The sequence below is a fragment of the Peromyscus californicus genome, unplaced genomic scaffold (genome assembly GCF_007827085.1).
Source record: "Peromyscus californicus insignis strain IS unplaced genomic scaffold, ASM782708v3 Scaffold_5__1_contigs__length_169319896, whole genome shotgun sequence".
Taxonomy (NCBI): domain Eukaryota; kingdom Metazoa; phylum Chordata; class Mammalia; order Rodentia; family Cricetidae; genus Peromyscus; species Peromyscus californicus.
Genome location: NW_026294573.1, coordinates 62,636,598 through 62,708,686, shown reverse-complemented (window position 1 = coordinate 62,708,686; position 72,089 = coordinate 62,636,598). Strand labels below are relative to the sequence as shown.

The following is a 72,089-nucleotide window of genomic DNA, read 5'->3' as shown; positions in this document are numbered from 1 at the left end:
TCTGGTTCTAAGGCTTCTAAACTTGGGCTGAGCTATGCTCATGGCTTCCCCAGGGTCTTCAGCCTGCCCATGGCTTGTCCTATGATCTCTCAGCTACCATAATCACGTGCCATGATTCCTATAACAAAGCCGTTCCCCCTCCTTTCCCATATCTCTTTCTCTCCCTGAGTGAACAAGAAGCAGTTGAGCAATAGCTGAACAAGAAGCAGCCCCTTTCCCTCTGCTAGCATGCACGCGCTGTTGTCCATTTCCTCTGGGAGCTTCTGGTCTCAGTTTCTGGCCTTCTACAGAGAAACAGCCGAAGCAACACTCTCAGCAGCGCTGAACTTAGAACTCAGCCTAGGGATTTCATCACCGAGGGTTGCATAATGACCGAGCAGCACAAGAATAGCAAAGGGGATGACGCAACAGGTGAAAAGGAAACCAAAAGGCAAGCTGTCTAACTGGATCTGAAGAACGGAGCGAGGGTTCCCCCGCCCGTCTGGCGATCTTCTCGATCTTCTCGGAGCAGGGCAGTTTTTTTTTTCTTGCTGCCGTTGGCTACTCTAGCAAAAACTTTTAACTGCCTGAACACAGAGAAACAGGAAAGTGCTGAATAAGGTGTGGCCTTGTAACCATGCTGCATGTTGCCAAGAGCAATGGCATTATCTGTAACTCAGAAAGTTTGGCAAAAAGCTTGGTGTAGGCATCTGGCAAATGGCTCTCTCTTCCTGTTCCTTGTGAGATGTGAAGTGAGCCTTACAAAGTTCCTGACCAATTCTTTTGGAATGGCTTTGCTTCTGCTCATAATCCTAGAATATACTAATTGTCACGGCTAGTTCCAAAAGGAGAGGTGAGGTACACGGGACACGTACTAGCAGCCAGTTACTGTTCTGAGCAATTCATCTAAATAAAACAATTCTCACCACGGTTTTATGACGTAGTATTACACAGTCATTTAAAATTTACAGCTAAGGAGACTGGCCGCACACAAATCTATCTCCTTTTCATGTGTTAAGTAAGACATTAAATGTAGCACTCTGGTTTTGGTTTCTAACAGGAACATTCAATACCTAGTAGGCTTCCCATCTTCTACTCCTAACCAAAGAAAGAAAATTTTGGTTTCATTCTAACCCTTATGTTTTACTCATCTCTTGTGGGGGGACCAGCTTCCACTTTTTTTCCTCCCAGGGAGAAGAGATTTGAGGAGAGAGGGATAAGAGATTTAGATAGAAGGAGAGAGGGGAGAGAAAAAGACAGAAACACAGGATAGCCTTGGGAGGGCCTGGATCATTATCCACTAGCCCTTACTGTCTCTTCTAAAGGACTTTTCATAGGAATGCCAAGGGGTGGAGCAAAGACCTCCCCCTAGCACAGCCAAGTGCAGACCCTTCCAATCACCTAGTAGCCATGCACGTGGTCAAACAAGCCTCTAATGCAGCTCTGCAGGGTAAAGCAAGCTCAGATCTCACTAGGAATCTTTGTGGGCCTCCACAATCTCTCCTCTTTATAGAACACCCACTTGCCAACTCTCAAGATTATCTCTTGCTAGCATACCCTCAACCCCTCTTTCCACTGTCCCTAGCAAACTTCCATCAGTTCTAACGTGATGGATGTCTCCTCATTTTACTCCCTGTTCTGAGCCTATGGGTCTTTGCAAATGTAATGATTCTGTTAGAAAATCTATTCTTCTGATCTGTAGGTTTACATTGTCTTTCTCTACCAGAAGGCCAGGCTATTTGAATCTGAACTCTCTGTCATTAGCACAGCAGTCCACCAGAGATGTGTGAGGGTTCCTGTTTCTCCACATTTTCATTGATATGTGTTTCCTCCTTATTTGGTTCTAGTTTTCTTAGTGGGTCTGAAGTGGTATCTCACTCTACTTTTGATAAAACTCTCCCTAGAGATGTCAATCAACATCCAATCACATCCTATTTAAATGCTCCTGCCTGCATCTTTTATGTGTGTCATCTGTTAGGTGCCATCCCCTCCCTGCCTCCCTCCTCCTCCTCCTCCTCCTCCTCCTCCTCCTCCTCCTCCTCCCCCCCTTCTCTTTCTTTAGATGCAGTCTCTCATTGACCTGGTACTTCCCAAGTAGGTCAGGCTGTCTGGTCGCTAAGCCCAGGGGTCTGACTGTCTCTGCTTTCCTAGAGTCAGAATTATAAGCGCAGATGACCACATGGGGCTTTAAAAAATGTGGGTTCTGAGTTCAAAGAACTCAGGTCCTCATGCTTGTGAGAAATTCTACAGTACAGACTGAGCTATATCCCCAGTCCACCACTTGTCTGTTTTTAAACTTGAGTTTTCCTCCTGGTTACCGGGTTCTAGCAGTGCCTCTGTTGAGTTCTGGATTCCCTTGTCAGATTTAGGATGTACACACATTTCTCTTCTCTAACTTGACCTTTCATTTTCTTGATAATAACCCTTGAGCACAAAAAGCATTTAATTATGATGCAGTCCCATTTATCTAGCGTTCTTTTTTTTGTGTGTGTTGTTATTTAGACTTGTGATGTCATGAATAAAGATCTAAATCCAAGATCAAGAAGTTTTCATGTAAGACTTTTATAAATTCAGCTCTTACTTTTAGATCTTTGACCCATTTTGATTATTTTTTAAAGGGGCGGGCGGAGAGTCCCTTCGTTGTTTTGCATGTAAACAGCTAGCTGTCCTAGCAGCATTTGTTGAGAGATTGTTCTTTTCCAATCAAGCAGTCTATGCTTACAATCAGATGGCTGGCGATACAGAGGCACGGGCAGGCTTGTTATACCAGCACTGGCAGGCTGAGTCAGGCTGTGTGTGTGAGGCAGGCTGAACCAGACTTCACAGCATGACCCTGCCTCAGAACAAACAAATAAAAACAGGAAAAAGAGCCTGGGGGACTCTAAGGGCCTGGGTTTGTTTCTGGAGCTAGAGTTCTGCTTCAGGGGTTCATGTGCACACCAACTTGGCTCTCTGTTTTCTATTTTGCTTCCACGGATACTTTACATTTTCACATGAACTGTAAATGACTAGAAAATGTCCATTGACTTGAGATTATAAGGAGTCTGAAGATCATTTTAGGGAGACGTCAATGAGTATCTAAGCAGTATTTTGTTTGCCAGTGAAAATGGGATCCTTTTTATTTGAATCTTCTTTAATATTCTCCAGCAATATTTTACAATTTTAGTGCACAAATCTCACACCTCTTTTTTTGGCTAAACATAGTACCAAGTAATTTATCCCTTTCTGTGTTATTGTGTATGGAACTTTCCTTAATTTCTCTTTTGGATTATTCATTGTTAGCACACAACTGATTTTGTTTGTTGGCCCTGTATGCTGCAATGTTTCTGACCTCATTTACTAGGTCCCAGTTTGTGTGTATACACACACACATACATACATACATGTGTGTGTACGTATGTGTGTGTGTGTACATGTATATCTTGTTTTAAGATAATGTCATGTGCAAATAGAGCTAGTTTTATCTCTTCTTTCTCAATTTGGATGAATTGTGTCCTTAACTTTTTTACAAGGTAGTCAACTTCAAAAATCCAAATTATCATTTACCAGTCCTCATCCTTGGATTCTCTGCAGTCCCCTCTTGGTGAGTAACATTTTGCTTCCTGGTGTCTTTTCTTTTAACAGGGGTTGACTGCAATTTTTGCCATGTACTAATCACAAAGCTTTTCTGATTGCCTACTAGGAAAAGTACAACTTTTCTTGATTTTTTAAAAGGATATAATCTCTTGCCAAATTTAAGGAATATGAAGGATATGAAGCTCTTTCAGAACTACGAATGGATTCAGGTATAATCACAGTTACTTTGATTGCAGAGGTCCCTTCTTCAGCTCATATTTGAAATGTTTAGAATATCATGGAAGAAATAAGATACAGGAGCCAGACCACGGACAAAGGCTTACTTGACCTTCTTGCTTCAACTTTTCTCAAAATTCTCTAGAGGAACAAGACCAATAGAATGAATATGTGATTATACATAATTAGATTGACTTGCATGTTATGGCCGGGGTAGCCCAGTGATGCCTACCTCACTCTAGAGAAACCAAGAAGCTGCCAGGTTCCCAGCCTATGGTGCTGGATGCCTCAGCAGTCCTGATCTGACATAATGGCTGGAGTGGTCCTGGAGAGCTGCTGGGCTTTGGGTCGAATTGGAAGCTGGCTTCTGATACCAATGAAGGGATGTAGCAGTGACAGCAGTGAGGTAGATGAACTTGCTAACAAGTGAAGGCGAGCATGCCGAACCAAAGCTGCTTTCTTCAGTCTTTTATCAGGGCTGCCAACAGATTATAAGAAAAATCTCTCACAGTGGTTTGGCTTTTAATTGATCCTACATCCTGACAATCTAGATAAAAAATCACCACTTTCTCTAGAGAACTTGTAACACTAAAATCCTAGACGAGCACAGAAGACCAAACAGCTAAGGCAGTTGTAAGTGGAAAAGGCAACGCTGCAGACATCACAATTCCTATTTCAAGTTATACCACAGACACTTACTAACAAACACTGTGGTGATGGCAGAAAAGCAGACGGCAGAAACTGGAACAGAGAAGCCATCCCAGAAATAAGCCCACACAGCCAGAGTCACCTATTAGAGTTTTTTTGTACGTATTTTTGTGTGTGAGTGTTTTGTCTGTATATATGTACGTGCGACACATGTGTCTGGTGCTCACAGAGACTAGAGAGACTGTTGTATCATCTGGAACTGGAGTTCCAGATGCTTGTGAGCTGCCATGTGGGTGCTGGGGATCATCTTATTTTTTTTGATAGTTTTTCCCTCAACCTCGAGCTCCCAGCTGGGCAGAAAGCCACGGGGGCTTGGGGGATTTCCTGCTTTGCCTTTCTGGTACTGGGACCTGTAGGCACATACCACAGTGCCCAACTTTTATGTGGGTACTGGGGATACAAACTCATGTTTTCATGCTTTTGTGGCAAGCCATTTTCTGACTAAGGCATCTCCCCAGCCCCTAATGTTGTATATGATCTAAATCATAGTTCCACGTACTTGATGATTTAATTATGGTTTCTATGTGTTTCTTATTTATCCAGTTCACGTCTAAATTTAGCGTATTTCACTGGATTCTCATCAACGTTAGTATTGGTATTAGTGATTATTGGTATCTCATTGATAGCAACATCTCCCACATGCTTCCCTTTTTGGTACCCTTTCCTCTCTGTTTGCCTATCTGTTTCATTCTTGCTTAAATTTAGTCTTCTCTTTATATGGAAAAATTATGAGATGTGCGCTTCAAGCCAATCAAGAATTGTTCTTTAGTGTGTGGGTGGGTGGGTGGTTGGGGGGGGGTAAATATTTGTCTGAGTTATTTTTACCATTTGTATTTGGCTCTGAGTGATGCAGCTCTGTGCTTCACGTTCCTGGTTTTCAGACTGAATGTCTTACTCTCTGATTGTTCGTGACTGACGGACTTTTGAGTGAAGACACCTTTAATATCTTAATGTCTTTTAAGAGCTTCATCTGCTTTTACTGTTCACCACCTGTTCTCACCAGAAGCGTTTGCTTTGTAGTCAGCACAGCGTGTAAGAGACAGGATCGGGCAGCCATGTGTGTGAGTTCATGTTCACACAGCCAGAGATGAGATGGTCCGAGAGATTAGTGACTGCAAATTGATGCCAGGCTTCAGAAGACACAAAGATACTGACTTAGCTGTCCTTGAGAATTTAGATGCAGTCTTGTGATATCCGTGCCCCTATTCCAAATGTAAGCTATGGGATGGTAGTCAGGTTTAAGCCATTTTCGTTTTAAGATCCAAAATGTAACTAAATATCTCTAAATCTGACATTCATGTTCTGTTCATAAACTCTCTCTGAGGATAGTCTCATTCTGTACTTAGAGCATTGAAAAACGGTAACCCTGTTTCTGTGGTACATCATGGTAACTCTGGCATTCTCAAGACAGACTTAAAATGTATCAAGATGCATTTGCAGTGAGGAAAATGACTAAAAGTTGTATTTGAGCATCATACTGGCTATTCTTTTAAGCTGTCTCAAGCTTTACCCCAGAGGGCCATGAGGCCTATTGGGTCTGAAGGACCAGAGATTACATCATCATACAACGCTTTTCAGCTGTCTGTTCAGGCATCTGCTGGACTGTCTTTAGTGAGGGAAGTCTAATATCAAACTGGATCAACAGGATGGTGGGACAATCACAATTTCAGGTGACATTCTTTCTCTGTCCTCCAGATTCTTGGTTTTACCATCTGCCTTTGGCTGTATGGTAAACCAATAAGTAAGCCTGATGTCATACTGCCATCTACTGGACAGAGGAGGAAATACTGACTTTGAAAAAGAACATTAATCTACGACTTCCAGCAGGTCAGACTATGGGAAATTAGCAATAAATAAAAGGGCATTTTGGCGTCCTGACCATCTAAGAACAAAGAACAAAAGGAATAAACGGTAAGTAACTTGTATAGCTACAAATGTACACAAATGTAATACAAACGTAAACCCAAAATTTATGTTTTCAGTATTCATCTTTTTACTCCAAAGGGCAATTTTTAAATTTTGTTAATTGCCTCCCCAAATAGTCATATAGAAAGCTGATCAGAATAACAGCATGCATGCATTTGAGTACTTTTTATGACATTGTTAAACCTTGACACCATGTCCCAGTAGATGGTCCTGTGGGGCCCAAACTTGCATCGGGCAGTCAGGTTCTTGACATACGTGTCATTAAAATGTGTGTGCGGATGTGATAACAGAAACAATGCAGAGGAGACTTTGGAAATTTTATCCTACACAAAAATTGGAGGGGTGCAAAAAGAAATCTTCTGAGAATAAAATTTCCAGAATATCGGAAATTGACCAAAGTTTGCTTCGGGAAGCACTTATTTGAGAAGGACACCTGAATGTCAGGAAGCATAGAGAGGGCTGTGGTGTTTTAGCTGGCACTGGTCTGGCATGTGTTTTCAACTAATCAATAGCCTTAAAAGGTGACATCCCTCATTCCTGGTACCGGTAGGCAGTGAGTGAAGCTACAGTACTTGTTTCCAAGTCTCCTCAGCAAAGGTTGTTCTCATGCTATGCGGCTGTAACGATCCTCACTTGCTTGTTAACTGGTTTTGTTTTTTTGAGGCAGAGTTCTCTCTCTGAACCTGTAGATCATTAATTTGGTAGACTGACTGGCCAGTGAGCTCTAGGAAGCTGTCCATCTCTGCCCCGGGGCTGTGAGTGCAGACATCTGCTGCTGTGCCTGGCTTTTATACGGGTCCCAAGAAACCAAGCTCAGGTCCTCACACTTGTACAGACTGAGCCGTCTTCCCAGCGCTTGCTTTAACTACCTAATGCATCTAAAAACAACAACAACAACAACAACAACAACAACGCCCTCCATCCTTATATTTGTCTACAATTAAATCATTAGTCCTACTCTTTTAGTAAATAGTAACATTTGCTGGTAGCATATGTATAAATTGAAATGGGTTACTTACATAATATCCTTTAAGAATTAAAAGTGGACAGGCAAAGAGTTTCTGGAGTCTTGATGTTGTAGGGCTGGAGACTGGAAAAACAGCAGTAACACTTCCCTTTTCAACCATAATATAAAGGGAAAGAAAGGAAAATGGTGGTTTCACAGCAGGTGCTTTATGAGGATGGTCAGTTAAGAAGTGGAACTAGATTTTCTTTCTAAGGTGCCTTGGGGTATTTACTTATTCATTATGGATGTGTGTTTATATGTATGTGGGGCCACAGTGTGTGTGTGTGTGTGTGTGTGTGTGTGTGTGTGTGTGTGTGTGTGTGTGGTGTGTTTGTGTGTGTGGTGTGTGTGTGTATTAATATTTATCATAGAAACAGCTAAACCATTCAAGAATCCAACAGAAACATAATCAAAGAACAAAGACACAGTTTAAAAAAAGCAGAAATGCGCTGGGTGGTGGTGGCCCACACTTTTAATCTCAGCACTCGGGAGGCAGAGGCAGGCGGATCTCTGTGAGTTTGAGGCCAGCCTTGGCTACAGAGTGAGTTCCAGGAAAGGCGCAAAGCTACACAGAGAAACCCTGTCTCAAAAAACCAAAAAAAGCTGGGCGGTGGTGGCGCACACCTTTAATCCCAGCACTCGGGAGGCAGAGCTAGGCGGATCTCTGTGAGTTCAAGGCCAGCCTGGGCTACCAAATGAATTCCAGGAAAGGCGCAAAGCTACACAGAGAAACCCTGTCTCGAAAAACCAAAAAAAAAAAAAAAAAAAAAAAAAAAAAGCAGAAATGCTTGCAGGTGAACAGAAAAGGTATAACAAAGACAGCAACCTCCTTGATGGGCCATGCATGATTTAAAGAAGTGAAAATATGGTGAACTCAAAGAGAAAGCTTGCTTGGCGATGTTTTGGGTACTTATGGACAGTAAATAGAAGTGTAAGATTTTTGAAAAGGTGATTAATTTGGGAAAATTAATCCAAATCTTTAAACCAAAGGTTTGATTGTTGCAGCAACATTATTTCATCAAGGTTAAATGAAGCAAAATCATTGTGTAAAAAATGTTATGGCTAAGACATCTTTAAGTAAATGATTGTTCCTTTGTATTACAGAATTGTGCAGCCGTTCAATTCAATGTGGTAAATCATTACGACCTTCCGTGCATTTAAACCAAGTGAAGGAGAATGAATATCTTTGTGAAAATATAACCAACGGCAGCCAAGCAGTGGGATTTGAGAGAATAAAGGGTGCAAGTGAGACTTTCACCTCCCCCTTCACTTCCATCCTTCCACTCTTAAATATATGTTCAGAATTAGTCATGCTCCTTCATCTAGGATGTGATCAGAATAAGCCAGGTGGAAGGGTGACGTGGACATGCCCTGACCGATTCTACAGTATAAGTTCATCCGCATCTTCATTAATATTTTTCTAAATATTTATTATATTTATTTATTTTTGTTGAGGCAGGGCCTCACTAGATAGCCCTAGCTGGCATGGATCTCTCTATGTAGACCATGTTGGTTTTGAACTCAGAGATCCTCCTGCTTCAACTTTCCAAATGCTGGTATTAAATGCATGTGCCGCAACTCCCTGCACCATTTTGTATTATTTTTTAAAGTGGACATAATTTGATCAGAAATGTATGAGGTGAGTGACATCAGCAAAAATGGCATGAAAAGAGGTGTCTGTCCTGTTGCAATCACTGCACAGCAGCAATAATTTGGCCGCCATCCATGGACAAAGTGCCCTCGTGAGAGGACACAGATCCTGGAGGAGACTGTCCCAGAAAAGCACATGAGTAAAGAAATCACTCACTTCTTGTCAGAGAGCAGGATCATTGATCATGCCCTAGAATAGTTACAACTCCCTGAGACAGCCACATACCCTTATGGCCTTAGCTACAACTCCCTGAGACAGCCACATACCCTTATGGGCTTAGTTACAACCCCTGAGACAGGTGCATACCCCTATGGGCTTAGTTACAACCCCTGAGACAGCCACATGCTCTTATGGGCTTAGTTACAACTCTTGAGATTGCCACATATTCCTATGAGCTTAGTTACAACCCCTGAGGCAGCCATATACCCCTGTAGACTTATTTATAACCCTTGAAATAGCCTCATACCTCTGTGAACTTGGCTAAAACTCCATTAGGCATTGGCCTGCCATAAACATAATCTTCCATGGAAAACAAGAGAAAAACATGGCTATTTGTGCTTTGGGCAGTGGCTGGCTGAACTCAGTCCCAGCTTTGAACTCCAAGTGGCCATCTCTTGTTCCAAATGAAGTTTCCAATACTGGGAATGGATTACATCTAATTGAGTTGTTGGCCAAAGAGGAACCCCCAAACAACCCAGGCTGTTGCCAAGACTAGAGGTGGTTCTCCATAAACTTATGGCAAGTCCTGCTGCTGAAAATACACCTGCATATCTCACTGAACATGAGGAAGTCGGGCTGGTGCCTACAGAGAGCCTTCACCCATACATGTCAGCATTTTTGGTACAGGAAAGGATTATGTGTACTAGCAAAGGAAAAAGATAAAACACCAACCCAGCTACAAACTCTTGGATCTACAATGATGTCCTGCCTGCAAGATATGCTAGTACAATGGAGGCACAGAGCTTGTGGGAGTAATCAACCAATATCTGATGTGACTTATGGCCCACTCCACGAGATGGAACCTCTACCTCCCGCTGCTGGGGTGACAACCTAAAACTAAATAGCTCAGAGACCGAGAGTAAAACCAGATACTACTGTTCTGTTAAAAGAGTGAAGCAAGAAAATGACTCCTAATGACATTCTGCCATACTATATATAAAATATATTATATAGTCTTGGAACACTCAGCTCTAAATGGAATTTCAGCATCAAATCCCTCCCCTCAGGGTTCAGGGAACCTCTTGGAAGACGAAATGGAAATAATATAAGAGCCAGAGGAGATGGAGGGCACCAAGGAAACAGGGCCCTCTAAGTCAACGGGATCAGTGCTCACATGAACGCACAGAGACTGGAGCAGCATGCACAGAGCCTGCACAGGTCTGCCCCAGATGAGGGCCTAGAGCGATGTGAGTTGTATTTTCACACTCACGGCAAAGTCGGGCGTAATGCGATATTTGGAACGAACTGTGAAGCTGAATTTACTCTCTCTCTTTTTCTTTTTTTTTCAATTATTAAGAAATTTTCTGTTCGTTTTACATACCAACCACAGGTGCCCCTCTCCCGCCCCCCCCCAACTTTCCCCCAACTCCCCCCCCCCCCATTCCCACCTCCTCCTTACATTTACCATTCTATCAGACACAAGGCTTCCCTATAGTTACCACTGCAGCCCTCAGGGGTCTGTCCCATGGCGTGGATAAGGGGTGGCAGGAGGTGTGACCTCACAGCAGGCAAGAGGCACAAAACCCTATTCTTTCCTTTCTCCCTACAGCTGCTCACTGCCCAAAGAAGACATATGCTGCCTGAAGCTGGAGACATGATCTTTTCTGAAACAATATAATCTCAGAGAAGAGTTATATTCTAGCAATGGGTCAACTTTGGAGGCGAACCCAGGGAAAGACTCCTGACACTCATGCACGTGTGGATCCCAGGATGTGGGCTCGGTGCGGAACGCGTGGCCAGCAGGGGGCGCGCACCCACGCACTGCTTAGCGAACCCTGCAAACCCCGTGGTTTCCTTTCACTTTCAGATCCATCACGTCATTCTGACTGGGCATTCCCTCCACCCCCAAAATATTCCGTGAGGCACAAATTCAAACCTTCTTAGAGTAGTTTTGTAAAACTTTTGTTTTTCATTCTTCATAGAGACGGGAAGCTAAAACCTCAAAGGGAAGCCAAAAACAGCTGCAGGAATGAGGGAGAGTGGAGGCAGGGAAGTTACTGTGGCAGGGGAATGGATTCTGTGAGGCTGGAGGAGCACGAGCGGAGGAACTGCGGCCCTGTGACGCTGGCCAGAGCTGCTCCTGTGACAGAGGGGCCCTGTTCTGTCTTTTCTAGGACTTGTTCCAAAGGTCTACGGACTTTCTCTTTCGGACAAGCAGAACAGACTGCGATGCTCCATCAAGAAACACTGTTCTGAAGTAGCTCTGAAGAACTCAATAGAAGGGACACTGACTGCTAACGTTTCTAAGAATGTGTGTGTTGGTTTAATATAAGTCCAATGAATATTCCAGTCCAGTTCACACTTGAGAAACTTAGTTCCACGGGAGTGAGGAGAGCCACCCCGGAGCACACTTACGAACCCCACAGAGTGGAGGTTTGATGAAAAATATTAGGGTGTGGGTTGAGTGATTCCTAAACTTCCTAACTGTGTATTTCTGGAGTTTTGGTTTGTTTGGATTTGGGTTTTTGAGACAAGGTCATCCTGTGTGTCCTGGCGGGCCTTGAACTCTAGTCAGTCTGCCTGCTTCAGCCTCTGGAGCGCTGGAATTATTTTTGTTAACAATTGCTTTAAGTCTGAATTTATGTGGTTATTAAGTTATTTCTCTTGGTAATTTTATTTATCAATGGTTGCTGTTATATAGCATGCACTTTCAATCATTTTGACCATGTATCGCATTCCTTGATATATCTTACAATTAGCCAGGTGGAACAGCCAATGATAAAATAAAGCTCCCCATTGCCCACCGGTTCTAAAGTTACAGTGTGAAAAATGGTGTCTTAGTTCGGGTTACCATTGCTATCATGAAACACCATGGCCAAAAGGAACTTAGACAGGAAAGAGTTTATCTGTTTACATATCCTGAATCCATTGAGGGAAGGAAAGGCAGGAACTCAAAGAAGCAGGAACCTGGAGACAGGAACTGATGCAGGCAATGGAGGAGTGTGGCTCACTGACTTGATGCTTGCAGCTTGATCAGCCTGATTTCTTAGAGAGCCCAGGTCAGCCAGCTCAAAGGTATTCCCCGATGCCACTGCCTGCATGAGCCGGCGTTTTGGAGCCTAGTGCCTATGGTGAGACACTTTGTGCAGCCTTGGTGCAGGGAGGAGGGGCTTGGACCTGCCTTAGCAGAATGTACCAGGCTCTGCTGACTCCCCATTGAAGACCTTGCCTTGGAGGAGGTGGGAATGGGGGGTGGATTGGGGGAGAAGGCTGGGGAGCAGGAGGAGGGAGGACAGGGGAATCTGTGGTTGGTATGTAAAATGAATAGAAAATCTCTTAATTAAAAAAAAAGATGGAGAAAGCCAAAACAAACAAAACAAAAACAACAACAACAACAAAAAGGTATTCCCACCCACAATGGGCTGAACCTTCCCCAATCGACCAATAATTAGGAAAATGCCCTACAGGCTTGCCAGTCTACAGCCCAATCTTATGGAGACATTTTTTTTTTTTTCAGTCGAGGTTCCTTCCTCTCAGAGGACTCTAGCTTGTGTCAAGGTGACATAAAACTAGCCAGGATAAATGGTATTAAAAGAGTAGAAAAGTAATTTTTGACATTAGCCGGCTTAAATTATTAGACACTTTCAAAGATGAGCAGTAAGTTAGCAGAAAGAATGTTTACTAGCCACACTAAAAAATAAGATAATGTAGAAAAATGCCATATTAGCAGGAAAGCTGTACCAGAGGTTACTAAGAAATGGGAAAAAATATTCAAAAGGTTCCAAGAATTGCCCAACATTAACAGAAAGCAATTTAGGTTCTTCTATCATAGACAGAAAATCCTGATGGAATACAGAATTGAATGTTGAGACACCTTTACAAGGGAAGATACCAAATGTAATTCAAGTCAGAAAGAAATAAGATTAGGGAGAGGCAGTCCTCTGATCTAGACATTCCATCATCAAAAGAAGAAACAAATGGGAACCACACAACTCTTATAACAGAGATGAAGTTAAAAACAACAACAGCAAAAACCAGACATCAGTCAAAACACTGCTAGTTTCCAGAGAATGTATATAGCAATGATTAAAAATTACAGCCATGCATAAATAATGTGAAGGACAACACAAAGTCTAGATTAATGAATAAAAGAATGTGACCATAATGTTTAAATTGAGAACTGAAATAGAGAGGGGAGTATTTATTGAAGCTTATTATAAAACAATATTAATTAGAATATCAACAAATTAACTATACTTGTAACGGCTTTCTTTTGGGCCACCAACCAGCTCCCAAATCATGACACAGGAACTTCTTATTAGTTATGAATGCTCAGCCTTATCTTATGCTTCTCCCACTAGCTCTTATAACTTAAAGTAACCTGTTTCTCTTCCTCTACATTTTGCCTCGGGACTTTTTACGTTTCTTTCATTCTGTATGTCCTACTCCATGTCTTCCTCTTCTTACTTATTCTCTCTGCCCACCAGCCCTGCCTATCCCTCTATTGCCCAGCTATTGGCCATTCAGCTTTTTATTAGACCAATCAGATGCCTTAGGCAGGCAAGGCAACACATCTTTACATTGTTAAACAAATGCAGCATAAATAAATGTAACACATCTTTGCCTAGTTAAAGTAATATTCCACAACAAATACTTCTTAAATTAAACAATTATTTAAATAAGGTGTTTTAAATGTTCGTGTGTTTTGTGCTAATATACCCAGTCTTTGTCCTCAGAAAATATATCACAAGGACAGGAAAAGAAAATGATGCTGTTAGCCTGGCTGAGCTGGGCCTGGGTGAACTTTGGACCTTAAGTTCTCTGAGGACATTCTCTACTTGCATTGTTCTTAAGTAGGGAACCAATAATTTTCATTTTATGAACATTTATCTTAACTTTTACCTCTTTTTTTCCATTTTCATTAGTATAGTTTCCATACTACCTAATAAGATAGCCAAAGGTGAGACTGTTAACTTTATAACAGAAGTTAGTTTTCCAGTGAACTTCAGACATACCAATCCAAATAGACTCTTAGTCAACACTGAGAACTGTTTGGCTACAACCCAGAAATGCTTATGTGAATGTAGACAATCAGGTACTTGCACACAGGGACTCTTTTTTTTCCATTAATGAGCACACATTTCTTTTCTAGGGATGAATTTTTTTTAGTCCTCTCTGGTCATTTTTCACTCTCCTTCCTTTTAAGAGAAAGTCAGGCTCCCTCACACCTGTGGGTTGCTATATTTGCTTGAGGATTTACCACGCTAACCATGACCAACAAACTCTTCAGAATTAAGGCTGTGGTTTGGTTCATTATTTGATTCAGCAACGGCTGCGAGTGAGCAGTGAATGAGCTTCTCTGGAGTTCCCTAGAATAAACGTGTGCTGGTGCATGTGTCTGTGCGTCATGGGGCCACAAGTCAATGTTAATGTGCGCATCACCCTGTCTGCCCACCACTGAGGTCTATGGTGCTCTTCTGTGTGTGCCCATCATTCTTGGACCATGCTAGTTCCAACTGGTGCTTACTGCAGAGATTCTAGTTCTGATGTCATGTCCCCAGCACTACCTCACTCCTTCATCTACTCATCTATTTCCTCTATTCCAGGGTGACAAAGCATCCCTAGCCCACACTTCCTAGACTCTCTGAGAGCAGGCTTTCCCACATCTTCACGACCACACTACTCTTTATGAAGGATGAGGTGCTTCTTTATAAAGTAATAAGCTCCCCAAGGCTGGCTGGTTTAATGTAAGACCTTGGCTCTCGGGGGTAAACTGGTGCATACATATCCAGATGCATATACATCACATGTGTCAACAGGTGAGGGCAGCAAATGCTTTACCGTCTTTATATCATTCAGTAGCCAACTGATTTTTACATTTATAAACATAATTTTTACTGTCCAGATCTTACACTAGTGAACCCTGGTGATCCTCAAATTTTCAGATCTGGGTATGGAATTTACTAATGATGGTATTCTTTACTAGAAGTTCAGTTTACATAGTCAGCTTGACTCTATTTTTTTTTTTTTTTTTGCTTTATCTGTCTGTGACTTGCTCTAATACTACAGTGGGATGCAGGCTAATATGTCAAAGAGTAATACATTTTTCCTTATTCATGGTTTTTAATTTTAGATTTAAACAGTTACAACAGAAGAATTTTATACCTTCTCTTTTCAAGATAGTCTGTTGGCCAAGGTGTAGTTTGCTCATCTGGTATTACCTTCTACTTCATATGGAGGTTAAAATTAAACTGAAGGAAGTCAAAGAAGCGGGTGGCAGTGGTTTTTGTTTTTGTTTTGCGTGTGTTTACTTCTATACTTTTTAAGACATAAGATTTTGGTTTGAGACAAAGGCTCACTATGTTGCCCAGGCTGGCCATGAACTCACAATTCTCCTGCCTTGGTCTTCTAGGTATTGAGATACGGGCATGCACTTCCAAATTTAGCTAAGATAAGAGAGTTTTAAATTTCTCATTTCTACTTCTCTAGAAAGTAAAACTCCATAGCTGTTTGTTGACAAAACAGAAACAAAGTGAGTCCAAATGTCATAAAAGTGGAAGAGAAGTTACTTCTTGAAAAATCTCCAAGTATTAGAAGAAGGGAAAGCAGGCGGGGGAAGCATGGCTATCTGAGAGGAAAAGAAGGAAAGCCAGTGCTGACAGGTACGGATGTGGGGAGATGCCTGTGTCTGTGAGAGAAACAAAGAAGAGTCACCCTCAGGGTCAGTTATCAGTCCCAGCCTTGTAAGACCTGCCAGCTGATGCTCTTCGGTTTAATCTGGGGACAGAAGGGAGGAGTCAAAACAGCCACCTCACAGGAGACTGTCAACCTGACCCCAATTACTAGAACTAATCAGGCAGGAGAAAGGGAATAAACCCACCCACCGAATTGTCCATTCAGGCAATGAAAACACTATCTTGGGAAGAATAGAATTAGGAGAAAGAAAATCTAATGTCCCCAAATCATTTACCCTTTTAAAAAATTTTATTTATTTATTTATTCTTCTCTCATACAATATATATTCCAACCTGCAGTTTCCCCTTCCTCCACTCAGATCCACTTCCCTCACCCCATCTCCCCCCAGAAAAGAGCAGGCCTCCAGGGGCATCAACCAAACATAGGCACAACAAGATACAGTAAGATCAGGCACAAACCCTGACATCAGAGCTGAGCAAGGCAACCCATTAAGAGGAAAAGGGTCCTGAGAGAAGGCAAGAGAGTCAGAGACACCCCACTCTTACTGTCTGGAGTCCCCACAAAACACCAAGCCAACAGCCATAACATATATGCAGAGGACCTAGTGCAGACCCATGGAGGCTCCTTCATGATTGCTGCTTCAGTCTCTGTGAGTCCACATGAGCCCTGCTTAGTTGATTCGCTCCCAGTGTCCTTGACTCCTCTGGTTCCCCAAATTCCTCCTCCTCCTCTTAATTTACTCTTAACCTGGAAAATAATGATGCTGTTCTAAAAATGATAATAGAAAAATGTATTTTAGATTCATTGTGGGTCATCTCTGGTCTCAAATCCTTGAGAAGGTTTATATAATATTCTTAGCAACGCTATTGTGGATGACACTCACTTTGCAAATTTTGGGCAAAAAATACAAATGTAGAATAATAGATTAAACATCTGAAATCAATATCTTAGGCAGGGCTGAGATAAAGCTTTTCTGGAAGGGCCTATCAGAAGAGAAGGAAAATAGTAATGGATATGAAATGCATGAGCCAAAGAGGCTGCAACATAGAAACAGAGCAGGGAGGGGGCTTCAATAACAAATGACCTCAACTCAACTTCTCTGTTTTTTGTTTGTTTATTTATTTATTTAGATTCAGGATTGTGGCACAAGTGAACTGAACTGCCTATATTCTAAGGAAAAGTGTACTGTCTATTTATAAATATGATATTCTTTATTCTTGGAGAATTTCATTCATGCATATAATGTGTTTTGATCATATTCACCTCCTATTTCCCCCTTCAAATCCTCCTGGATCCTCCCCTCCATGTACCCTTCACAGCTTCATATCTTCTATTGATTTGGCAACCCACTGCTGCCCATATAGGCTTGGGTGTGGGGCCTCACACATACAAGGGACCACACATCTCAAGAAAACTGACCTTTCTCTAGATTCATTGTAAATAGCTTTTTAGCTAAACCTGGAGCACATGTGCCTCTCACCCATCCAAATTTTTTTGTTTGATTTTGTGCAGCTGTCGTGCAGACACCTCTGAGTTCATGAATTCAACATTCCTGCTATATCCAGAAAACACTGTCCTGCCTCAGTCCTCTTTGACTTCTGGCTCTTACACTCTTTCTGCCCCCTCTTCAGAGATGCTCCCTGAGACTTGCAGGGAAGGTGTGATAGGCAGATGGCCCATTAATGGCTGAGCATTCTACTGGACATTTATTCTCTGCGTTTTGACCAGTTGTGAGTTGATGTATTAACTGCCATCCACCACACAAAGATGCTTCTTTGATGCCAGCTGAGGCCTGCACTAATCTATCGGTAGAGATACAAATTCAGAAGTGCCTTAGTTACTTCTATATTGCTGTGCTAAAACACCAGAACCAAAAGCAACTTATAGAGAGAAGACCTTGTTTTGGCTGTGTTTCCCAAGTGATATGAATCCATCATGTTGGGTAGCATGTCAGCAAGGGGCAGGCATGGTGCCAGGAGCAGGAAGCTGAGAGTTTACACCGTTTACCTTATTGTGAAGAAGAGAGAGCAAACTGAAAGTGATCGACAGCTCAAGAGGAAGTATCCCATACCAGGCACTGGACTGGTTTTTTTTTTTGACAGTGTCTTACTATGTAAGCATGGCTGGCCTGGGACTCACTGTATAGAACCGGTTTGCTTGAATTCACAGATATCTGCCTGCCACTGCTTCCTGAATGTTGGGATTAAGGGCATGCATCATCATGCTTGGCTATACTGTGCTTTTTAATTGGCAACCTATGGCTTCTGGGAAAATAATTAATTCTTATGTTGTATAATTCTATTTAAACTTTTTATATAAACGCACACACTCATGCACGCGTGCGTGTGTGTGTGTGTGTGTGTGTGTGTGTGTGTGTGTGTGTGTGTGCGTGTGTGTATTTGCATGTGCTTGCCTGTGCCTGTGAAATCCAGAGATGGTGTCAGGAACCCTCCTCTAGAATTCTCTGCCTAATTCCTCCTTGACAGTGACATACTCTCCTTGAAGCTCACTTATTTGGCTAGGCTACTGACCAGATACCATTGAGGTGGACCGTCTCCCTTAGTTACTATGGTTCCATGTCCTGCTCTGCATCACTGGGTGCTGGCCACTGCAACTCAGGAATCAGCTGGCACAGAGGACTGCTGTTTACACTCTCAGTCATGAAGCTTGATGGACTTGTCTATGTCCAGTAAACAGGGGGTGACTGTATATGACTATCACTTCATAGACAGCTATGTGATGGTGCCTAACTTTAAGGGCCATTCTCACATGGACCAGATAGATGTACATGTGTGGCTGAGGATGCGTTGAATAAAGTCTGGCTTTGTGTGCCGGATAGATAGCTCAGCACTTACTCTCCTCATCCCAGGCTCCTGTCCCAGTCCTTCCTTTCCTAACTCTTGGTTCACCAATTTTGCTGTATAAAAGCAAGTTATTAAATCTAAGATGTGAAACACATATGGCTATACATATTTTCTGGGCAAGGTGATAGTATGGAACTGCTTCCTGGCATTTTTTTCCATTATATAAATGTAACGATGATGAAAATTACCTTAAAAATAAGCACCAAGGAAAGATGTGTAGAGTCATACTGGAAAGACATTAAGCAATCACACAGAGAGCCTGGTTCATCCAATTATTACACTCCCTGCCAAAGTTTTCTTTAATTACAAGATCTGCAGATCACCTTGGTATTGCTTGATTTTCCCTAAGTACACACACCACAGTGTCTGTCCCTGTAATATCCAAAAGTCCTTTAGCTATTCCTGTGCTCCCACTGAGGACTCTGACAGGGCAATACTCATGTGAGCATGTTCCTCATCCAAAGTGACAGTGACAACTTTCTCCTGACCAAGGAGTCAAGAGGCAGGACCCGACAGCAGGGGGAGATTTGCAGTTGATAGGTTACTCTTAAGAAGAAGTTTATGAACCTCTAGGTTTTCCTTGGCACTTGTACCTACAGATGGGCATTGTCTTTCTCCCTCCACGTGTCCTGCAGAACCCAAAGGGGCTGATGGGTCAAGACGTTCCTGTCTGTTGAGCTGTGACCATGCAAAACACAGACGTTGCTCCAGTAGGAATAAGAGCCAGTTTATTCTGCACCAATTGAGTGACTGTAACATGGTTTGTAACACAGATTCACGTTGCCCCATGTGACATGATCTATCGTGAAGAGGTTACCTGGACTTTTGAAGTCACCCATCAACCAACAGTCGTAAGTCAGTGCAATTACCAAGCCTATTGTTGCTGGTCTCAGTACGCAGAGAAGCAGGTGGAGAATCTCCTTTGAGTGTTCAGACACTATTTTACATCATTCCTAGTTGGAGCATGGTTTGCTCAGTTTCACGACACATTCCAAATGCTTTACCTACTGCTCAAAATGATGTGAGGTCAGACACAGAGCTTGGTTGTAAATAGCGACTAAGGGGACTACACACAGACTCCTCCTTCTCCAGAGAACCTCCTCTAGAGAAGACTAGAGGGGAAAACCCTAGTAAGTGTTTTGTGCATGTTGAGCAGACCATTGTCCAGAAGACATGACCTGTGTGGACCTGGGAGGGTGCTCCCTCCCTCAGATGAGAAGTGAAGGGAATTGAGTCTTCTAAACTGATGTCAGTTCTTCTGGGGGGAAATGCCCATTTTAGCTGTGGAGAAAACTCTTCTAGGAAACAGATTTCTACAGAAAACATGCCAGAGTTACTATCTTCTTTTGATGGCAATTGTCAGTAGGGAGTTCTCTTTCTCTCTAAATGTTTGCAAGCTTGGCAGATTATTCTCTCTCTCTCTCTCTCTCTCTCTCTCTCTCTCTCTCTCTCTCTCTCATTTTTTTTTGCCACAGTCATGATTAGGTCATTAGAAAAAACATTCTCTCATTTCCAAAAATATGAGGAAATTCTCTCACATGAGGGCTTCTTACAAACCTTGAATTGTGTCATTTTTGGTTTCAGATGGTGGTTATGCATTTTCAGGGAAAATTAGCAGCCAGAAATTAAGATGTAATACAAATCAATTGTACACTAAGCAGAGCTGGTTGATGAGGAGCACACACTGTGGTTTTCCACAAAGGGAGGAGGAAACCTGGGTTATGAGGCTGAAAGATGGGGTCTGGGGAAGCAGGGAGGTACTAGGAGTGTATCAAAAAGAAAGCTGTGTGCACATATATGTACATTATTATGTGTAGCATGTGCTGCTATTAAACTGTTCATCATGTATAATAAATATGTTTATACATACTTCCCCCTTTAGTGTTGGGCTAGGACACTGATCCCTCTATAAAGTATTTGTAAGCCATCAATTCCTTACTGATTTCAGTGGTTAATCTTCAGTTCCAATGTGTCTAATTGTAGAGGGGTTCAGACTATTTTAAAAGACAGCGAAGGCTTTCAGTACTTCAACTGTCTGTACTTCACCATTCACTCTTCCTGTCTTTTCTTGAGGTGTTGGTTTGATGATAGAAGTCTCCACATCTGCTTTATTCTATTTTCTACTTTCCTAGGAAGAAAACCCTGATGTTGGTTTGTGACAATGAACTAAAAGATTATGATGTCATTGGAAATAAAAGCTCAAGAAAGGAGCCGCCGTGTCATCCAAATGAGACATCAATAGCGACAAGAATAGCTACTAAGATTCAGTGGACAAGATCTGTGTTGAATAAATACAATGATGCAGTGAAAGTGACTCTATATCCTAGGGGTCTTCAGGTTCAATGCAATCTGTCTTAGTCTAAAGGTTTCTATTGTTGTGAAGAGACAAAATGACCACAGCAACTCTTATAAAGGAAAACATTTAATTGGGGCTGGCTTACAGTTTCAGAGGTGTGTTCTATTATCTATTATCTTCATGGTGGGAAACACGGCAGCAGTCAGACAGACATGGTACTGGAGAAAGAGCTGAGATTTCTACACCTTGATCCACAGGCAGCAGCAGGAGACTGCCACACAAGGCCTAGCTTGAGCATATAAGACCTCTAAGTCCACCTCCACAGTGACACACTTCGTACAACAAGGCCACACCTACTCCAACAAGGCTGCCCCTCCTACAGTGCCGCTCCCCATGGGCCAAGCATTCAAACACATAGGTCAATGGGGGTCATTCCTATTAAATCCATGACATAATACAAAATTTAAATTATGTTTCTCCCAGAGGTATCACTTTTAAAACACATATGGAACCACAAAGATACCAAAGAACAAAAGCAGTGTTGTAGTGTCACAAAACCTGAATTCACATTACAACTATATGTCTAAGAGAGTGCTACTTCAGGATTACTACCCCTTACCACAGAAGCCTCTTGCAGTCAGTGGCAATAAACAGAGACCCACAACTGTTCAATGAACACAAAATAAAGGGCTGACTTCCTGGGATCATTGCAGAAGAGGGAGCAGAAGAACTGTAAGATCCAGAGGCAGTGGATGACCACAGCAAAGCAGTGTTCTCGGACACAGCAGGGCAGTTGCACTAATGAACCAAGAGTGGATATGACTGAATGAACAAGACCAGGGTAGACAAAATCCCAGCTTGGAAAATGGAGGAAATTTTTCTTCTAGCTGAGGAACTGTGGCAACTGGTGGCTGCTGAGAGAGAGATTCAGTTGTCCTCAGGGTTGGGGCCCCTCAGAGAGGCTACCTAAGCTCCAGGAGATGGCTGTGTAGTGATGCACAGCTAGAAGCAATAAGAGGGAGAAGGATGAAAAGGAAAAAGAGAAGGAAAAGGAGGAAAACCCAGTGAAACTGAGAGGGAAAAGTGTTTCAAAGACCAATTTTAGAGGCATTTCACTTCCCTGGTGGGATTTATTTCAGGGATGTTTCACGAGGCTGTTATGAATGGGGTTGATTTCCTGATTTCTTCTTGGTATGTTTGTCTGTGGTATTCAGGCAGGCTAATCACTTTTCTGTGATCTGCTTCTATCACTGTACATAATCTCACTCATATTTAGAACCCAAAACTGTTAAAACTCATAGAAGTTGAGAGTAGATGATGGTTACCAGAGGTTAGAGAGGTCAGAGGGAGGATTCCTCTGCGGAATATTAGGTCAAAGAAGACTAAGTCACAATAACAAGGACTATGGACAAGATTCGCTGGCTTTCTACCAGACAGTATGCTTGCTATACATACACAAGACTACTAAATACTGGAGAGAAGTAGAGGGAGAGGTTTAGGGTTTGTCTAAACACTATGCAGTGTACACTTGCATCCAGTGCAATTTTTTGAAACTGTGTCCATTTGTATAATTTTTATGGTGTAGATTATTAACTTAAAAAGACTGGAAAAATTCAAAAAGATTCAGATTTAACAAATCAAAACTGTTTTATACAGCAAAATTTAATAGGGTACACAATAATTTAATTGTATGTGATAGCTTGCTACATTAAAAAATATAAAATTGCAAGATTAACTTAGATAACTTAAAATAAATAGAAAAATAAATACATATGCAGATACACCCAAATAGATGCATCCAATAAATACTTATACATATGGACAAAAATTTGCTCTGTTTTGCTGAAACATCTAGGCAGGTTGATTGAATTTATGCCAAAATAAATGAGAGTTTTTATAGGAGAAATTAAGCAGTGAGGTGCGGTGTCCTAGCCCAGGAGAGTCCTCTCCACATTGACTCAGGACTTAATTCTTCTCTTCACTCAATCTCGCCAGCAAGTTGGCTGAGGAAGACAGGGCTCTCCAGACTTCTGCTCTGACCACCTCCCAGGCACAGGGACTGTGTTTCTTCTCCTTCAGATAGACAGTGATCCTGTGGAAGTATTTCCTCACAGTCACAAGGGAGTCTTTCTGACTCAGGGAAGGTTCCCGCACCTCACCCTGCTCCATCAGACAGGCTTGTAGGTCTTTGAGTTGTTGAAAGAGGCCATCACAGAATGTGTCTAGGAGGCTTGTCTCCCAAGCAGCAGATGAGTCCTTTGAGCTGAAGAGGATCAGGACCTGCTGGGTCAGCTCCTGCAAGACAGGGATGGCCTGGGTCTTCTGGATCTGCTGGGCATCCATCTTCTCCAGAGGGAATGCAAAGTCCATTCTGTCCTTCAGGCAGGAGAGAGGGGAGAGTCTCCTCATTTGTGCCAGGAGTGTGGAGGCTCTCTTGTTCCTGAGGTGATGGGTCTGAGGCAGGTCACATCCCAGACAGCAGCTTGACCAGGAGTGCATCACCACCAGGAATGTCAGGAGAGCACAAGGCCTGGCCATTGTGAATATGGCAGATGCTGCTGGTCCTCTGGGCTCTGTGGTGCTGAAGCTTCCCCTCTAGGTTCTCTGAAGTCCCTCCTGGCCGGGTCCGTGTGTCTTAAATGAGAGAAAGCACTAGTTTCCATTTTCTGAATGCCCTCCCATTACTTTCCCACATCTTCTTCACTTTCTTTTAGTCATTCTCTGCTTGTGTCTGTTCTTTTTTTAAAGCCATTTCTTGTTTTCATTATTGCTTCCACTTTCACTGCCCTCCTCAAAAAAACTTCTTTAGAGTTTATTCCTAAGAGAAATTGCCATTTATTTTTACAGCACAGATATAGCATACATGTATGAAATTACTCACGTGTAAAGAATGAAAACTTCCATCTAATCATTGTATGAAAAAATTCTTGAATTTAATGATGCAATTAAATTTTGTGAGTTGTATTTACTTTGTAATATAGATATTTAAACTGTTATGTAAATTTTGTTGCAAATTATTTTTTTCTAAGCATACGCTAATGAAATATGATGCAATGGTACAAGTCAAAATCTTACATATGTTGATTAAAAGTTAAAAAATTGAGTCACATGCCACATTTTCTTTATATCCAGGGAGGCCTGAGGCCTGCGCTTTTCTGAATAGAAAGGGAGGAGGAGTGGATATGGGGCTGGGTTCGAAAGGAGTTGAGGGGAAGGAACTGGGAGGAGAGGACTGAGGGGAAACTCCAGTTTGTAAGAAAAATAAAAAATAGTTTTAAAAGTTGAGTTGCTTCATTCTATTTGTATTATTTTGTTTAATATTAATTTATAAGAACGAATAAGTTACGTTTTTGGTGTATATTAGGTATTTGTTGTATGATCATTCAGGGGTCATTATGGCACAGTCGATAAAGAGCTTCCTGAGGAAGGTTGACATATTCATGTTGATCCCTGGAACCCATGGTGGGAGTGGACCACTGACTCCTATAAGTTGTACTCTCACTCCACAAGCTTGCTTTGGGAAGAACTTGCTGGCACACTTACACACACACACACACACACACACACACACACACACACACACACATTCTCTCTCTCTCTCTCTCTCTCTCTCTCTCTCACACACACACACACACACACACACACACACACACACACACACACACGTATGTATACAAACTGCCATAAAATTTATCACACACTGCTCTATATGAGAAGTTTCAGCTTTATTCTTTACACAATTGTTTCCTCTGTCCTTAAGATGTAAAGGAATTCTGTCCTGGCCTGTGAGTTTCATTAACTGTTTCGTGCTCCATAAGATCATTTTTCAGGATGAAGAACAGATGGGGCTCATCTGTGTTACAGCCAGTGTGACTTGGACAATTAACAGAGCTTCTCTGGCATTTCTCTCTCTCATGAACTCGTTTTGTCGGCCATGGGGTTGTGCTTTACTGTTCCTCCAAAGGCAGGATCAGTGTAGACATCTACTTTTCTGTCCACCATTCCTATATTGAGGATTTTTCAACCAATGACAATAATCCAAAACAGAATGCACGTTCTTTCTAGCTGTGTCTGAGTTTAGAGACTGTGATCCCTGGTTGCTGCCTTTTCTCTAAGTGCCCTGTGACTTCTTCAGTGGGGTTTACATCTACTCACACTCTCTGCTGCACAGTGGCACAGTGTCCTCAGCCCTCTGCTTGTACCCACCTCCCTGAGAGTGCTCACCATATCTTGATGACATCAGCACTCATACACAGTGTGGTGTTTGCTTGTTTTTTAGCGTCATAAATCCTAGAAGATTGCTGCTCTGGTTTTAGTGGATTCATAATGAAGCCTTTTGCTTTCTGTGTGAATACATTGCCGGGGATCAGAGTGTGAAGAATCTCAAACTGTCAATAGCAAAAGACCCTGTGGTTTGTAGTGATGTGTAAATGTCCATGTTTGTCCTGAGGATATTTGTGGATTTTCCAAAAACTAGCTTTGTGATCAATATTTGCTCACTGAGTGCTTGCTGTGCCTGAAGTTACCTGTGGTGATATTGTGTTCCCCAAAATATTGTGCACCCTAATAAACATATCTGGGGTCAGAGAACAGAACAGCCACTAGATATAGAGGCCAGAAAATGGTGGCACACACGCCTTTAATCCTAGCATTCCAGAGGCAGAGATCCTGGATCTCTGTGAGTTCAAGGCCACACTGGAAACAGCCAGGCATGGTAACAAGAGCCTTTTATCCCAGGGAGTGATGGCAGAAAGCAGAAAGATATATAAGGCTGAGGACCAGGAATTAGAGCTGGTTAAGTTTTTAGGCGTTTGAGCTACAGTTCAGCTGAGATTCATACTGGATGAGGACTCAGAGGCTTCCAGTCTGAGGAAACAGGATCAGCTGAGGAATTGGCAAGGTGAGGGGGCTATGGCTTGTTCTGCTTCTCTGATCTTCCAGCATTCACCCCAATACCTGGCACCAGGTTTGTTTTTATTAATAAGACCTTTTAAGATTTGTGTTACAGTTAGGAGGTGGAAATACAGACCAGAAGACACAATGATAGAAGTGCCTCTGATTGCCTATTAATTATCCAGAGGTTTTTGACCTACAGATATTTATCCAGTTTTCCTTTAGTAGTGGATACTGCACACACTCTGTCTTTGTCCATTTGAAAACTGAGCATTGGAGAGCTTTGAGGGATTGTATCACATAGAAGAGCTTCAGTACTGCCAATGTGTATAATTTTTCATTTAATTTTTCTATGGTGATGGTGGCTCCATGGTGGATGTCATTTCTCTTTTGAATTTTCATTGCCTTAAATATTTTGTTTCTTTTTCAACTTTCCTAGAGAGAAGATACTGACGTTGCTTGGTGGCATTGAACTGAAATTGTGGTGTCTCTTGAAATGAAAGCAAAGGAAAGGAAGTGATATCATCCCAATGGTAACAAGCAAGAGTAACAATGTTGATAGTGTTCAACTTAAAAGTTCAATGGCATAAAATAAACTTGTAGAGATAACTGAGTGCATTTTAAACTAGACTGCAGAGTCAATGCAATCAAAACATCATTAATTTTCTACCCCCTACCCCAACATCAATCTTAACACACCTATGGAAACAGGAAGCTGCTAGAGAGCAGGAATGTCAAGAATAAGAACAATGGCCGTGGTGTCAAAAGGCCTGATTTTACACATCACCCTCCACATCTCACAGAGGATAAGTGCATCTCTCAGTGCTCTTCAGAGAAGGTTCTCACAGCAATAGATGACTGGACACAGACACTTACAGGTGGTTAATGTACAGGAAATAGGTGTCCTAGAAAGGACCACTATGTCTTTCCTGCCTTCCATAGGGCAGAACTCTTTACACAAGAGCTGGTAGGAAGATGGGGATTCCCAGAGACAGTTTCGGACTGTAGGAAACAGGGGTTTGTAGACACAATATAGTAGCTGCAGGTCCATATTGATAGCAGCTGTGACTGCATGCACAGTCTGATTATGATGGAGATAGATAAAATCACAGTTTAAAGCGGGGAAGATGTCAGGGAATCCCAGCCCTAGCTGAGGAACTATTTCAACTGATGGCTGCTGGGAGAGGAAGATTCAGTTATCCTCAGTAATGGGGCCCCAGAGAGGTTGCCCGGGTTCCACTAGATGGCGGTGTACCCATGCACAACAGGCAACAGCAAACTCAAGGTTAAAAGAAAAAAAGAAATTGAAAGGGATCAGCAGTGTCTATTTTAGAGGAATTTCACTTCCTCTATTAGACTTATTCCAAGGAATGTTTTTTGAGACTATTATGGATGCAGATTCCCCTGGATAATGCTAAGGTCAACGTGACACCAGATAGGTTCATATGGGAAGAAGGGATCTTAGCGGGGAAGATGCCTCTATAGAGTCTCCCTGTAGACAGTCTCTAAATCATTTTAATAACTGATGACTGCTGTAGGAATATCCAGCACACTACAGGTGATCCTACCCTGGGAAGGGGGTCCAGAAGAGCATTAGAAAGCAGGCTGAGCAGGCCCTGAGCCATCAAGACAGTAGACAGTGTGTTCCTCCATGATCTCTATATCAGGCCCTGCCTTCAGGTTCCTGCCTCTTTTAATATCCTGCCCAACTTTCTCTCAGTAATGGAATACGCTGTGATTTTAAACTAAAATCAACCCTTTCTACCCCCTAAAATGCTTTAGGTCATGAAAATTTATCACAGCAATAGAAACCATCACCAAGACAGGGCTGACACCCTAATTTTTCTATAGTTCACACTAGTATGTAGGAAGATCCTCATTTGTTGTGTGCTTAATTGTGTTTTGGTTTCATGATCTCCCTCATCTATGTAATCCAAACCAGTTCATCTGATAGAAGTTGGGGGTCAAGTTTTAGTTATGGCATGGCAGAGAGGTCAGGGGGAAGTTTGGTCTGGAGGACTAAGGTACAGTGGAACAAGCAAGACGTTCTGGTTTCCTTCTGTACAACATGCTGGCTATACATCCAGAGGAGTACTATCCAATGGAGAGAAGTAAGATTTTACCATCAGTGAACAGGAACTATGAGATGGCTGCATCAACTCACCTCCTAAGTCAAATCAGTACACATTGCTTCAGTATTATTTCCTACCGAGTCCAGGTGTGTAATATCTATGGTGTACAGAATGAGTTTAGAAGCATCAACAGTTTCAAAAGATCGTGTGGCTGACACATAAGATTAAGCATGTATAGTAAAAAATTTATTGAATAGAAGAAATAAATTAACAATAACGGTTTGATAATTTAAAGGAAATACAAAATTTTATGGTATTGAAAAATAACTAAAATCATGCAGATAGACAAACAATCAGAAGAACTAATGAATAAAAATAAATAAACAAAGAAACAAACAAAACATCTGAACCAACAAACAAATGCCCTTACACATCAACGAAACATAACCCAATATTAGGATAACTATCCAGGCAAGTTGAATCAATGAAGTCAAAGTCAAAGGGATCTTGGAGAAGACCAAATCTGGACAGTGAGGTGCAGGATCCTAGCCCAGGAGAGTCCTCTCCACTTTGGCTCAGGACTTACTCCTTCTCCTCAGTCAGTCCTGCCAGCAGCTTGGCTGAGGAAAACAGGACTCTCCAGACTTCTGCTCTGACCACCTCCCAGGCACATGGGCTGTGTTTCTTCTCCTTCAGGTAGACAGTGATCCTGTGGAAGTAGTTTCTCACAGCCACAAGGGAGTCTTCCTGGCTCAGGGAAGGTTCCTGCACCTCACCTTGCTCCATCAGACAGGCTTTCAGGTCTTTGAGCTGGTGGTGGAGACCAGTGCAGAATGTGTCTAGGAGGCTTGTCTCCCAAGCAGCAGATGAGTCCTTTGAGCTGAAGAGGATCAGGACCTGCTGGGTCAGCTCCTGCAAGACAGGGATGGCCTGTGCCTTCTGGATCTGCTGGGCATCCACCTTCTCCAGAGGGAATGCAAAGTCCATTCTGTCCTTCAGGCAGGAGAGAGGGGAGAGTCTCCTCATTTGTGCCAGGAGTGTGGAGGCTCTCTTGTTCCTGAGGTGATGAGTCTGAGGCAGGTCACATCCCAGACAGCAGTTTGACCAGGAGTGCATCACCACCAGGAATGTCAGGAGAGCACAAGGCCTGGCCATTGTGAATGTGGCAGATGCTGCTGCTCTTCTGGGCTCTGTGGTGCTGAAGCTTCCCCTCTAGGTTCTCTGAAATCTATCCTGGCTGGGTCCATGTGTCTTAAATAAGAGAAAGCACTAGTTTCCATTTTCTGATTGCTCTCCCAATACTCTCCCATGTACTTTTCACTTTCTTTCAGTCATTCTCTGCTTGTGTGTGGCCATTTTTTCGGTCATTTTTGTTTTCGTTATTTCTTCCACAGTCAATGCTCCCCTCAACAAAGCTTCTCTAGAGTTTATTCCTGAAAGACATTATGGTTGATATGTATAGCACAGGTATACCTTTCCTGTGAAATTACTTACCTGTAAAGCATAAAACTTTACATCTGATAATGGTTCTAAAAATTTCTTGAATTTCTTGCTGCAATTGTATTTTGTGGGTCATATTTATATACTAATATACCTATTTAAATTATAATGTCAATTATTTTTCAAATTATTTTTTGTGAGTCTACAGGTGTTATTTGAAACAATGGTACATGTCAAAATCTTATCTATTTTGTTTAGGGCTGCAAGGGTGAGTTATTTTTACTAGTTGTCTTAATAGAGTTCAATACTAAAGTTTATGAAAAATTAAATTTGGCTTTTATTGTATATTAGGTATTTCTTGAATGATCATTTGGGGGTTGGTATGGCACAATTGATAAGAGATTCCTGATCAAGATTGACATATTCATGTTGATCCCTGGAATTCATGGTTGGAGCAGAAAACTGACTCATGGAAGTTGTTCTCTCACTCCACATGCCTGCTGTGGCATGATCTTTGCTGCACACACATATATGTTCACAAAAACTCATGAAATTTATCATCTATGCTTTGCTCTAAAAAAAAGTTTCAGCCTTATTCTTGACACAATTGTTTCCTCTGTCCTTAGAATGGAAAGGGATGCTGACCTGTCCTGTGGGTTTCTTGAACTGTTTAGTATTCCAGGAGACCACTGGTCTGAAAGAAGAACAGTCCCGGCTTCTCTGTGTTATAGGCATTGTGACCTCTACAGTTAACAGAGTGTTTATGAAATTTCTCTCTCTCTCTCATGGACCAGTTTTGTCAGCCATAGGGTTGTGGTTCACAGTGCCTTCAAAGTCAGGATCCATAGATACATCTCCCTTTCTGCTCACCATTCCTATATTGATGATTTTTCCACCAATGACAGTTAACCAAAACAGAATGCACGTTCTTTCTAGCTTCGTCTGAGTTTAGAGACTGTGATCCCTGGTTGCTGCCTTTTCTCTAAGTGCCCTGCGACTTCTTCAGTGGAGTTTGAGTCGACTCACACACTCTGCTGCACAGTGGCACAGTGTCCTCAGCCCTCTTCTTGTACCCCACTCCCTGAGAGTGCTCACCATATCTTGATGACATCAGCACTCACACACAGTGTGGTGTTTGCTTGGTTTTTAGCGTCATAAGTGATAGAAGATCAATGATTTGGTTTCAGTGGATTCATTAGAAAGGATTTTGTGCTCAGCAGTGAACACACGGCCAGAGATCAGAGTGTCAAGAATCCCCAGATATCAGTATCAGAAGACCCCATGGTCTACAGTGATGTGTAAATGTCCCAGTTTGTCCTGAGGACATTTGTAAGGTTTTTCCAAAATCTAGTTTTGTGATCAATATTTGCTCACTGAGTGCTTGCTGTGCTTGAAGTTAGGAGGTGGAAATACAGACCAGAAGACACAGTGATAGCAGTGCCTCTGATTGCCCATTAGTTACCCAGATGTTTGGACCTACAGATATTTATGCAATGTTACTTGAGTAGTGGATACTGCACACACTCTGTCTTTGTTCATTTGAAAATTGAGCAGAAGAGCCTTGAGAGATTCTATCAGATAGAAGAGTTTGAGTACTGAAATTGTGCATAATTTTTTATTTAATTTTTCTGTGGTGATGGTGGCTCCATTGTGGATGTCATTTCTCTTTTGAATTTTCATTACCTTGAATATTTTGTTTCTTTTTTCCACTTTCCGAGAGAGAAGATATTGATGTTGCTTGGTGGCATTGAACTGAAATTGTGGTGTGTCTTGAAATGAAAGTGAAAGAAAGGAAGTGATGTCATCCCATTGGGGAAGCAACAGCAACAATGTTGAGAGTGTTCAACTTAAAAGTTCAATGGCCCCGAAATACAGTAACTTTACATCAAACCCAGTGCATTTTGGAACTTGAACTGCAGAGTCAATGCAATCACAGTCAAAATTTCAATGATTTTCTTCCCAGAAACATCAATCTTAAGACACCTGTGGAAACAGGAAGCTGCTGGAGAGCACGAATGTCAAGAATAAGAGCAATGGCCGTGGTGTCAAAAGGCCTGATTTTACACTTCACCCTCCACATCTTGCAGAGGATAAGTGCATCTCTCAGTGCTCCCCAGAGGAGGTTCTTCTGGCAATAGATGACTGGACACAGACACTTACAAGTGGTTAATGTACAGGGAATAGGTGTCTAAGCAAAGACCAGTATGGCTTTCCTGGCTTCCATAGGGCAGTACTCTTTACACAAGAGCAGGCAGGAAGATGGGGATTCCCAGAGACAGTTTCTGACTGTAGGAAACAGGGGTTTGTAGACACAATATAGTAGCTGCAGGTCCATGTTGATAGCAGCTGTGACTGCATGCACAGGCTGAATTTGATGGAGACAGACAAAATCCCAGTTTCAAGCAGGGAGGATGTCAGGGAATCTCACCCCTAGCTGAGGAACTACTTTTAACTGATGGCTGCTGGGAGAGGAAGATTCAGTTATCCTCAGTAATGGGGCCCCAGAGAGGTTGCCCGTGTTCCACTAGATGGCGGTGTACCCATGCACAACAGGCAACAGCAAACTCAAGGTTAAAAAAAAAAAAAAAAAAAGAAATTGAAAGGGATCAGCAGTGTCTATTTTAGAGGAATTTCACTTCCTCTATTAGACTTATTCCAAGGAATGTTTTTTGAGACTATTATGGATGCAGATTCCCCTGGATAATGCTAAGGTCAACGTGACACCAGATAGGTTCATATGGGAAGAAGGGATCTTAGCGGGGAAGATGCCTCTATAGAGTCTCCCTGTAGACAGTCTCTAAATCATTTTAATAACTGATGACTGCTGTAGGAATATCCAGCACACTACAGGTGATCCTACCCTGGGAAGGGGGTCCAGAGAGCATTAGAAAGCAGGCTGAGCAGGCCCTGAGCCATCAAGGCAGTAGACAGTGTGTTCCTCCATGATCTCTATATCAGGCCCTGCCTTCAGGTTCCTGCCTCTTTTAATACCCTGCCCAACTTTCTCTCAGTAATGGAATATGCTGTGATTTTAAACTAAAATCAACCCTTTCTACCCCCTAAAATGCTTTAGGTCATGAAAATTTATCACAGCAATAGAAACCATCACCAAGACAGGGCTGACACCCTAATTTTTCTATAGTTCACACTAGTATGTAGGAAGATCCTCATTTGCTGTGTGCTTAATTGTGTTTTGCTTTCATGATCTCCCTCATCTATGGAATCCAAACCAGTTCATCTGATAGAAGTTGGGGGTCAAGTTTTAGTTATGGCATGGCAGAGAGGTCAGGGGGAATTGTTGATCTGGAGGACTAAGGTACAGTGGAACACAAGCAAGATGTTCTGGTTTCCTTCTGTACAGCATGCTGGCTATACATCCAGAGGAGTACTATCTAATGGTGAGAAGTAAGATTTTACCATCAGTGAACAGGAACTATGAGATGGCTGCATAAACTCACCTCTTAATTCTAAGCAGTACACATTGCTTCAGTATTATTTCCTACCAAGTCCAGGTGTGTAATTTTTATGGAGTACAGAATGAGTTTAGAAGCACCAAAAATTTTCAAAAGAGTGTGTGGCTGACACATAAGATTAAGCATGTATAGTAAAAAATTTATTGAATAGAAGAAATAAATTAACAATAATGGTTTGATAATTTAAAGGAAATATGAAATTCTATGGTATTAAAAAAAACTAAAATCATGTGATACACAAACAAGCAGAAGAACTAATAAATAAATAAAATAAATAAATAAACCAAATAAACAAATAAAACAAGAATCAATCAGCAAATGTCCTTACTGATCAACACAATATAACCCAATATTAGGATAACTATCCAGTCAAGTTGAATCAATGATGACAAAATCAAAGAGATCTTGGAGAAGGCCAAATCTGGGCAGTGAGGTGGAGGATCCTAGCCCAGGAGAGTCCTCTCCACTTTGGCTCAGGACTTACTTCTTCTCCTCAGTCAGTCCTGCCAGCAGCTTGGCTGAGGAAGACAGGGCTCTCCTGACTTCTGCTCTGACCACCTCCCAGGCACAGGGGCTGTGTTTCTTCTCCTTCAGATAGACAGTGATCCTGTGGAAGTAGTTCCTCACAGCCACCAGGGAGTCTTCCTGGTTCAGGGAAGGTTCCTGCACCTCACTTTGCTCCATCAGACAGGCTTTCAGGTCTTTGAGCTGATTGTGGAGACCAGTGCAGAATGTGTCTAGGAGGCTTGTCTCCCAAGCAGCAGATGAGTCCTTTGAGCTGAAGAGGATCAGGACCTGCTGGGTCAGCTCCTGCAGGACAGGGATGGCTTGGGCCTTCTGGATCTGCTGGGCATCCACCTTCTCCAGAGGGAATGCAAAGTCCATTCTGTCCTTCAGGCAGGAGAGAGGGGAGAGTCTCCTCATTTGTGCCAGGAGTGTGGAGGCTCTCTTGTTCCTGAGGTGATGAGTCTGAGGCAGGTCACATCCCAGACAGCAGCTTGACCAGGAGTGCATCACCACCAGGAATGTCAGCAGAGCACAGGGCCTGGCCATTGTGAATGTTGCAGATGCTGCTGGTCCTCTGGGCTCTGTGGTCCTGAACCTTCCCCTCTAGGTTCTCTGAAGTCCCTGCTGGCTGGGTCCAAGTGTCTTAAATAAGAGAAAGCACTAGTTTCCATTTTCTGATTGCTCTCCCAATACTCTCCCATGTACTTTTCACTTTCTTTCAGTCATTCTCTGCTTGTTTCTGTCCATTTTTTTTCGGTCATTTTTGTTTTCATTATTTCTTCCACAGTCAATGCTCCCCTCAACAAAACTTCTCTAGAGTTTATTCCTGAAAGACATTATGGTTGATATGTTAGCACAAATATACCTTTCCTGTGTGAAATCACTCACTCATAAAACATAAAACCTTACATCTAATAATTGTTCTGAAAATTTCTTGAAGTTCATGCTGCAATTGAATTTTGTGGGTCACATTTATATTTTAATATACCTATTTAAGTTATAATGTCAATTATTTTTCAAATTATTTTTTGTGAGTCTACAGTTGTTATTTGAAGCAATGGCACATGTCAAAGTCTTATCTATTTTGTTTATGGCTGAAAAGGTGAGTTATTTTTACTAGTTGTGTTAATAGAGTTCAATTCTAAAGCTTATGAAAAATTAAATTTGGCTTTTATTGTATATTAGGTATTTCTTGAATGATCATTTGGGGGTTGGTATGGCACAATCGATAAGAGATTCCTGATCAAGGCTGACATATTCATGTTGATCCCTGGAATTCATGGTTGGAGCAGAAAACTGACTCATGGAAGTTGTTCTCTCATTCCACATGCCTGCTGTGGTATGATCTTTGCTGCACACAAACATGTGTTCACAAAAACTCGTAAAATTTATCATCGATGCTTTGCTCTAAGGAAACGTTTCAGCCTTATTCTTTTCATTATTGTTTCCTCTGTCCTCAGATGGAAAGGGATGCCGTCTTGGCCTGTGGGTTCCTTGAACTGTTTAGTATTCCAGGAGACCATTGGTCTGAAAGAGAAAAGTCCGGGCTTCTCTGTGTTATAGGCATTGTGACCTCTACAGTTAACAGAGTGTTTATGAAATTTCTCTCTCTCTCTCATGGACCAGTTTTGTCAGCCATAGGGTTGTGGTTCACAGTGCCTTCAAAGTCAGGATCCATAGATACATTTCCCTTTCTACTCACCATTCCTATATTGATGATTTTTCCACAAATGACAGTTAACCAAAACGGAATGCACATTCTTTCTAGCTGTGTGTGAGTTTAGAGACTGTGATCCCTGGTTGCTGCCTTTTCTCTAAGTGCCCTGTGACTTCTTCAGTGGGGTTTGCGTCTACTCACACTCTCTGCTACACCATGGGGCACAGTGTCCTCAGCCCTCTTCTTGTACCCCACTCCCTGAGAGTGCTCACCATACCTTCATGACATCAGCACTCACACACAGTGTGGTGTTTGTTTGGCTTTTAGCATCAGAAGTGCTAGAAGATGGCTGCTCTGGTTTCAGTGGATTTATTAGAAAGGCTTTTGTGTTCAGCAGTGAACACATGGCCAGAGATCAGAGTGTCAAGAATCCCCAGATGTCAAGAGCAGAAGACCCTGTGATCTACAGTGATGTGTAAATGTCCCACTTTGTCTTTGGACATTTGTACTAGGTAAGTATTTGTGGTTTTTTCAAAATCTAGTTTTGTGATCAATATTTGCTCACTGAGTGTTGCTGTGCCTGAAGTTAGGAGGTGGAAACACAGACCAGAAGACACAGTGATAGCAGTGACTCTGATTGACTATTAGTTATCCAGAAGTTTGGACCTACAGATATTTATGTAATTTTAGTTTTGTAGTGGATACTGCACACACTCTGTCTTTATCCATTGGAAAACTGAGCATTGGAATACTTTGAGGGATTCTATCACATAGAAGAGTTCCAGTATTGCCAATGTGTATAATTATTCATTTATTTTTTTCTATGGTGACGGTGGCTCCATTGTGGATGTCATTTCTCTTTTGAATTTTCATTGCCTTGAATATTTTGTTTCTTTTTTCCATTTTCCTAGAGAGAAGTTACTGATGTTGCTTGGTGGCATTGATCTGAAATTGTGGTGTCACTTGAAATGAAAGCAGAAGAAAGGAAATGATGTCATCCCATTGAGGAAGCAATAGCAACAATGTTGAGAGTGTTCAACTTAAATGTTCAATGGCCGCAAAATAAAGTAATTTTACATCAAACAGAGTACATTTTGGAATGTGAACTGTAGAGTCAATGCAACCACAGTCAAAATGTCAATGATTTTCTTCTCAGAAACATCAACCTTAACACACCTGTGGAAACAGGAATCTGCTGAAGAGCAGGAGTGTAAAGAATAAGAACAATGGCCATGGTGCCACAAGACCTGATTTTATACATCACCCTCCACATCTCACAGAGGATAAGTGCATCTCTCAGTGCTCCTCAGAGAAGGTTCTCACAGCAATAGATGGCTGGACACAGACACTTACAAGTGGTCAATGTACAGGAAATAGGTGTCCTGGAAAGGACCACTATGTCTTTCGTGGCTTCCATGGGGCAGTACTCTTTACACAAGAGCTGGCAGGAAGATGGGGATTCCCAGACACACTTTCTGACTATAGGAAACAGTGGTTTGTAGACTCAATATAGTAGCTGCAGGTCCATATTGATAGCAGCTGTGACTGCATGCACAGGCTGAATTTGATGGAGACAAAATCCCAGTTTCAAGCAGGGAGCATGTCAGGAAATCCCAGCCCTAGCTGAGGAACTACTTTCACCTGTTGGCTGTTGGGAGAGGAAGATTCAGTTATCCTCAGTAATGGGGCCCCTGAGAGTTTTCCCGTGTTCGCTAGATGGCGGTGTATGCATGAACACCTGGCAACAGTTATCAAACAGACTCAGTCATCCAAATCCAAGCACTGGGCTGAGTTCCTGGAGATCAGAAGAGAGGGAGGTGGGATCCTAGGAGCAAAGTGGGCGGCGAGTCAAGATCATGATGGGGAAAACCACAGAGACAGGTGACCTGAGCTAATGGGAGCTCAAGGACCCTGGACTGACAGCTGGCAGACCTGCATGGGACCCAGTAGGCCCTCTGAATGCTGCTGACACTTGTGTGGCTTGATCTGTTTGTGAGGCCCCTGGCAGAGGGACCAGGACTTGTCCCAAGTGCAAGAATTGGCTTTTGGGAGCCCAAACCCTGTGCTGGGACACCATGCTCAGCCTTGAAGCAGTGGGGAGCTATGCTCAACTTGGTATGCTACACTTTGTTGACAACCCAAGGGAGGCCTATCTCCTCTGAGGAGTAGTGGAGGGGTGTTAAAGGTGAGTGCAGGAGAAGGGGATGCAGGGGTAACTGGGATTAGTATGTAAAATGAAAAAAAATGAAATAAAAAAGATAGCAAATGAAATTGTGAGTGATTAGCTGTGTCATTTTAGAAGATTTGCACTCACTTCTATTTTTAGATTTATTTCAAGGTATGTTTTTGAGGCTATTATAAATGGGATTTACCCTGGATGATTCAAAGTTCAACTTGACACCAGATAGGTTCATGTGGGAAGAAGGAATATCACCGGGGAAGGTGTCTCTACAGAATCGCACTGGAGACCAGTCTCTCAATCATTTTATAACCGATGACTGCTGTAGGCGTGTGCAGCACACTATGGGCAGGTGGTCCTGATGAATATTAGGAAGCAGGCTGAGCAGGCCCTGAGGCATCAAGGCAGTAGACAGTGAGTTCCTCCATGACCTCTAAATCAGCCCTGGCCTTCAGGTTTCTGCCATTTAGATCGTGCCAAACCTCTGTCAGTGATGGAATATGCTGTGATCTTAAACTAAAATAAACAATTTCTACCCCAATATGCCTTAGGTCATGATATTTTATCTCAGCAATTGAAGCCATCACCAAGACAGGACTGACACTCCATTTTTTCTTTTTTCATGTTTCACTTTTTTAATGGTATGTAGGAAGATCCTCATTTGTTGATGTGCTTAACTTTATTTTGGTTTCATGTTCTCCCTCATCTTTGGAATCCAATCGAGTTCATTTGATAGAAGTTGGGGGTCAAGTGTTAGTAATGGGAGGCCAGAGAGGTCGGGGAGAATTTTTGGTCAGGAGGACTAAGGCACGATGGAACACATGCAAGATGTTCTGGTTTCCTTCTGTACAGCATGCTGGCTATACATCCAGAGGAGTACTATCTCATGGAGAGAAGTAAGATTTTGCCATCAGTGAACAGGAACTATGAGATGGCTGTATCCACTCACCTCTTAAGTCAAATCAGTACACATTGCTTCAGTATTATTTCCTACCGAGTCCAGGTGTGTTATATTTATGGTGTACAAGTGAGTTTAAAAGCATCAAAAGGTTTTCAAAAGATAGAATGGCTGACACATAAGATTAAAAATGTATATTAAAAATTTTATTGAATAAAAGAAATAAATTAGCAATAATGATTTGATAATTTAAAGGAAATATGAAATTCTATGGTATTAAAAAATAACTAAAATAACGCAGAAACACAAACAAGCAGAAGAACTAATAAATAAAAATAAATAAACAAACAAACAAACAAATAAAACATCTGAACCAACAAACAAATGCCCTTACACATCAACGAAACATAACCCAATATTAGGATAACTATCCAGGCAAGTTGAATCAATGAAGTCAAAGTCAAAGGGATCTTGGAGAAGACCAAATCTGGGCAGTGAGGTGCAGAATCCTAGCCTAGGAGAGTCCTCTCCACTTTGGCTCAGGACTTACTCCTTTTCCTCAGTCAATCCTGCCAGCAGCTTGGCTGAGGAAGACAGGGCTCTCCTGACTTCTGCTCTGACCACCTCCCAGGCACAGGGGCTGTGTTTCTTCTCCTTCAGATAGACAGTGATCCTGTGGAAGTAGTTTCTCACAGCCACCAGGGAGTCTTCCTGGCTCAGGGAAGGTTCCTGCACCTCCACCTGCTGCATCTGACAGGCTTGCAGGTCTTTGAGCTGGTGGTGGAGGCCAGTGCAGAATGTGTTTAGGAGGCTTGTCTCCCAAGCAGCAGATGAGTCCTTTGAGCTGAAGAGGATCAGGACCTGCTGGGTCAGCTCCTGCAGGACAGGGATGGCTTGGGCCTTCTGGATCTGCTGGGCATCCACCTTCTCCAGAGGGAATGCAAAGTCCATTCTGTCCTTCAGGCAGGAGAGAGGGGAGAGTCTCCTCATTTGTGCCAGGAGTGTGGAGGCTCTCTTGTTCCTGAGGTGATGAGTCTGAGGCAGGTCACATCCCAGACAGCAGCTTGACCAGGAGTGCATCACCACCAGGAATGTCAGGAGAGCACAAGGCCTGGTCATTGTGAATGTTGCAGATGCTGCTGGTCCTCTGGGCTCTGTGGTCCTGAACCTTCCCCTCTAGGTTCTCTGAAGTCCCTCCTGGCTGGGTCCATGTGTCTTAAATAAGAGAAAGCACTAGTTTCCATTTTCTGAATGCCCTCCCCATTACTCTCCCATGTACTTTTCACTTTCTTTTAGTCATCCCCTGCTTGTCTGGCCATTTTTTCGGTCATTTTTGTTTTCGTTATTGCTTCCACAGTCAATGCTCCCCTCAACAAAGCTTCTCTAGAGTTTATTCCTGAAAGACATTATGGTTGATATGGATAGCACAGGTATACCTTTCCTGTGAAATCACTTACCTGTAAAGCCTGAAACCTTAGATCTGGTAATTGTCCTGAAAATTTCTTGAAGTTCATGTTGCAATTGAATTTTGAAGGTCATATTTATTTCTTAATATAGCTTCTTGAATTGTAATGTCAATTATTTTTCAAATAATTTTTTGTGAGTCTACAGGTGTTATTTGAAGCAATGACACCTGTCAAAATCTTATCTATGTTGGTTAGGGTTCGAGGTTGAGTTATTTATTTCTAGTTGTCTTAATACACCTGAATTAAGTATATGAAGGATCAAATTTGTTTTATTGCATATTAGGCATTTATTGAATGATCATTTGGTGGTTATTATGGCACAATCAATAAGAGCTTCCTGATCAATACTGACATATTCATGTTGATCCCTGGAACTCATGGTAGGAGCAGAAAACTGACTCATGGAAGTTGTTCTCTCACTCTGCATGCTTGCTGTGGCATGATCTTTACAGCACACACAAATGTCCACAAAAACTCATAAAATTTATCATCTATGCTTTGCTCTAAGGAAAAGTTTCAACCTTATTCTTTTCACTATTGTTTCCTCTGTCCTTGGATGGAAAGGGATGCGGTCTTGGCCTGTGGGTTCCTTGAACTCTTTAGTGTTCCAGGAGACCATTCCTCTGAATGAAGAACAGTCTGGGCTTCTCTGTGTTATAGCCATTGTGACCTCTACAGCTAACAGAACATCTCTGAAAATGATCTCTCTGTCATGGACCAGTGTTGTCAGCCATTGTCTTTTGCTTCACAGTTCCTTCAAAGTCAGGATCCATGGATACATCTCCCTTTCTGCCCACCATTCCTGTTTCGAGGATTTTTTGAACAACAACAACTACCCAAAATGGAATGCACGTTCTTTCTAGCTGTGTCTGAGTTTAGAGACTGTGATCTTTGGTTGCTGCCTTTTCTCTAAGTGCCCTGTGACTTCTTTAGTGGAGTTTGAATCGACTCACACACTCTGCTGCACATTGGGGCACAGTGTCCTCAGCCCTCTTTTTGTACCCTACTCCTTGAGACTGCTCACCATATCTTATGACATCAGCACTCACACACAATGTAGTTTATTAGCATCATAAGTGCTAGAAGATCGATGCTTTGGTTTCAGTGGATTCATTAGAAAGGCTTTTGTGCTCAGCAGTGAACACAGGGCCAGAGATCAGAGTGTCAAGAATCTCCAGATGTCAACATCAGAAGACCCCGTGGTCTGTAGTAAATATCCCAGTTTATCCTGAGGACATTTGTAAGATACAACTATTTGTGGTTTTTCTGAAATATAGTTTTGTGATCAATATTTTTCCCTGACTTCTTGCTGTGCCTGAAGTTAGGAGGTGGAAATACAGACTAGAAGACACAGTGATAGCAGTGCCTCTGATTGCCCATTAGTTACCCAGATGTTTGGACCTACAGATATTTATGCAGTTTTACTTGAGTAGTGGGTACTGCAAACACTCTGTCTTTGTTCATTTGAAAATTGAGCAGAAGAGCCTGGAGAGATTCTATCAGATAGAAGAGTTTGAGTACTGAAATTGTGTATAATTTTTCATTTAATTTTTCTGTGGTGATGGTGGCTCCATTGTGGATGTCATTTCTCTTTTGAATTTTCATTGCACTGAATATTTTGTTTCTTTTTTCCACTTTCCTAGAGAGAAGATACTGACGTTGTTGGTGGCATTGAACTGAAATTGTGGTGTCACTTGACATGAAAGCAAAAAAAGTGATGTCTTCCCAGTGGGGAAGCAATTGCAACAATGTTAATAGTGTTCAACTTAAAAGTTCAATGGCATAAAATAAAGAAATTTTACATCAAACCGAGTGCATTTTGGAACGTGAACTGAGAGTCAATGCGATCACAGTCAAAATTTCAGTGATTTTCTTCCCAGCAACATCAGTCTTAACACACCTGTGGAAACAGGAAGCTGCTGGAGAGCAGGAATGTCAAGAATAAGAGCAACGGCCCTGGTGTCAAAAGGCCTGATTTTATACATCACCCTCTACATCTCACAGAGGATAAGTGCATCTCTCAGTGCTCCTCAGAGGAGGTTCTTCTGTCAATAGATAACTGGACACAGACAATTACAAGTGGTTAATATACAAGGAATAGGTATCTGAGAAACGACCTGTATGGCTTTCCTGGCTTCCGTAGGGCAGAACTCTTTACACAAGAACTGGCATGAAGATGGGGATTCCCAGAGACAGTTTCGGACTGTAGGAAACAGGGGTTTGTAGACACAATATAGTAGCTGCAGGTCCATGTTGATAGCAGCTGTGACTGCATGCACAGTCTGAATGTGATGGAGACAGACAAAATCCCAGTTTCAAGCAGGGAGCATGTCAGGAAATCCCATCCCTAGCTGAGGAACTATTTTCAACTGATGGCTGCTGGGAGAGGAAGATTCAGTTATCCTCAGTAATGGGGCCCTGAGAGGTTGCCCAGGTTTCACTAGATGGCGCTGAACCCACGCACAACAGGCAACAGTTAATAAAGTTAAGATTCATCCAACCAAGTCCAAGCACTGGGCTGAGCTCCTGGAGATCAGTAGAAGAGAGGGAGGTGGGATCCTAGGAGCAAAGGGGCCAGAGAGTCAAGATCATGATAGGGAAAACCACAGAGACAGCTGACCCAAGCTTGTGGGAGCTCATGGACTCTGGACTGACTGCTTGGGGACCTGCATGGGACCCAACTACGTCCTCTGAATGTAGCTGATGCTTGTGTGGCTTGATCTTTTTGTGAAGCCCCTGGCAGTGGGAGCAGGACTTGTCCCAAGTGCAAGAGCTGGCTTTTGAAGCCCAGACCCTTTGCTAGGGATACCTTGTTCAGCCTTGAAGCAGTGGATAGTGGCTGTGCCATGCCTCAGCTTTGTGTGCTATACTTTGCAGACTACCCATTTGAGGTACTACTACTATCCGAGGACTGAATGGGGGTTTTTATGGGTTGAAGAGCAGGAGAGGACAATGGTGGGATAATTGGGTTTAAAATGTTAAATAAAAAAATTTAAATAAAAAGAAGATACCAAATGAAATTGAGAGGTATTAGCCATGTAATTTTAGAAAAATATCAATTCCCTTGTTAGATTTATTTCAAACTCTGTTTTTTTTTGAGGCTGTTATGAATGGAATATTACCTGGATAATTCTAAATTCATCTTGACACCAGATAGGGTCATGTGGGAAGAAGGGATCTCACCTGGGAAGATGTCTCTACAGAATTGCCCTGGAGACCAGTCTCTAAATAATTTTAGTAACTGATGACTGCTGTAGGCGTGTCCAGCACACTGTGGGTGATCCAAGCATGGGCAGGAGGTCCTTAAGAGCATTAGAAAGAGCCGGGCGGTGGTGGCGCACGCCTTTAATCCCAGCACTCGGGAGGCAGAGGCAGGCGGATCTCTGTGAGTTCGAGGCCAGCCTAGTCTACAGCGCGAGATCCAGGAAAGGCGCAAAGCTACACAGAGAAACCCTGTCTCGAAAAACCAAAAAAAAAAAAAAAAAAAAAAAGAGTATTAGAAAGCAGGCCACGAGGGATCAAGGCAGTAGACAGTATATTCCTCCATGACCTCTGTATCAGCCCCTGCCTTCAGGTTCCTGCTCTGTTTAAGATCTTGCCAAACCTCTGTCAGTGATATAATATGCTGTGATTTTAAAGCAAAATAAACAATTTCTACCCCAAACTGTTTTAGGTCATGATATTTTATCTCAGCAATTGAAGCCATCACCAAGACAGGGCTGACACTCCATTTTTTCTTTTATCATGTTTCACTTTTTTAATGGTATGTAGGAAGATCCTCATTTGTTGTGTGTTTTATTTTATTTTGGTTTCATGGTCTCCCTCATCTTTGGAATCCAATCGAGTTCATCTGATAGAAGTTGGGAGTCAATTTTTTTACTGGGGCCAGTGAATTCAGGGGGATTAGCTGGTCAAGAGGACTAAGGCACAACGGAACACATGCAAGATGTACTGGTTTCCTTCTGTACAGCATGCTGGCTATACATCCAGAGGAGTACTATCTAATGGAGATAAGTTAGATTTTACCATCAGTGAACAGGAACTATGAGATGGTTGCATCAACTCACCTCTTAAGTCAAATCAGTACACATTGCTTTCAGTATTATTTCCTACTGAGTCCTGGTGTTTAATGTTTATGGTGTACAGAATAAGTTTAAAAGCATAAAAAAGTTTTCAAATGATCTAATGGCTGACAAATAAGATTAAACATGTATAGTAAAAAATTTATTGAACAGATGAAATACGTTAACAATATGGTTTGATACCTTAAAGAAAATATGAAATTCTATGGTATTAAAAATTAACTAAAATCATGTAAATAGACAAACAAGCAGAACTAATAAATAAATAAAAGTATATATATGTATATATACATAAACAAAGGAATAAATAAAACATCTGAATCAATAAACCATTGCCCTTACAGATCAACACAATATAACCCAATATTAAGATAGCTATCCAGGCAAGTTGAATCAATGAGGCCAAAGTCAAAAAGATCTTGGAGAAGGCCAAATCTGAGCAGTGAGGTGCAGGATCCTAGCCTAGGAGAGTCCTCTCCACTTTGGCTCAGGACTTACTTCTTCTCTTCAGTCAATCCTGCCAGCAGCTTGGCTGAGGAAGACAGGGCTCTCCTGACTTCTGCTCTGACCACCTCCCAGGCACAGGGGCTGTGTTTCTTCTCCTTCAGGTAGACAGTGATCCTGTGGAAGTATTTCCTCACAGCCACCAGGGAGTCTTCCTGGCTCAGGGGAGTTTCCTGCACCTCCACCTGCTCCATCAGACAGGCTTACAGGTCATTGAGCTGCTGGTGGAGACCAGTGCAGAATGTGTCTAGGAGGCTTGTCTCCCAAGCAGCAGATGAGTCCTTTGAGCTGAAGAGGATCAGGACCTGCTGGGTCAGTTCCTGCAGGACAGGGATGGCTTGGACCTTCTGGATCTGCTGGGCATCCACCTTCTCCAGAGGGAATGCAAAGTCCATTCTGTCCTTCAGGCAGGAAAGAGGGGAGAGTCTCCTCATTTGTGCCAGGAGTGTAGAGGCTCTCTTGTTCCTGAGGTGATGAGTATGAGGCAGGTCACATCCCAGACAGCAGCTTGACCAGGAGTGCATCACCACCAGGAATGTCAGGAGAGCACAGGGCCTGGCCATTGTGAATGTGGCAGATGCTGCTGGTCCTCTGTGTTCTGTGGTCCTAAACCTTCCCCTCTAGGTTCTCTGAAGTCCCTGCTGGCTGGGTCCATGTGTCTTAAATAAGAGAAAGCACTAGTTTCCATTTTCTGATTGCCCTCCCCTCTCTTTTCTACTATTTTTTCAGTATTTTAACTCATTTTCCTTTTGTGTCTGGGATTTTTTCTAAACCATTTTGATTTTCTTCTTTGCTTCCTCTTTTGCTGCTGCTCACACAAAGCTTCTTTACTTTTTTTCTTTAAAAATGTAATTGTTATTAAGTATTACACCAGGGTTATACATTTTTGTTTGAAATTTTTGCATCTATTGCAAAGACAAAATTTCCTCAGATATCTTCTATTTCATTTTATAATTAATTATTTCCTTTTATTTATATCATTTAGTTAAGTATTTAAATTATAATGTAAGTTATGCTGCAGTTTTTCTAATAAATATATTTAAAAAAGATGTAGTTTAACGTTTTCCAACATTTGAACAGCTAAAATTTAGTTCTTTATATAGCCCACAATAATTGTAATATAAATATATATAAAAGATTAATTTAAGCATCACAGTTAATTAGTTATCTAACCAATGACTGTATAAAATCCTTGCTGTTCAAGGCTGTTGAACTGAGGCTGATTCCTTGATCCTGTGGTTGAAATAGAGAATTCCCCCCTGTACATTTGCCTCTGACCACCACATACACAAAGAGGCAATCTTTGGCATACACAACACAGTCTCACACACATAATCACACACACACACACACACACACACACACACACATTTACATATTTATATACACCTCCTCATTCATACTTGCACATAAACACACAAGTTCACATACAGACACAGACACACAACCTGACATACACACCAACTGATATGCATGGTCATACACATACTATCACACTTACTATCATAAACACACAGGTACACTCTCTCACTCTAAATTGTACACACATGTACATACACCAAGAAACACAGTGAAGGACATAAGAAACACACACAGATATAAACTCTCATGTACAAGTGAACACATACACACCCAAATACACACACTCACATATCCAGACACACACATGAAGACATGCATATACACACTCACACAATACATACACATAAATGCACACTCCCACACACATCTACTCCCACACACATGCAAACATACACACACACTCCAAAATTCACACACAGCCATACAGAAGGCATACATTTTGACATTTAAACACATATACATATACATATACATATACTAAAACACATACACACATATATACACATTCTCACAATATACACTGCTGTGGGATGGTCTGTATGGCAAATGTGTTGCTGATTAGTCAATAAATAAAACACTGATTGGCCATTGGCTAGGCAGGAAGTATAGGGGGGACAAGGAGGAGAATAAAGCTGGGAAGTGGAAGGCTGAGTCAGAGAGACACTGCCAGCCGCCATGATGAGAAACAGCATGTGAAGATGCTGGTAAGCCATGAGCCATGAGGCTAGGTATAGATTAATGGAAATGGATTAATTTAAGCTGTAAGAACAGTTAGCAAGAAGCCTGCCACGGCCATACAATTTGTAAGCAATATAAGTCTCTGTGTTTACTTGGTTGGGTCTGAGTGGCTGTGGGACTGGAGGGTGACAGAGATTTGTCCTGACTGTGGGCCAGGCAGGAAAACTCTAGCTACAATACACAAGTACATACACATGATAATTCACATATAAACACACATACAGTCATATAACACACACACATATACATATACTCACACATATGTACTCCCACACATATGCATTCATTCTGACAAACATACACACTCAGATGCACACAGATACTCACATTCCAACATACACACAAACTCACACACAGACAAATCCACACAGAAAAACACATACATTCACACATACAGACACATACACATGCAGATCCTTGCACACACACTCACATACATGCATTCTCTCACACACGCATGCATACACACATACAAACTCAGACACATATACACATCACACACATACAGATATAAAAACACATATGGACACATATTCACACACTTACACAAGAGTAATAAGAAATTAAAATTTAAAAAATAAGTTAAATTTTCACTTACTTTGTTTCACAACTTTAGAACATTATATCCATGGATTTCTGGATCCATGGTACAGTGGGAATACCATGTGATTCATGAAGTTCCTCACTTCATGGTGGCCAAAGATGCAGACAGGGACAAAGTGTGTCCTTAGATGGAGCCCCCTAACCTTCCTCCAGCAAAGCCTCACTACCTAGTAGTCCACTCATCTCTAACAATCAACGGGCTTTCACTGATAGAGTTTGTTCCTTGAGGATGATGAAGGCTCATGTTCCCTGTGAACACTGATCCCATGAGTACCAGCCTCCAGCACAGGAAACCTCGAGAGACACTCCATATCCAAACCACACATAGGTAAAGTGTCTGAACACTCGATTTCAAAGGCTTGGGATCTCAAATGCTATGCCATGAGTACTATTACAGTCATACCAAATGTATAATCATTTTAATCAGCATGTGATGTTTATCCTCATGCACAGGACACTGCAATATGGTTGAGTCCCTGTAAACAACATTTGTGTCACATCATAAGAGAAGCAGTTCTAGCTCCTCAATGTCTCCTACAGCAGCTAGGGATCTGCAGGGTCATTTCTGTGTGTTTGGAAATTCAAAGTCTTTGTCTTCATTCTGTAAATAATAAATAAATTAATTTAAATAACCACAAAAATAATGTTATATTGTTTTAGATTATGTAAAAAGCCCTTCTGCATAGAAGAACACTAGAGTCACTATTCCCCTCACCTCCAAACTGTATCTACCTGCAATATTTGCTTCTCTGCTGTTGATAATTTCAGTTTCTTCTACTTTAGAGGCATACACTGTTGTCAGAGACTTTGGAAACTAATCCCCCCATCTCTGTATCTACTGACCCTGGTGATGATTTCTTTGCTGTTCAGACCCTTCTTAGTGCCATTTAATCCCCTCTTCCATGATCTTCTGAATGCTCAGTCTTGTAATCCTTATGCAGGAAGTCTGTGCTTCTGCTATTCCTTAGATCCACAAAGGTGACATGACTGATGCTTGAGTTTCAAATATTAGAAAGGGGAAAATTATATGAACCTGTTAAGCATGTATCACAGGGCTGGTCTAGTGATAGCAGAGTCCTTTAATCTGTGTCTGCCTGAAAGTCCATTTCTCCTCCATTACTAGAACATGACTTTGTAGATGTGATCCTCATGGTGGAACTTGCTGCTTTTTGTCCTTGTCCAAAATATCTCCCTGAGTGTAGGGTAAAGAGTTTTAGATTAATTCTGCTGGCAGAGGAAGTCTTAATAATGAAAAGGAACAAGCTGAGAAAGGAAAAATACAAGATATACTATGTGAGAAGAAAAGGAGTGCCACAGAAGTGGAAGGGACCTAAGTCATATGTTCAAGGACATAAACAGATTAAGAAATGGAATAAAGGGAGTAGTGACCTCAAGGCAAGATCTCACCCAGCTAAGATTCCAACTTGTGAAAAAGAATTAAAGAAAAGCTTAGATCTGAGTATGGTGGGCACACCTTTAATCCCAGAGACAGCGGCAAGAGGATCTCTGAGTTTGAGGCCAGCCTGGTCTACAGATCCAGGTTCAGGACAACCAAGCTTAGGAGGCAAAGGAAATAATGGAAAAGAGAAAGTTGGTGAAGATGTAATTGAACAAGGGGGCCAAGTTGCAGCCCCAGTAAGTAGCAGAACTTGGCATCTTTGGCCACATGGTTCTAGTTTTAGAGACAAGGGTAGAAGAAGAAAGGGTAGAAGAAAGGGGTTATGGACTCTTCCTATTCACCAAGACTCCTTAAGACTTGGCTTTATCCTCTGGAAAAACCCTTGGCTTCTTCCAGGTATTAGCTTTTGCTGTAGTCAGCTGAATTCCTACTTCATATTTCTATGTCCTGCAGCATCCAGCACTATGTCTGCCTGCATGACACCATGTTTCTTGCCAGGATAATAATGGACTAAACCTCTGAAATGGTAAGCTAGTCCCAATTAAAAGTTTTCATTTGGCTGGGCGGTGGTGGTGCACGCCTTTAATCCCAGCACTCGGGAGGCAGAGGCAGGCAGATCTCTGTGAGTTCGAGGCCAGCCTGGTCTCCAAAGCGAGTTCCAGGAAAGGCGCAAAGCTACACAGAGAAACCCTGTCTCGAAAAAACCAAAAAAAAAAAAAGTTTTCATTTGTAAGAGTTGCCATGGTCATGGTGTCTCTTCACAGCAATAGAAACCCTAACTAAGATGCTCTCCTCACATCATGGTCCTGTCTCAGTTCTTCTATTCCTGTCTCTTGATTCCCCAATTCTATTGAACCAAAGAAGATTATTATATCTAATGATATGGCTATAAATGTTTTCTGGGCAAGGTGATATTATGGAACTGCTTCACAGTAATTTATTCTATTATATAAACATAAGAATGACTAAAATTACCTTAAAAATAAGCATCAAGAAAAGAATGCAGAAAATCATATCTAAATGATGTTGCACAATGACACAGAGATTCTGGTTCATCAGTAATCATACTCCCTGACAGAGTCTTCTTCAATTACAAGCTCTGCAGATCATCTTTTCTATCAATCAATTTCCCCCTAGTACACACTCCACAGTGTCTGTCTCTACATATTCTAAACTCCTTTATCTATTCTTGTGCTTCTCCCGATTACTCCAACATGGCAACATTCATGTGGGCATGTTCCACATCCAAAGTGGCAATGACAACTTTCTCCTGACTATGAAGTCAAGACCTGACACAAGGGAGGAATTTGTAGTTGACTAGTTACTCTTATGAATGAGTTGATGAAAAACAGAAAAAGAAAAAAGAGTATATATAAAAGGGTAGATTATTGAATCTAATCTGAAAACAGGAAAAGAAGATAAAGAAATGATAAGATAAAAGGTAGATTTTTTAATCTAATTAAAAAAGTAAAAAGAGAATACGGATATGATAAGATAAAAAGGTGGATTATTGAATCTACTTTTAAACAGGAACTACTTGTTTTAAATAGAATAAGTAATCACATTTTTTCTGAATTTGTCAAATGATAATGAACTAGACATTGTTAATGTATATAATGGAGTTTTCTGTCTGAATCTGTCAAATATTAATGGATTAGACATTGTTAATGTAATTCTTGACTGTATATATTGTATATACTTATTGGATATACTTTTTCTTTTATTAGTTATAACTTCATTTTTTTAAGTTTTTCCACACAGGCTTTCTCTGTGTAGCTTTGGAGCCTGTCCTAGAACTCACTGTGTAGACCAGGCTAGCCTCAAACTCACAGAGATCCACCTGCCTCTGCCTACTGAGTGCTGGGATTAAAGTGTGTGCCACCACTGCCCAGCAACTTTCTTTTTTAAACAAAAAAGGGGAAATGTGATTGATATATTGTGCATCCCAATAAAATTATCTGGGGGTAAGAGAACAGAACAGACACTATATTAAACATAGAGTTTAGGCAGTGGTAGCACATGCCTTTAATCCTAGCATTCAGGAGGCAGAGGTCCATCTAGATCTCTGTGAATTCAAGGTCACATTGAAAACATCCAGGTATGGTGACACACACCTTTAATCCCAGAAAGTGATGACTAGAAGCAGAAAGGTATATAAGGCATAAGGACCAGGAACTAGAGGCTTTTTAAGCTTTTAGACTTTTAGCAGCAGTTCAACTGATATCCAATTGGATGAGGACTCAGAGGCTTCCAATTTGAGGAAACAGAATCAGCTGAAAAGCTGGCAAGGTGTAGTTAGCAGCAGCTTGCTCTGTCTCTCTGATCTCTCAGAAATCACCCTGCCCCCGCAAAAAGAAGGAGTTGATGAGACACGTGGGCCTGAGCTACTGCTGAAGGCCATGTCTGGGTCCATAGTCCTGCTGCAGCTGGTGTCTGTGTTGATGTCCATGGGCCCTGTTACCACAGAGATCCATAAGAACTGTACATGTTGAAATCCAAGAGCCATGCTGAGCCCACCTTGCCTTTCACTGGCCCTGGGATGGCTAGCTCTGCCCCTTACTGGACACTTCAGCAGGAGAGCTGGCCCAGTCCCTCATGAGATATATAGCACCACACCCCTCACTGTGGGCATTGGAGAGCTGGCCCCAATGGCACTGGTGTAGAAGAGCTGTCTCTAACCCTCACCTGAGGGGCCTGGTCCCAGCTGCCCAAACTGAGGAGTTCAGCTACCACTTAGACCCACATCCTAGCCATTGGGTTGGCCCACCCTATCATCTATCCCATTTATGATCTGAGAGGACTGGTCCTGTAGAACAATAACCCCAGCATCTCTATTACTGACTTGGGGCAATAACAGGATATGAGGGGAGTTTCTGTAGGATCTAGTAATGATGGTGTGCCAGAGACCAGAGGCCATGAATCAGACCAATGACTCACTGCAAAGAACTTTTGAGGGTGAGACTGATTGAAGTAAAAGGTATACTGTGTGACGTACTGAATCTCCTGATGTCATTAGGACAAATGAAGAAGGGTTGGGGAAGTGGGAAAGACAGTGGATTGAGGTGGATTTTTATGTTTGTTTCATTTTGTTTTTAATTAATTTCTGTCGGAGGTTAATAATGCTGAAGGGGTGAGTGATAGATATGGGAGTGCTGCGAGGGGTGCAGGATTGGGGTGCATGATGTGAAATTCCCAAGGTATTATATATATGTATATATGAAGTGGATGAAACTCTAGGGTTTCCGTGGCAGCTAAACCTACAGACAGACATTGTCTTCTTCCCTACATCTGTACTGAAGAATGCAAAGGGGCTGTTGGGTCAAGATACTCTGGGCTGTTGATCTGTGACCCTGTAAAACACAGATCTTAATCCAGTATGAATAAGAACTAGTTCATTCTGTACCAGTTAAAAGTGACTGTAATATTGTCTATAACAAGGATTCAGGTTGCCCCTTGTGACATGTTCTATTGTGGAGAGGTAATCTGAACTTTTGAAGTCATTGTTCAAACAACAGTCATAAATCAGTGCATTTACCAAGCCCATTGTTGCTGGTCTCAGTAGGCAGAGCAGCAGGGGAAGAATCTCTTCTGTGAGTTCAGACATTATTTTACATCATTCCTAGCTGGGGCATGGTTTGCTCAGTTACATGACACATTCCAAATGCTTTACCTACTGGTCAAAATGATGTGAGGTCAGACACAGAGCTTGGTTGTAATTATCAACTGAGGGGACTGCACACAGACTCCTCCTTCTCCAGAGAACCTCCTCTAGAGAAGACTAGAGGGGAAAAAGCCTTAGTGACTGTTTTGTGCATGTTGAGCAGACCATTGTCCAGAAGGCATGACCCGTGTGGAACTGGAAGGGTGCTCCCTCCCTCAGATGAGAAGTGAAGGGAATTGAGTCTTCCAAACTGATGTCAGTTCTTCTGGGGAAAATGCCTGTTTTAGTTATGAAGAAAACTCTTCTAGGAAAAAATTTCTAAAGAAAACACACCAGAATTAAAGTTTCTTCTTTGAAAGTGATGGCCAGTAGAGGGCTCTCTTCCTCTCTAAATGTTTGCAAGCATGGCAGATTGTTTCCTCTCTTCCTCCCCCTCCACCTCTCCCTCCCTCTCCCTCTCCCCTCTCCCTCCCACTGCCTCTTCTTCTTCCCACCCTCTGCTTCCCCCTACCCCTCTCTCTGTTTTTGGTCACAGGTAGCATTAGGTCTTTAAGAACACTCTGATTAAAACAAAACAAAACAAAACGACAAAAAAAAAAAAAAAAGAGGAAACTCTCACATGAGAGCTTCTTACATTATTGCTTCATATTCTATTTCAGCTGGTGGTTATGCATTTCCACAAATATAATAGTCAGAAGGCAAGATGTAATAGATATCAGTTATAGAATGGCAGAGCTTGTTGATGACGAGAGAATGAGGAGCAAATACTGTTTTCCCACATCAGGGAGGAGGAAACCTCCGGTCTATGAGGCTGAAAGATCGAGTCTGGGAAAGCAGGCAGGTACTGGGAGTATATCAGAAAGAAAGCTGTGTGCACATATATGTACATTATTATATATAGCATGTGCTGCTATTAAATAGTGCATCATATGTAATATATATGTTTATATATACTTCCCCTTCAGTGTTGGGCTAGGACACTGATCCCTATATAAAGTATTTTTAAACCATCAATTCCTTATTGATTTCAGTGGCTAATACACAGTTCCAATGTGTCTAATTGTAGAGAGGTTCAGGCTATTTTCAAAGACAGTGAAGGCTTTCAGTACTTCAACTGTCTATACTTTTCCAGTCACTCTTCCTGTCTTTTCGTGAAGTGTTGGTTTGACTATAGAAGTCTCCGTGTCTTCTGTATTTCTCTTTTCTAATTTCCTAGGAAGAAAACCCTGATGTTGGCTGTGGCAATGAACCAAAATATGATGTCATTGGAAATGAAGCTGAAGAAAGGAACCAGTGTGTCATCCAAATGAGACAGCAGCAGCAAAAACATTACCTACTAAGATTCAGTGGAAAAGATCTATGTTGATTAAATACAATGATGCTATGAAAGTGACTCTATATCCTAGGGATCTTCAGGTTCAATGCAATCTGTCTTAGTTAAGGTTTCTATTGCTTTGAAGAGACACCATGACCGCAACAACTCTTATAAAGGAAATAATTTAACTGGGGCTGCCTTGCAGTTTCAGTTCCCAACATTATCTTCATGGCAGGATGCAGGCAGACATGGTACTGGAGAAGGACATGAGAATTGTACACCTTGATCCACAGGCAGCAGCAGGAGACTGCCACACAAGGCCTAGCTTGAGCATATAAGACCTCTAAGTCCACCTCCACAGTGACACACTTCGTACAACAAGGCCACACCTACTCCAACAAGGCTGCCCCTCCTACAGTGCCGCTCCCCATGGGCCAAGCATTCAAACACATAGGTCAATGGGGGTCATTCCTATTAAATCCATGACATAATACAAAATTTAAATTATGTTTCTCCCAGAGGTATCACTTTTAAAACACATATGGAAACATGAAGATATCAAAGCATAAAAGCAGTGTTGTAGTGTCACAATACCTGAATTCACATTACAGCTATATGTCTACGAGAGCGTTACTGCAGGATTACTACCCCTTACCACAGAAGCCTCTCACAGTCAATGGCAATAAACACAGGGACCCACAACTGATCCATGAACACAAAATAAAGGGCTGACTTCCTGCCTCGAGGATCATTGCAGAAGAAGGAGCAGAAGAATTGTAAGATCCAGAGGCAGTGGATGAGGACCATAGCAAAGCAGTGTTCTCGGACACAGCAGGGCAGTTGCACTAATGAACCAAGAGTGGCTATGACTGAATGGACAAACCCAGGGTGGACAAAATCCCAGCTTGGAAAATGGAGGAGCGTTCCCTTCTAGCTGAGGAACTGTGGCAGTTGATAGCTTCTGAGAGAGAGATTCAGTTGTCCTCAGGGTTGGGGCCCCTGAGAGAGGCTACCTAGGCTCCAGGAGATGGCCTTCTATCCATGCACTACTGGAAGCTCCAAGAGAAGAAGGGTGGAAGGAGGAGGAGGAAGAGTAGTAGGAGAAGAAAAACCCATGAAAATTGAGAGGGAATAGTGGTGTTGCAAAGGATTAATTTTAGAGGCATTTCACTTCCCTGGTGGGATTTATTTCAGGGATGTTTCATGAGGCTGTATGAATGGGGTTGATTTCCTGATTTCTTCTTGGTGTGTTTGTCTGTGGTATTCAGGAAGGCTAATCACTTTTCTGTGATCTGTTTCTATCACTGTACATGATGATCTCATTCATATTCGGAACCCAAAACTGTTAAACTCATAGAAGTTGAGAGTAGATGAAAGGTACCAGAGGTCATGGAGGTCAGAGGGAGGATTCCTCTAGGAAATATATGTCAAAGAATATTAAGTCACAATGTGACAGGAGCAAGATTCTCTGGCTTCCTACCAGGCAGTATGCTGGCTTTACATACAGAGAATACCATATACTGGGAGAATTAGGGACATAGATTTAGGGTTTGTCTAAACTCTATGCAGTGAACACTTGTATCCAGTGCAATTTTTCAACACTCTGTCCATTTGTAAAATTTTTATGGTTTAGAGTATCAACTCTAAAAGACTGGAAAAATTTGAAAAGTTACAGAATTAACAAATCAAAAGTGTTTTATACAACAAAATTGAATGGGATTCAAAACAATTTAATTGCAAGTGATGGTTTGCTACATTAAAGAAAATACAAAACTGCAAGATTTAACTTAAATAACTTAAATTACATAAATAGTAAAAATAAATACAAGTATAATACACAGAGATACCCAAATGGATGCAGAAACAAATTCCTTTACATACATATAAAATTTGTGCTGTTTTGCCAAAACATCTAGTCAGGTTGGTTGAATTCATGTCAAAAATAAATGAGAGTTTTAAAAGGAGAATTTATGCAGTCTTGTAGCCCAGGAAAGTTCTCATCACTTTGGCTCAGGACTTAACTCCTTCTCCTCAGTCAATCCTGTCAGCAAATTGGCTGAGGAAGACAGGGCTCTCCTGACTTCTGCTCTGACCACCTCCCAGGCACAGGGGCTGTGTTTCTTCTTCTTCAGGTAGATAGTGATCCTGTGGAAGTAGTTGCTCACAGCCACCAGGGAGTCTTCCGGGCTCGGGGAAGGTTCCTGCACATCCACCTGCTGCATCAGACAGGCTTGCAGGTCTTTGAGCTGCTCCTTGAGCTCATCACGAAATGTGTCTAGGAGGGTTGTCTCCCAAGCATCAGATGATTCATCCGAGGTAAAGAGGGTCAGGACCTGCTGGGTCACCTCACCCATGACATGGACGGCTTGAGCCTTCTGGATCTGCTGGGCATCCACCTTCTCCAGAGGGAATACAAAGTCCTTTCTGTCCTTCAGGCAGGAGAGAGGGGAGAGTCTCCTCATTTGTGCCAGGAGTGTGGAGGCTCCCTTGCTCCTGAGGTGATGAGTCTGAGGCAGGTCACATCCCAGACAGCAGCTTGACCAGTAGTGCATCACCATGAGGAATGTCAGGAGAGCACAGGGCCTGGCCATTGTGAATGTTCCAGATGCTGCTGGTCCTCTGGGCTCTGTGGTCCTGAACCTTCCCCTTTAGGGTCTCTGAAGGCCTTGCTATGTGCATCTGTCTTAAATAGGGAAAAACACTGGTTTCCATTTTCTGAATGCCCTCCCCTACTTTCCAGTTGTCTTTCACTTTGTTTAACTCATTCTCTGCTTCTTTTCGGGTTTTTTCTAAACCATTTTGGTTTTCATCTTTGCTTCCCCTTTCACTGCTGCCCTCAGAAAGCTGTTTTACAACTTTCTTTTTCTAAATAGAATTGTCGTTAACTATTACACCACAGATTTACTCTTTGTTTAAAATTTACACATCTATTGTAAAGACAAAATTTTCTCTAAAAATTGTATTTAGAAGTTATTGAAATTAGCCGGGCGGTGGTGGCCTTTAATCCCAGCACTTGGGAGGCAGAGCCAGGCGGATCTCTGTAAGTTCGACACCAGCCTGGTCTCCAAAGCAAGTTCCAGGAAAGGCACAAAGCTACACAGAAAAATTCTGTCTCTAAAAACCAAAAAAAAAATTATTGAAATTCATTTACCATAATTTCTGTTTTATTTATATTATTTTCATATATGTTTAAATCATAATGTAAAGTGTGGTCCAAATTGTTTCTAAATTAAAATATTGATGCCCATGATGGTGGTGGTACACACATTTAATCCCAGCATTTGAGAGGCTGAGGCAGGTGGATCTCTGAGTTCAAGGCTAGCCTGGTCTACAGAGTGAGTTTCAGAACAGCCAGGGCTACATGGAGAAATCTTGTCTAAAAAATCAAAAAAGAAAAAAAAAGCATTGATGCTAATGAAATACTTTAAATTTTCCAATGTTTAAAGGCTTTATTAAGTTATTTTCTTCAAATTGCTTTTATTAACTCTTATATCAATTTATATAAGATGTTAATTGAGTCATCAGTGTATCTTCTTTATTCACCCAATGATTGTCATGCCACCCTGAGGTCTGCATGTGTAAAGGCTTGCTGGTCAAGCTTGATGAGCTGAGTTTGTTTCCTGGAGCCAGTGGCTGAAACAGAAAACTGACTCCTGTAAACTGGACTCTGACCACAAGTTCACACTTGGCAAAATTATACCTACACACATGTCCTCAATGTATGCATGCACACACAGCACCCACACACCATCACACACTTACACACTCACACAGGTACACACACTTGCTCATTCATCAATATGGATACACACAGACACATACTGTCATGTACACATGCACACAAACATACAAACACAGTCACATAGATACACACTTACCATCCACACACACCCACATACACATACACTTACACTCACACACACAGATATACATAAACACAAATGCACACACATGCTTACACACATACATACAGACACAGAGAAACACACAAATACACACACAAATATGTGCACCCATACTCACACACACAAATGCATGCATATTACACACAAATACACACATTCCACACTCACACATAAACACACATATGCACACACACATAAACATATTCCCACAATAGATATACACATAAACACACTCCCATACACATGTACGCACACAGAGTCACACATAAGACAGATTTTCAACACATGTGCACAGAGAGACACACCCAAACACTCAAGCACACACCAACGTACACATTCCCACACATACAAATATATACCATCATTCAAACATAAACACTCTCACACACACACAAATTTCCACACATACATACATTTGCACAAACACACATATGCACAATCCCATATTCCACATATATATGTATACAACACACACAAACTAACACACAGAAACACACATGCATATCCTTACACACACATTCATATACATACTTTCTCACATATATACACAAACACACATACACACATACAGACACACATGCACACACACTCAAACAGATACACATGTATAGTCACACACAAATACATTCATAGAAACACACTCACATACACAAGAGTGATAAGCTATTAAAAATGTCAAAGGTTAATTTTCACTTATTTTGTCTCACAAGTTTGAACATTAACTCCTTGGATTTTCGGATCCATCGCATAGTAGGAAGACAATGGGACTCACAAAGTCACTCACTTCATGGTGGCCAAAGATGCAGACAGGGATGAAGTGTGTCCTTAGATGGAGCCCCTAACCTTCCTCCAGCAAAGCCTCACTACCTAGTAGTCCACTCATCTCTAAGAATCAACGGGCTTTCACTGATACAGTTTGTTCCTTGAGGATGATGAAGGCTCATGTTCCCTGTGAACACTGATCCCATGAGTACCAGCCTCCAGCACAGGAAACCTCGAGAGACACTCCATATCCAAACCACACATAGGTAAAGTGTCTGAACACTCGATTTCAAAGGCTTGGGATCTCAAATGCTATGCCATGAGTACTATTACAGTCATACCAAATGTATAATCATTTTAATCAGCATGTGATGTTTATCCTCATGCACAGGACACTGCAATATGGTTGAGTCCCTGTAAACAACGTTTGTGTCACACCATAAGAGAAGCAGTTCTAGCTCTTCAACGTCTCCTACAGCAGCTAGGGGTCTGCATCTAACTGGAATATTTGCTTCTCAGCTGCTGATAATTTCTTTGGAAACCTGTCCCCTCATCACTGTGTCTACTGACCCTGGTGATGGTTTCCCTGGCTGGCTGTGCAGACCTTTCCTAGTGCCCTTTCCTTCCCTCAGTCTCCTTGGCCTTCTGATGTCTGTCTTGGAATCTTTACTCAGGAAGTCTGTCTTTCTGTCATTCCTGTGAATGCACATGGGTAACACGACTAACTTGTAAATATCAAATGTTTAGGAAGTTGAAAGAAATGTAGGAATCAGTTAAGCATGTTTATAGGGATGGTCTACTGATAGCAGAGTCCCTTAGTTTGGGACTCTTTCTGAAAATCCATTATTCCTCAGTTGCCAGAACACAGCTTTGTACCAGAGTAGAAAAACATGCACACGCATACATGTACAGGCACACACACACACACACACACACACACACACACACACACACAGAGAATTATTTAATTCATTTAATATGTTTGTATTTCTCTTGAAAGGACAACAGTTGGTCCTTAGTTTTCTTGCTTACTTTAAGTGGAAAGTGATACTCCATGGCTCCTTGGTCTTCTGTTTTTTTTTTTGTTTTTTTTTTTTTTTAAAGATTTATTTATTATGTATACAGTGCTCTGCTTGCATGAATCCCTGCAGGCCAGAAGAGGGCACTAGATCTCATTACAGATGGCTGTGAGCCACCATGTGGTTGCTGGGAATTGAACTCAGGACCTCTGGAAGAGCAGCCAGTGCTCTTAACCGCTGAGCCATCTCTCCAGTCCGCTCCTCCTTGGTCTTCTATAACTGGGTAGTGATTGGTCAGAGCCTTCATAGCACAGTCTCTTCAGAATGGAGAACCAGATGATGCTTTTCCAATTTATTTCCATAGGTGACTCATTACAAAGGGGTTCTTTGACATTTCTCATCTCAGGAACAAATTCTTCCTCTCAAGAACCTCGTGGCTGTGCTTCCTTGGTCCCTCAAAGTCAGGATCAGTGGTGATATCCTCTTTCTGCTCATCCCCTGTGCACTGAGGTCTACAGTGTTCTTCAACCTGTGACAATCACCCAGACCTGTAGTGCTGGTTCCTCCTTGGTGTGTATGTGTGTGCAGAGCCTGCCTCAAGAATGGTGTTACTTCTAATATCATGGAACTTACTCAGTAGCTCTCAAATTCTTTCTGTTGCACAGTGAAATCTCATCCTTAGCCCTCTTATTTTCAACCTTACTCCATGAGAGAGGGCTTCAATGATGATGTCAGAACTCATACTGGAAGTCATCTCTTCTTGGTTTAAGTATCATAAATTCTAGAAGGTCATGCTGTAGTTGATCATGTGAAAGATGTTTGTTTTCAGTTAAATGCACAAGACTTGAGAGTTGAACAATAGGTCAGGGAAGCCAGAGGCAAACAAGCCTAGGACAGTTGGTCAAAGAGGACTAAGTCACAATTTCACAGGAGCAAGACTTTCTGGTATTGTTTGATATCTTTATAGCTGCTGCAGTATAGGGAGAAGCTTGACAAGATGCTAAGCCTTCATTTTCCAAAGGAGCAGAGGGGTTCAGCCTTCTTGGAAAAGACTGAAACCCAGCTAGCTCACTCCAGTTACTTTGTTCAAGCATATCCAAAGTTAACACGGGATGGGAAAGGTTCTAGCTACCAGGGTTTACTTGTTCTTGCTGACCATGAAAGCAGACAACCCACACAAATCTCATTCCCTTTTGACTATGGCTAGCCATCATCAAAAGTATGAACTCCAGGTTTGCCAGGAGTGTCTTAGGACCTAGGTCCGTGCAGCTGCAAGCTCTCACAGAGCACCAAGTGCAGGTTCTCCAAAGAGACAACATTTCTTCAAGGCTTAAACAGTTTCAAGACAATTTCTCAGCCTCTGTCGATCAACCCAAACACAGCAAAGGCTTTACTGAAATACTTCACCCAAAGTCAGACAAAAAGGCTTTACCATATATTTCATTTAAAACCAGACATAAAGGCTTTACTTTACATATCACTATATTCTGGCTTACTGCTGCACAGCATGCTGGTTACAATATACAGAAAAATACTCTATTCTGGAGAAGTGTAAAGATTTAGGCTTTTACCATCAATGAATGAGAAGTGAGAAATGGGTATATCTACTCATCTAAGCAACAGGCAATGTCAATATCACACCTCCTTCTCTAATCAAGGCCCAGGAAATATTGCAGAAGAAATGGCAGAAAAATGGTAAAGCCAGAAGTTGGGGAAGATTGCTGCAAATTATCTCTGGACATGACAGGGCACTCATGAAATCAAGACAGTTGTGATTGTGTGCAAGAGATCTATACAAGTGAAGCCACTCTACATTCCAGCTTTTACAGGGAAGGGACTCACAATGCTCCATCCCAATCTGAAGTCCCACTGGCAGTGATGGCCAATGGTAGTGTGACCTACAGTAGATGACACATTCTTCAGTGTATATTACCCTATACATATGCAAATATGAGATGCACTAATTGGTGTAACTGGGCTATAATAAAAGGAAAACAAAGAAAAGAAAAAGAGATGAAGTTGGGATGAGAATGTGATGGGAAGCTCTAGGAATATTTCAATTCAGACAGGAAATCGTGGATATAATGTACATACATTGCATTGATATATGAAATTACGAAAGAACAGATACAAATTGTAAAAATTGTGCCAAGTCACAATTTGATAGGAGCCAGCGTTTCTAGCTTACTGTTGTACAACATATTGACTACACAGAGTGCTACTTCACTATATATTTTATAAATACTAGAGGACAAGATTCTAGGATTTTTATCTATAATGGAATGGTAATGACAAGATGGTTGGATTTGCTTATATTTAAGAACCACAAAATTTTAACATTGTCTTAATTCGGGTTGCTTTTGCTGTGATGAAACACCATGACCAAAGTAACTTGGGTAGGAAAGGGCTTACTAGAATTTCACTTCACATCACAGTTTATCATCAAAGGTCAGGAACACAAAAGGGGCAAGAACTGGAAAGCAGAGCTAATGCAGAGGCCATGGGGGAGTGTTGCTTACTGGCTTGCTCCTCAGGCCTTGCTCAGTGTGCTTATACAGCTAGGACAATCAGCTCAGGAACAGCACCACTCACTACATCATTACTAATTGATGCCCCACAGGCTTGTATATAACCCCAGCATGTGGAGGAATTTCCTTAATTGAGGTTTTCTGTTCTCAAATGACTTTAGCTTCTGCCACATTGACATAAAACTAGCCAACACACCAAACCCCTTCACAACAAGACACGGAAACACATCACTGTTATGGCCCAGCCTTCCCTTTTCTTGTTCATCCCCACAGTCACATTAATATGAACATCACAATATAAAATAGTCCATGTTTTAAGAGTGACAGAGTTTTTAAGCATTCACTCACTTAAAATTTTAAAGTCTCTTTAAAATATCCAAACTCAGGGACAGGAGGGGGGCTCAATAGTGAAGAGCATTGACTTCTCTCACCGAGGACCTGGGTTTGATTCCCAGAACCCACAAAGTGGCTCACAGCCACCTGTAACTCCTATTCAATAGGATCTGATGCTCCCTTCTGACCTCCACAGGAAACAGACATATGTGTGACAAACAAACATACATGAGGTGAAAACATTCATAAAATAAAAATAAATGAAGGTATACAAATTTTAAAAATATCCAAATTCTCACTTAAAACCCAAGGTATCTCAATTGTGGGCTCCTCTAAATATCAAAAACAAATTAAACACTTTCTTACTTTAGAGGGAAGAAGTAGAACACAGTCACAATCTGAACAAAGCCAAATCAAACACCAACAGTGCAAAGAACTCAATGACCAATATCTGAGATTCACTCACTATCTTCTTCAGGGCTTGGGTCTCTTCTCCAGATCCACCCCCTGCAGCACACACAGCTTGATCCCTAGGCTCAGGTCAGCTCCAATACACACCTGCTGCTCTCCTTGTGGAGCCCCCAAGGTACTGGCATCTCCAAAAGGCTGGAGTCTCTTGCAGAAATAGCGCGGAACTTTTACGAGTAGCCTCTCAGGGCTCTTTTGAGGGACTCCAGCTGTACCACAGAATGCCAACCTTGAGATAACCTGCTGACACCATCATGCCTTCCAAGCCAGCACCAGCTCAATGATTGTTACACAGTGGTCTTTTTTTTTTAAACCTCCCCTGATATCTCAGCTCCTTCTCACCAACATCAAATGTCTCAGTAAAATCAAGGTTTCCTTGTAATGGTTTTGGTATCATGTTAATCACAGCTGGTTATTTCTGCTGGCTAACCAGAATCAGATTCTTTTTTTCTTTTTTTTTTCTTCGAGACAGGGTTTCTCTGTGTAGTTTTGGTGCTTGTCCTGGATCTCACTCTGTAGGCCAGGCTGGCCTCGAACTCACAGAGATCCTCCTGGTTCTGCCTCCCAAGTGCTGAGATTAAAGGCATGTGCCACCACTGCCCGGCAGCTCTCAACATTCTTATCTTCCAAGCTCCCATGGAACAGATAACCAAGCTATGAACACTCAATGGCTTTTCTAGCCCCATGTTCCAAAGTCTTTCCACAATCTTTCCCAAAACTCATGATCAGACCTGTCACATGAATGCCCCCTTAATCTTGGGACCAATTTCTGTCTTAGGATTACTATTATTCCGATGAAACACCATGACCAAAGCAACTTGGAGGGGAAAGGGTGGTTTTGACTTACTTGTCCACAGCACTGTTCATCATCAAGGGAGGTCAGAACAAAAACTTGAAACAGGGCAGGAACTGGCAGGAAGACACTGATGCAGAAGCCATGGAAGGGTACTGCTTACTGGCTTGCTTCTCAGGGATTTCTCAGCTTGCTTTCTTACAGAGCTAGGACCATCCGCTTAAGGATGGAACCTCCCAGAATGGGACAGGACCTTCTCTTCGAGTATTAATTAAGAAATTTCCCTACAGACTTACTTGAAGAGCCATCACATGGAGGCATTTCTTTTGATATTCAGTCCATTCAGATAACTTTAGCTTGAATCTGGTGGACATAAAACTAACCAGTATAATGTACCCTATAAATGGGTTCAATTCTTATGATGTAATGTGTCAGTTTTAATAAAATTTATAGTATGAAAAGATATAAGAATGGATAGATACAAAACTAATAATATTTGATGTCACAGAAAAATAATTTTATTCCATAAAAGGAAAATGTTTAGTTATATTAAAGAATATGTAAAATTTCACATAGTATTATAACTTAAATTTCATACTTAAATAAAGTTTTGCACATATATTTACACATTTAAATAGAAATAGCTGGATGAATCTAGAGGCAAATGTCTCTACAATATTATGAAGTACTGCTCATAACTGATGAAACATCCAGGAAGGTTGGTTGAAGGATACTGAAATGAATGAGAGCATTGAGAGAGCAGAATTTGTGCAGTGAGGTGCAGGGTCCAGCCCAGGAGTGTCCTCTCCACTTTGGCTCAGGGGCTGTGTTTCTTCTCCGTCAGGTAGACAGTGATCCTGTGGAAGTATTTCCTCACAGTCACGAGAGAGTCTATGAGTTTCCTTTACTGTGTAGAGATTGGGCAGAGCCTTCATAACACAGAGGCTCCTCAGAATGAAGAAGCAGAAGACGTTTTTCTGTTTATTCCCATGGGTGACTCATCACAGTTGACAGAGCTTCGCTGATATTGCTCTCTCTCAGGAACCAATTCCTGAAGGACATGGGGTTGTGCCTCACTATTCCCCCAAATTCAGGACTAATGTAGACATCTCCCTCCCTGTCTAACCTTTTACCACTGATGTCCACAGTGTTCTTCAATCTGTAACAATGACCCCTACCCTGAATGCTGGTTCCTTCTTCATCTGTGTGTGGAGATCCTGATGCCAATGTGATGCCATTTTCCAAGTACCATGTGACTCACTCAGTGGCTTTTGAGTCTACCCACATTCACTGCTGCACAGTGACACAGTACCCTCCGTCCTTCCTTTGTACAGCAATCCCTGAGAGTGTTCTCACCACACCCTGATGACATCAGCTCTCATACTGGATATGGTGTCTGCCTGGATTTCAGTACCATAAATCCTAGAGGATTACTGCTCTTATCTTTAGTGTGTTCATGTGTTCATGTTTTGTTTTCCGTAGTGACTCACGTTTCCAGGGACCAGAGTGTCAAGAATCCTCAGACAATAACATCAACAAAGAGTTTTGTCTACATTGCTGTAAACATTTTCCAGCGTTTCTTTCTTTCTTTCTTTTTTTTTTTTTTTTTTTTTTTTTTGGTTTTTCGAGACAGGGTTTCTCTGTTTCTTTGCGCCTTTCCTGGACCTCGCTTTGAAGACCAGGCTGGCCTCGAACTCACAGAGATCCGTCTGGATCTGCCTCCCGAGTGCTGGGATTAAAGGCATGCACCACCACCGCCTGGCCCAGCTTTTCATAATTTCATTCATAGTAGATAAGTACTAATTGTTCCCTCAAATACTCTTATTATAATCCACACTTGATCATCAAATGCTTGTTGTTGAAAATGATTGGATGGTGTACAAGATTTACTGATGGCTGAGCATTTGATTACAGTTGTACAGTAATAAGGCCAAGGATGTTTATCCAGTTTGATTACAGTAAGGGATTAAGGTCCTTGCATCCCCATCTCCACTCAACTCAAAACTGCATGGTAGAGACAATCAGACTATTCTTCCAGAGAGGAAAACTGTATTTGAACAGTATATAGTTTTTTGTATTTGAACTGTATTTAACTTTTCATTTAATTTTACTGTATTTTGAGGCATTCATTTAATGACAGGCTTCTGCGCTTCTGTCTTTTTGTTACATTTACTCCATAATAGATGATAGTAAAACGACACAAGTAGATAGCATCCATTCTAATTTCATGATAGTTAGCTGTCTATTTAGTTATTTACTGATTTACTTACTTTTGTCTTTTCTATTTTCCTAGAGAGTAAAAGCCAGTTTTGGGTCTTAGCATAGAAATGAAAATATGATGTCAGTTCTCATGAAAGCAAAAGAGAGGAAGTCACTTTTGTTCTTAGATGGGAAGCAATAATAGTAATGTTAGTAACATTCAATATAGCACTCGGGAAGTCCTAAAGCTGTGAAATAAGAAGTGATAATACAAAAATGACTGTGACCTAAGATTTAATGAAGTTTCAATAAAGTTTAACAACATTGCACTCAAACAGAAACGTCAGTCCTCAAATGCACATGGAAGCACAAAGCGCAGTGTTGGGGGTACTACAAGACCTGATTGCATGCACTACACTGTTACAGTAATCAAGACAGCAGGACACTAATACAGAAGGAGATTCGAGGATCAGTGCAATGGAACAGTTGGTCCAGAAATAAGTACACACAGCTGCATCCACCTGAGCTCCCTGAATTACCACCAGCACACACTGGGGCTGGAGAGTCTCTTCTGTAACTGGGGCTGGGAGAATAAAACCAGGTCTCTATCTGCCCCTCGGTACAACAGTCCATCAAAACGATGAAAGATCTGAACGTGAGTGCAGACACTTGGAAGTTGATAAGACAGACTTAGAGAAAACACTTCATAGGAGCTATACACAAGGGCTTTGTGAAAAGGCCTCAGACAGCCCAGGGAGCAGCAAGAAGTGAGAAATGGGAACTGGACAAAAAATATACAAAATTTCAAATTTTCAGCATAGCAAAAGAACAATGGCCTAAGTGAAAATATAGTCTACAGGGAGGAAGGAAAAGCATTTCCACTATTCATCTGACCAGGAATTAGATACAAGAAAGGATAAAAATGTTAAAATGTCAAAACAATGTATAATTCCATTAATTCATGGGCAAGAGAATGAAGAGATAGTTCTCAAAAGGGCAAATACAAAGTGCCAATACATACTTGAAACATGTTCAGTATCATGAGCTATTAGAGAAATTTCAAATCAAAACTACAATCACATTTCACTTCACACCAAGCAGAATGGCTATCATTCCGTAAATGCTGGTGAGAATACAGGTGTGTAGGTGGATGTTAATTAGTGCTGAGTGTCACTGTGGAGTTTCTTCGCATAAGCTAATAGTGGAGCTACCACTTGATCCAGCGGTACCACTCCTGTGTATATATCAGAAAGAACAAAGTGATCTTACAATAGAATATTCATGTTTAATATGTTAGCATTCATAATAGACAAAATATTTACTTAGCCTAGATGTATATCAAAAGGTGAAAGGATATTTAAAAGCTATGTACATTGTATATCTGTGTGTCAATTCTATCAGCTATGTCAGATATAGGAAAAAATAAAAAGGAGAAAATACAAGATGTACTTATAACACATACTAAAAGACTATTAAGATATAAAGCAGAATAAATGATTTATATGAATCTGAATAGATATCAAGAACATGATTCTAACAGAAATATTTGAAAAGATACATAGCATATGTTTTCTCTCATGTGTGGAATCTACAAAGATATATATGTATGAATATTTGTATATGAATATATTATGTATATATATTTTATATGACATACATATAGACCAGGGTCCTTTTTGTAAAAATAGGACCAGGGTGAAGTATTTGGGGGAAGAGGAGAGGATTATGGAGGAGTAAATATATAAAAGCACATTACAACACACATGAATGCAAATATCACACTAAAACCCATCCCTTTACAAATCACTACACTTTGATCACAGGACATGGGGAAATTAATCTAATACTACCTTGAAGCTTCCCCTCTGTTGGCTACCTCTCACAAAGTGGACAAGTGCTTTTCTACAAAGTGGAAAAGGGGAGAAAATCCATGAAACATCTTATCCAGCTGTGAACCCTGTGAGCCACCATAGAGACTGGCCTAGAAAGCCACGCCCATTAGTGCAATAGTGGCATGAATGTCATAGGAGTAATCAGCAGCAATCTAATGGAAACTTTGGCCTGCTCCAAAAGAGGAAACCCGAGTCTTGTAATGCAAACGTCGCCAAGAACCTATGGCTTGTGAGGTCAGAGACCCCATATTATTCTGCCAAAGGATCACAGTATGAGAGACCTTTTTAAATACTTACATTTTATACTTTTAGGCTAGTGAAATACTTAACCCTCATCAAAGAAACTTGCTTATACAGGGTTAATATAGAAACTCACAGTTAATCAAACAGGAGAGCATAAGCAACTATCAGTGCTCACCCCTACATGGGATGTTAGTATCACACCTCCTTCCCCAACCAAGCTAATGGCACATTGCAGAAGAAGGGGCAGAAAGACTGTAGAGCCAAAGGTTGAGGAAGATTGCTGAAAAAAATCTGAATACGACAGGGCTATAGCACTTATGAGCTCAGGGCAGTTGTGATTGTGGGAAAAGAACTGAAGACAAGATCAAGCCAGGCAACACTCCAGCATAGAGAGGGAAGGGCTCAAATTCCCCATCCCTAACTGAGGATCCCTGGCAGTTGATGGCCACTGAGAGAGAGTCAATTTTCTTCAGTGGTGTGGCCCATGGTAAATGGCTTATTCTTCAGTAGCTATCACCCTATACCTATGCAAACGTGGAAATTACTAATTGGACCAGTTAGGCTATAATAAAAAGACAAAGAAGTGAAACAAGGCGTGATGTTAGGATGAGAATGTGGTGGGAGGTCTAGGAAGAGTCAGGGGCAGGGAATAAAGTGTGCATATGATGTAAATACATAGTATTCGTGTATTAAATTACCAAAGAGAAGACACAAATTTAAAAAATTGTATTCTCACAATTTAATATGAAGATATGTTCTTCTTTAGTATTGCACAAAGAACAGTCACATAATATATATTATAAAGCACTAGAGGTGAAGTTGAAGAACATATCAGAAAATGGAAAGATCTCCTATGCCTGTGGATAGGTAGCATTAACATAGTAAAAATGGCAATCTTACCAAAAGCAATCTACAGATTCAATGCAATCCCCATCAAAATCCCAACACAATTCTTCACAGGACTGGAAAGAACAATACTCAACTTCATATGGAAAAACAAAAAACCCAGGATAGCTAAAATGATACTGTCCAATAAAGCCATCTCTGGAAGCATCACCATCCCTGAAACCAAGCTCTACTATAGAACTATAGTAATAAAAAACAGCTTGGTATTGGCATAAAAACCAACATGTGGACCAATGGAATCAAATTGAAAACCCTGACATTAACCCACACACCTATGTGTGGTGATATATTGTGTCCCCCAATATATTGTGCATCCTAATAAACTTATCTGGACTCAGAGGACAGAACAGCCACTAGATAGACATAGAGACCAGAAAATGGTGGCACAGATGCCTTTAATCCTATCACTTGGGAGGCAGAGATCCATCCAGATCTCTGTGAGTTCAAAGCCACACTGTAAATAGCCAGGCATGGTGACTTATGCCTTTAATCCCAGGAAATGATGGCAGAAAGCAGAAAGGTATAGAAGGCATGAAAACCAGGAACTAGATCTGGTTAAGCTTTAAGGCTTTTGAGCAGCAGTTCAGCTGAGATCAATTCCAGATTAGGACTCAGAGGCTTCCAGTCTGAGGAAACAGGAATGGCTGAGAAGTTGGCAAGGTGAGGTAAGCTGTGGCTTGTTCTGCTTCTCTGATCTTCCAGTGTTCACAGCAATACCTGGCTCCAGGTTTGCTTTTATTAATAAGACCTTTTAAGATTCATGTTACACCTATGAACACCTGATTTTTGACAAAGAAGCCAAAACTGTATAATGGAAAAAGAAAGCATCTTCAACAAATGGTAGTGGCATAACTGGATGTCAACATGTGAAAGATTGCAAATAGATCCATATCTATTGCCATGAGCAAAACTCAAGTCCAAGTGGATCAAAGACCTCAATATAAAACCAGTTACATTGAATCTGATAGAAGAGAAAGTAGGAAGTAGTCTTGAACGCACTGGCACAGGAGGCTACTTCCTAAATATAACACCAGTAGCACAGACACAGAGCAACAATTAATAAATAGGACCTCCTGAAACTGAGAAGCTTCTGTAAGGCAAAGGACACAGTAAATAAGACAAAACTACAGCTTAGAGAATGGGAAATGGTCTTCACCAACCCCACATCTGACAGAGGTCTGATCTCCAAAATATATAAAACTTGATATCAAAATACCAAACAACCAAATTAAAAAATGGGCTACAGAGCTAAACAGAGAATTCTCAACAGAAGAATCTCAAATGGCTGAAAGACATTTAAGGAATTGCTCAACATCCTTAGTCATCAGGGAAATACAAGTCAAAATGACTCTTAGATACCATCTTACACCTGTCAGAATGGCTTAGATCAAAAACACTGAAGACATCTTATGTTGGAGAGGATATGGAGCAAGGGGAACACTCCTCCACTGTTGGTGGGAGTGCAAACTTGTACAGCCACTTTGGAAATCAATATGGTGCTTTCTTAGAAAACTGGGAATCAATCTTCCTCAAGACCCAGCTATACCACTCTTGGGCATATACCCAAGGAATGCTCCATCATACCACAAGGGCACATGCTCAACTATGTGTATTGCAGCATTATTCATAATAGCCAGAACCTGGAAACAACCTAGATGCCCCTCAACTGAAGAATGGATTAAGAAAATGTGGTACATACACACAATGGAGTACTACTCAGCAGTAAAAAACAATGACATCATGAAATTTGCAGGCAAATGGATGGAACTAGAAAATATCATCCTGAATGAGGTAACCCAGACTCAGAAGGACAAGCATGGTATGTATTCACTCATCAGTGGATACTAGATGTAAAGCAAAGGATAGCCAGACTACAACCCACAGCTCCAGAGAAGCTAGCTAGCAAGGAGGACCCTAAGAGGGAATGCATGGATCTCCCTGGGAGGGGAAATAGATGATATCTCCATGAGTAAACTAGGGATGGGGGGGGGGCAATGGATGGTAGGGGATGGGAGATGAGAACATAAGGGAATGGGATGTTTGAAATGGAACAGGGGTGAAGTGGGAGAGCAATGAGAGAGATACCATGATGGAGGGTGACATCACAGGGATAGAGAGAAGCTGGGTGCAAGAGAAGTTCCCAGGCATTCACAAGGATGAACACAGCTTGGACTACTGGCAATAGTGGAGAGGGTGCCTGGGCTAGCTTGCCCCAGTGGTAAGATAGGTGAATGCCCTAACTGTCATCATAGAGCCTTTCTCCAGTAACTGATGTAAGCAGATGCAGAGATCCACAGCCAAACACCAGGCCGAGCTCCAGGAGTCCAGTTGAGGAGAGAGAGAAGGGAGTCTAAGAGCAAGGGCATCAAGATTATGATGGGGAAACCTACAGAGACAGACAAACCAAACTAGTGAGCACTCATGAAATTTAGACCAACACCTATGGAGCCTCCATGTGACTGGGCCCTCTCCATAAGTGAGATAGTTGTGTAGCTTGATCTGCTTAAGGGGCCCTCTGGCAGTAGGATCAGGATCCCTCCCTGGTGCATGAGCTGGCGTTTTGGAGCCCACTGCCTATGGTGGGAGACCTTGAACAGCCTTGAGGCAGGGGAAAGGGCTTAGACCTGCCTCAACTGAATGCATCAGGCTCTGCAGAATCCCCATGGGAGGCCTTACTTTCTTGTGGGAGGGAATGAGGTATAGGTTGGGGGAAGGCTGGATGGGTGGGAGGAAGGAAGAGAGATCTATGATTGGTATGTAAAATGAATAAAAAAGTTCTTAATAATAAAACAAAGAAAATGTCCTACAGGCTTGCCTGCAGACCCACCACATGGAAGCATTTCTTTTTGATATTCCCTCCATTCAGATGATTTTAGCTTATATCTAGTGGCCATAAAACTAACCAGCACACAATGTACACTAGAAATGTACGGGGTTTTTATTCTGTGATGTGTCATTTTAATGAAATTTATAGCATTGCAAGGATATAAGAATGGACAAATATAAAATTAATATAATATTTAATGACACAGAAAAATCATCTATTACATATAGAGAAAATACTCTCTTGTTTTGAAGAAAATGTAAAATTTCACATGGTATTAACTTGAATTTCATAGTTAAATAAATAAATATTTATATACATAAATACAAATAACTGGATCAATCTGGAAGCTAAAGTCTACACTATATACACAGTACTGCTCATAACTGATGAAACATCCAGGAAGGTTGATTGAAGGGTATCAAAATGAGTGAGAGCATTGAGAGAGCAGCATTGGTGCAGGGAGACGCAGGATCCTCGTCCAGGAGAGTCCTCCCCACTTTGGCTCAGGACTTACTCCTCCTCAGTCAGTCTTGCCAGCAGGTTGGCTGAGGAAGACAGGGCTCTCCTGACTTCTGCTCTGACCACCTCCCAGGCACAGGGGCTGTGTTTCTTCTCCTTCAGGTAGACAGTGATCCTGTGGAAGTAGTTGCTCACATCCACCAGGGAGTCTTCCGGGCTCAGGGAAGGTTCCTGCACATCCACCTGCTGCATCAGACAGGCTTGCAGGTCTTTGAGCTGCTCCTTGAGCTCATCACGAAATGTGTCTAGGAGGGTTGTCTCCCAAGCATCAGATGATTCATCCGAGGTAAAGAGGGTCAGGACCTGCTGGGTCACCTCACCCATGACATGGACGGCTTGAGCCTTCTGGATCTGCTGGGCATCCACCTC

General features: G+C 41.7%; 7 protein-coding genes across 7 annotated transcripts in view; all 7 read right to left on the bottom strand.

Annotated features, from left to right (window-relative positions):
• Positions 1-23,042: 23,042 nt before the first annotated feature.
• Positions 23,043-23,615, bottom strand: LOC128097298 (interferon alpha-12-like). Its single transcript, XM_052717700.1, has one exon. The coding sequence runs from the start codon at positions 23,613-23,615 to the stop codon at positions 23,043-23,045; it is 573 nt and encodes a 190-aa protein (XP_052573660.1).
• Positions 23,616-28,624: 5,009 nt separating this feature from the next.
• LOC128097301 (interferon alpha-12-like) lies at positions 28,625-29,197 on the bottom strand. The gene has a single exon (XM_052717704.1). The coding sequence runs from the start codon at positions 29,195-29,197 to the stop codon at positions 28,625-28,627; it is 573 nt and encodes a 190-aa protein (XP_052573664.1).
• A 4,238-nt stretch (positions 29,198-33,435) lies between these two features.
• Positions 33,436-34,008, bottom strand: LOC128097295 (interferon alpha-12-like). The gene has a single exon (XM_052717696.1). It carries the CDS (start codon positions 34,006-34,008, stop codon positions 33,436-33,438), a length of 573 nt encoding a protein of 190 aa, XP_052573656.1.
• A 4,734-nt stretch (positions 34,009-38,742) lies between these two features.
• On the bottom strand, positions 38,743-39,315 carry LOC128097286 (interferon alpha-12-like). The gene has a single exon (XM_052717689.1). The coding sequence runs from the start codon at positions 39,313-39,315 to the stop codon at positions 38,743-38,745; it is 573 nt and encodes a 190-aa protein (XP_052573649.1).
• Positions 39,316-44,238: 4,923 nt separating this feature from the next.
• Positions 44,239-44,811, bottom strand: LOC128097284 (interferon alpha-12-like). Its single transcript, XM_052717687.1, is given in 1 exon segment — positions 44,239-44,811. A coding segment is annotated over 1 exon segment (573 nt).
• Positions 44,812-55,326: 10,515 nt separating this feature from the next.
• Positions 55,327-55,917, bottom strand: LOC128097003 (interferon alpha-12-like). The gene has a single exon (XM_052717210.1). It carries the CDS (start codon positions 55,915-55,917, stop codon positions 55,327-55,329), a length of 591 nt encoding a protein of 196 aa, XP_052573170.1.
• A 15,794-nt stretch (positions 55,918-71,711) lies between these two features.
• The window catches only part of LOC128097404 (interferon alpha-12-like), a 570-nt gene continuing 192 nt past the window's right edge, over positions 71,712-72,089 (bottom strand). Inside the window, exon 1 of the mRNA XM_052717900.1 lies at positions 71,712-72,089. This exon is cut by the window's right edge and continues 192 nt beyond it. Within this exon, the coding sequence (XP_052573860.1) occupies positions 71,712-72,089 (378 nt within the window).

Excerpts from the sequence above, each read along its gene's own strand:
- LOC128097301 (XM_052717704.1), bottom strand. The coding sequence starts at position 29,197 with ATGGCCAGGCCTTGTGCTCTCCTGACATTCCTGGTGGTGATGCACTCC.
- LOC128097295 (XM_052717696.1), bottom strand. The coding sequence starts at position 34,008 with ATGGCCAGGCCCTGTGCTCTGCTGACATTCCTGGTGGTGATGCACTCC.
- LOC128097003 (XM_052717210.1), bottom strand. The coding sequence starts at position 55,917 with ATGGCCAGGCCCTGTGCTCTCCTGACATTCCTCATGGTGATGCACTAC.
- LOC128097298 (XM_052717700.1), bottom strand. The coding sequence starts at position 23,615 with ATGGCCAGGCCTTGTGCTCTCCTGACATTCCTGGTGGTGATGCACTCC.
- LOC128097286 (XM_052717689.1), bottom strand. The coding sequence starts at position 39,315 with ATGACCAGGCCTTGTGCTCTCCTGACATTCCTGGTGGTGATGCACTCC.